At 43.6% G+C, this 57,384-nt stretch overlaps 6 protein-coding genes across 14 annotated transcripts; 3 read left to right on the forward strand and 3 right to left on the reverse strand.

Moving 5' to 3' along the window:
* Window positions 1–532: 532 nt before the first annotated feature.
* Window positions 533–9,891, forward strand: LOC105698432 (heterogeneous nuclear ribonucleoprotein U-like protein 1). Of its 3 annotated transcripts, none has more exons than XM_012422676.2 (10): window positions 533–760; window positions 1,151–2,538; window positions 2,638–2,827; window positions 2,916–3,655; window positions 3,764–3,892; window positions 5,240–5,408; window positions 5,770–6,018; window positions 6,150–6,390; window positions 6,513–6,783; window positions 7,899–9,891. In XM_012422676.2, exons 1-10 carry the CDS (start codon window positions 628–630, stop codon window positions 8,049–8,051), a joined length of 3,663 nt encoding a protein of 1,220 aa, XP_012278099.1. In that variant the 5' UTR covers window positions 533–627; the 3' UTR covers window positions 8,052–9,891. The 3 variants fall into 3 exon arrangements, with proteins under 3 accessions (XP_012278099.1, XP_012278102.1, XP_012278100.1); XM_012422679.2 differs by having other exon boundaries at window positions 6,513–6,839; window positions 7,899–8,029; XM_012422677.2 differs by having other exon boundaries at window positions 6,513–6,807; window positions 7,899–8,021.
* A 715-nt stretch (window positions 9,892–10,606) lies between these two features.
* Window positions 10,607–21,277, reverse strand: LOC105698430 (PH-interacting protein). 4 transcript variants are annotated; one of them, XM_012422675.2, is made up of 22 exons: window positions 20,507–21,277; window positions 20,357–20,415; window positions 20,254–20,283; window positions 19,981–20,040; window positions 19,144–19,294; window positions 18,965–19,063; window positions 18,523–18,860; window positions 18,273–18,427; window positions 17,876–18,193; window positions 17,329–17,746; window positions 17,032–17,257; window positions 16,619–16,940; window positions 16,311–16,506; window positions 15,949–16,197; window positions 15,638–15,859; window positions 15,177–15,555; window positions 14,677–15,076; window positions 14,364–14,594; window positions 14,044–14,224; window positions 13,795–13,957; window positions 13,550–13,672; window positions 10,607–13,473 (listed from the first exon to the last, which is right to left on the reverse strand). In XM_012422675.2, the coding sequence occupies exons 1-22, from the start codon at window positions 20,547–20,549 to the stop codon at window positions 12,596–12,598; spliced, it is 5,241 nt and encodes a 1,746-aa protein (XP_012278098.1). In that variant the 5' UTR covers window positions 20,550–21,277; the 3' UTR covers window positions 10,607–12,595. The 4 variants fall into 4 exon arrangements, with proteins under 4 accessions (XP_012278098.1, XP_012278096.1, XP_012278095.1 ...); XM_012422673.2 differs by having other exon boundaries at window positions 13,801–13,957; window positions 15,931–16,197; XM_012422672.2 differs by having other exon boundaries at window positions 15,931–16,197.
* LOC105698423 lies at window positions 21,271–28,937 on the forward strand. Its single transcript, XM_023435056.1, has 8 exons — window positions 21,271–22,043; window positions 22,123–22,284; window positions 22,371–22,519; window positions 22,607–22,791; window positions 22,907–23,134; window positions 26,978–27,084; window positions 27,410–28,214; window positions 28,410–28,937. The coding sequence occupies exons 1-8, from the start codon at window positions 21,883–21,885 to the stop codon at window positions 28,410–28,412; spliced, it is 1,800 nt and encodes a 599-aa protein (XP_023290824.1). The 5' UTR covers window positions 21,271–21,882; the 3' UTR covers window positions 28,413–28,937.
* On the reverse strand, window positions 23,303–26,781 carry LOC105698433 (protein Hook homolog 3). Its single transcript, XM_023435054.1, has one exon. The coding sequence runs from the start codon at window positions 26,427–26,429 to the stop codon at window positions 24,315–24,317; it is 2,115 nt and encodes a 704-aa protein (XP_023290822.1). The 5' UTR covers window positions 26,430–26,781; the 3' UTR covers window positions 23,303–24,314.
* Window positions 28,911–55,332, reverse strand: LOC105698429 (proto-oncogene tyrosine-protein kinase ROS). 4 transcript variants are annotated; one of them, XM_012422671.2, is made up of 22 exons: window positions 54,580–55,332; window positions 47,572–47,631; window positions 42,457–42,516; window positions 42,276–42,366; window positions 40,447–40,679; window positions 40,264–40,374; window positions 38,901–39,048; window positions 38,292–38,788; window positions 37,923–38,212; window positions 37,500–37,856; window positions 37,109–37,421; window positions 36,699–37,022; window positions 36,019–36,620; window positions 35,274–35,915; window positions 33,785–35,190; window positions 33,274–33,699; window positions 32,967–33,187; window positions 32,423–32,893; window positions 31,993–32,356; window positions 31,478–31,531; window positions 31,001–31,198; window positions 28,911–30,938 (listed from the first exon to the last, which is right to left on the reverse strand). In XM_012422671.2, the coding sequence occupies exons 1-22, from the start codon at window positions 54,730–54,732 to the stop codon at window positions 30,289–30,291; spliced, it is 7,671 nt and encodes a 2,556-aa protein (XP_012278094.1). In that variant the 5' UTR covers window positions 54,733–55,332; the 3' UTR covers window positions 28,911–30,288. The 4 variants fall into 4 exon arrangements, with proteins under 4 accessions (XP_012278094.1, XP_012278092.1, XP_023290820.1 ...); XM_012422669.2 differs by having other exon boundaries at window positions 40,135–40,374; XM_023435052.1 differs by having other exon boundaries at window positions 40,135–40,679.
* LOC105698434 (cAMP-dependent protein kinase catalytic subunit-like) lies at window positions 40,508–42,076 on the forward strand. Its single transcript, XM_012422682.1, has 2 exons — window positions 40,508–40,563; window positions 40,742–42,076. Exon 2 carries the CDS (start codon window positions 40,973–40,975, stop codon window positions 42,074–42,076), a length of 1,104 nt encoding a protein of 367 aa, XP_012278105.1. The 5' UTR covers window positions 40,508–40,563; window positions 40,742–40,972.
* Window positions 55,333–57,384: the final 2,052 nt, after the last annotated feature.

Raw genomic sequence — 57,384 nt, forward strand, 5'->3', positions numbered from 1 at the left:
GAAAAGAAATTTACAGTGCACGCGTTATCTTAATAATGAAAATTGGGCTCTTTCTCATACCTCATTTTTGTGATTAAACCTACTCATACTGCCTCTTTTAGAACATTGTTATAAAAGAATCTGTAAAAAGCGATGGTATCAACTTTCTTTCCTTCAGTTTATCTTATTCTTTATCTCTCTAACAAGAATTAACATTATACATTTGTCTAAATATTCCCGTAGGATTTTTCTTTGGCGGGTAAAAGAGCGAAACACGAAGGACGTTCGGACACCAAGCGATGACTTTATGAACACAGCCAAGGTTCGGGCGTCTGTCCTCCGTTATGATTTTAAACGGATAGTATACTCCCGCCAATGAAAGGAAAACGCGCCTTGAATCGACCAATCGCAGCCCTCCTTTCTCGTCGAGCTGCCTAATCTCGCGCTCTTATTGGTCGATACTTCGACTTCATCTTGACTTGGCACCTGTTTGCCCAATAAAATCATTTCTCAGGAGAAATGCGTTATTTGCGTTTGTGCCGCCATATTGTATGTGCAGCGCGGGTCAGCAGTGGGTGCGTGAGAGTTTTGTTGGGATTTTCGTCAGTTAAATAAAGGCCGAGAGAACTAAGCCGCAAAAAATCACAAATGATGGATCCTGCTAAATTGAAGGTAGTGGAATTACGAGCGGAGCTCTCGCAAAGAGGTCTCGACGCCAAAGGAAACAAAGCTGTCTTAGTCGAGCGACTGCGAAAGGCGTTAGAAGAGGAAGGCGCGGGCGGTAAGGATTGCACGTGAAGCGATAACACTAACGTCTCGACGACGCTATGAAAAAATGTTTTTGTGTACTTTTTAAGCCAAGGCTTATCTCACTAAACAGTTTTAAGGGAGGACGCGTGTTCACGATTACTGTTTACTATCGTTTACTTTTGAGGATACATCTTTCGTATAAGAATGCATGAATGTGACTGAAACGTGTCTGTTTTACTATTGTAGGTGGTTAGGTTCAATTAGTATGAACATGTGGGAGGTGTAAATTATCCTAACTACTAAATATTTTACTTGTCTCTTAGTCTTGAATGAAAAATATGGTTTTCTGTGAACTATGTATGTATGTATTTCCTACTGAATTGTGTGTCTTCTAAAGTGGATATAATTTAATGAATTCCAGAACCGGTTGCAGATGTCAAAGATATGGTAGATAACCGTGAGAAAACACCAGAACCTATGAAGCCAAAAACGCCAGGTAAATCGCACCGAGGTTCAACGACAACACCAGCCAAAACTCCCACACGGAGCTCATCAAAGTTGGCATCGACACCTAAATCTTCAACCAGGGAGTCTAGATCGCATAATATATCAGTGATAAAAGAAACGATACTAGAAGAACCTAAAATAGTTGAGAAACAGGTAAAACCAATATCGGAAAAGTCGTCAAAGCCATCGAATGAAAAATCATCCAAATCAACACCAGAGAAATCGGAATCACCCTCAGAGGAGAAATTAGAAAAATCGATAAAGCCAGAAGAATTTGAGGTAAAAGAAACAATTTTAGAAACAGTAGTTGAAGAATCAGATGAAGATAATACAGATGGTGACAAATGTGTCGTTACACCTGAAAAAAAACCAGTAGTATCATTCTCAGAGAATTCTCCTACATCAACGGAAAAGCTTGTTGAGCATCCAGAAAGATTGAAAGATTCTCCACAAAAGAATGTTGAACATCTGGACAGTTTTCATGATTCAGCGCAAAAGCCAGCTGAAAAGGTAATCGAACATCCAGAGAGACTAAAAGAATCTCCAAAGAAATTATCGAAGGAAACTGCAGAAAAGGATATTGGACATTTCGAAAGATTACAGGAATCTTCTAATACACATGTAGAAGCACCAGAAAAATCTGTTGAATGTGAGGAAAGGTTAAATGAATCACTAAAGGTGGTTGCTGCAGATATACCAGAGCAATTAGCAGAGCATACAGACAGGTTAAATGAATCACCAAAGAAACCTGAAGAGATTGATGAAAAATCTGCTGAACATACAGACACGATAGATGAATCTACAAAGAAGATTTCTGTGGAGACTGTTGAACAATCGCCAGAAAAATCCAGGGAAAGCGATACCAGTTTGAAAGGTTTATCTCCTGAAACTAAATCAATCTCAGAAACTGAAAAAGAAAGTTGTGCAAAGGATGACATAAAAGAAGATTGTAGTATTAAAAACACGTCTGCAAGTGGTGTAAACCCTACTGCTTCAAAAGAACTTTTTCCCCAAAGTGATGATGAGAATATTGAGGAATCTGTTACTTTGATAGAAAAGCAAGAATCAATGGATACTGAAAGTATTACGTGCGATGTTAAAGTTGATGATTCGGTAATAAATAAAGAAACTGTTACTGAGGTTACTGATACGGCTGAAGAAGATATTGAACAGACAGAAGTAGAGGGTTGTGAAGAACAGCAATGTGAACAAGAAGAACTACCTGACTCAGAGATGACAGAGAGTAGCGACGTAGTTATTAAAGAAGATTGGAAACCAGAAAAACCACTTGATGATGTACAAGTATGTTAAAATTAATCATGAAATATACTAGTATATTCTTTCATGTTTAAAATGAAGTACTTATCAACCAATTTAATCTTTATTTTACTTTTTTGAAAGGATGTTGAGATGTTGGAATCAAAACCTGAAGAAAAAGCAGAAGAATCAAGGGAGAAAGATAGGAGAGAACGCAAAGATCGGAAGCACAAGAGATCTCCAAGTCCACAAGAAGACCATCAAAGGACTCCACCGCGGATAAGACAAGAGAATGAACCAGATGTAGATACCACCACAGTGGTTCTATCTTGGTGTAAGTATTACTTCAAGTACGATCAATATGATGTAATTTTGAGACACTAATAACTTAATGTTTTTTTAATTACAAATAAAAATTTTAGTCGATTCCGACTTAAATCTGGACATCGACAAGGAGGGTTTCTTCTCTGCAACTCCTCTGCACAGTGAAGGCTTTGGTTACATTTGGGGTGGAGCAAGAGCGACACATGGATTCACATCTGGTAAAATTTACTTCGAAGTCAAACTTACTGCGGAGTGCTCAGTAAATTTACAAGATGAAGAGAACCTGCATTCACTTAGAGTCGGATGGTCTACTTCTCAGACGTCGACTCAACTGGGTGGGGAGAAACATAGTTTTGGCTATGATAGGACTGGAAAAAAATGTACAGAAAACGAATATGTGGATTACGGATCCTCCTTCGAAAAAGACGATGTAATTGCGTGTTACCTTGACATGTCAGATGAAACTGACGTGGTGATTTCATTTGCTCGTAACGGTGAACATCTCGAAACGGCGTTTACTGTGAAGAAAGAAGACCTCGGGGACGATGCTCTGTTCCCACATGTGCTCAGCAAGAACTGTACGTTTTCGTGCAATTTTGGTCAGGAAGAACCTTGGAGTGCAAATATCTTGGAAGAGTATATTCCTGTAGGATGCATTGAATTAAAGGACAGGGTTCAGGGTCCACAAAGACCTGAGAAAAAAGAAGATTGTGAAGTTATCATGATGTGCGGTTTGCCTGGCTCTGGCAAGACAACATGGGCCACGAAGTATGCACAGGATCACCCGCAGAAGAGATACAACATCCTGGGAACTGGTCAACTCATTGATAAAATGGAAGTTAGTATTCTTGAATTTAAAATATTCTAGAATTCATACTTCACTCTTACTCTTTATGTGATATGCATTCGGTGTCTGAAGTCATTTTCATACATTGTTCTCGTCTAGATTATGGGAGTTCCGCGAAAGAGGAATTTCAAAGGCCGCTGGGAGGTACTCATTGAGAAGTGTACTCGTGCTCTAAACAAGTTGCTCGACATGGCATCCACAAGAAGGCGCAATTTCATCCTTGATCAGGTAAGAAACATTTCTTTCGTATTTAAACACTTGGAAAATTTTAAACCGCTTTAAGAATTAATTATTCGCTTATGACGTATGAACTGAAATGTAACTCGATCGAAATTTGTTGAATTGTTATTCGCATTACTTGACTACGTATGTCGAGTTGCATTGTTATCTCATTAATCGTCGCCAGTTTTCGATTATTTCTTGCGCCACGTATACGGATGGTATGTCAAGTAAATTACATCAGCACATTAAAAGGAACATGCAAGATAGCCTGCAACATTTGAAAGGACTCAGTACGATTCAACGAGTGAGATAGTAAATGATATTTAACAGAGTCTCGGAAAAAAAAGAACTTAGATCTTGTAATGATTATCGAATGTTGTACGGTAAGTGCATCGCAAAAGCAAGACGACAACCAGACGAGTTGAACGGAACACCTGATATATGTGAGTAATAGTGCCCTTCTTTCCTTATTTTGGGTACGTTTCAGCTCAACACAAATTTAGCGCATGACCGAAGATCGCATCATCCCGGAAATGTCCTTATACAATTGTTCCCCAATATCGCACTTTTGTGTTGGTACGTTTCCGAGGAATGTTACATTATACCGTCATATGCTAAATATTGTTCACTTCTATTGATCAGGTAAAAGTTACTGCTAAGTCACCATAAAAATGAGCATTACAAAATGGTCTACTAGTCAGGAGGTACGTCAAAAAGAAAACCGCGTCATTAAAGACTACTAAGAATCTAATACAAATTGTTTTTGTACAAAACTGTAACTGCGTAAATAGGATCTGTATATCTCGCGACGAGCTTGTGCATGTCAAGTAATTGTGGACTCTTACAAGAGAAAATGCATCGAAATAGGAGATTAGGCATTGTTTAAATTCTCAATGGAGAAACCAGGGAGGAATGACTTTTCAGGCCATTCTTTTTTGTTCTTATACTTCAATATCACGTAGTAACACTTTATCCCTCAAAAAGGGGGGTGAAAATGATCACTTGGAATGTATGTCCACCGTAACAATCGACACGTTTTATTTCAACACTCGAAAGAACCAATATATTCCACGTAGAGCCTAGGTGTGAACGAGGACTTTTATTAGATAAATTACCTCGAGGACATAAATCTGGCCACTCTTCGGTGAGTATATTAGGATTAGATAGAAATAAGCGAATGAAGGAGCAGAGTTTGGGCGCCGGTAGCGCCGAATTAATTAATTAATGAAGGGGTGGGGGCACGATTTAAGTGGCACCGCCGACCCAAAATGCGTCTGAGAACAAATATATGCGCCCAGCTCTAACACGTCATGACTCTCACGAAAATCTGTATTTTCTATGGAACCGATACAGACAAACGTATATCCTTCCGCACAAAGGCGCAAAATGAGGCATTTCTATGGATTCCAACGGCGGGCGGTAGTTGTAGTACCGACGGACGAAGAGTTCAAGTTGCGCTCGGCTAAGCGCGAAGCGATCGAAGGCAAGGACATTCCTGATTCCGCGGTCGTGGAAATGAAAGGTTGGTCTTAATCCTTACTCGAGAGAACATCGCACTCTCGATTATATGAGACTTTTACATCTCCTTTGAGACGTAACCCACAATTGTAGGTGCGTTATGTTGTAAGCTCCATTGGCTACCTGATTGACGATACTCCCATGCCTCGCAATGGTGGTAATAAGTTGGCAAGGATGCTACTTTGAGATTATTACAAGAAGTCACCAATGTGGGATTCAAGGCATCCATAGAATTCTCTTGCCTTCAGTATTTCATATACTATAAACTTGATCAACATTTATAACCTTGCCTCTTTGTTACCGCCATTGGGAGTCTGATATCTACATTTAAAAACAATTTCCAATGTGGCGTTTGTTGCTTTCAGCGAACTTCAGCGCTCCAGCGGTAGGAGACTGCTTTGATGCGGTCGAGTGGGTGGAACTAGCCGAAGAAGAAGCTAAAAAGCTCATCGAAAAGTACAATAAAGAGGGAAAGGATGCTGGATACGGACAAGCGCAACCACAGAGCAAGAGACCGCGTCTCGAGAGGAGCGACAGTCACAGGGACAGTCGTGACTCTCGGACCAGTCGCGACAGCAGAGATAGTCGGGATCATCGCGACCGAAGGACTGGATGTAGGTTTCAAGTGTATTCGTTAAAATTACTTGTTACAATTAATGTTGTAACGTGTGCAGGAGATAAAATTATGTAAAAATAGATTCGTCTCCATTCGAACGTGGTCCTAACGGATAGAAAATGTTTGCAGACGTCGACAGAAATCGCAACGCCGGTGGTTGGCGAGGGGGCAGCGCCACTGGTTGGAGGGACAGGCCACAACGTGGTGGCCACATGAGACATGGCGGTGGGTACGGTACCCCTGGAGGCTGGAGAGGTAGAGGTGGACCTCAACAACCGCACCGTGGAGGTGACAGAAGAGGAACTGACAGAAGGTCGAGCAGCGATCGCAACAGACTTACGCCTGCTCGGCAGAACTGGGGTCCGATGAAGTAAATAGGAATTTTTCGACAATTTTACTTGACACTCCATTTTAAACTACTTTAAATCTTTCATGAAATTTTTTTCGCATTCGAGTGGGTTTAATTACATCTGGTTTATTACGTCTTCGCAGTTACCAAAACTCGCAACAGCCATCGAATTGGAACCAACAAGGCTGGAGTGGAAACCAGTCGCAGCAAGGTTGGGGCCAACAAGGGAGCTGGGGTCAGCAGCAATGGTCAAACTGGAAAGGTGCAGGCCAAGGGGGTTACGGTCAGTCGGGATATGGACAGCAGAACTACGGGAACGGTAACTGGAGCGACTGGAACCAACAGTATTACAATCAACAGTATTGGGGCCAACAGCAGCAAACTGGACAATCGACTGCAGCTGGTGGCCAAGCTGTAAGCAAAAAATAATCCGCCACGGTAAATGTTACGAGTGTGGAACAGAAAGTAAGGTATAGATGTGTCTTAGTTCTTGTTTATTATATACTTAAAGTAGAAAGCAGTACGGGTCTCAGACTGCATCGGATAATTTTGTTAAGATCTGTTATTTACGCTGTATTTTTTTTTAAAGCGGTACTTGTAACGATACTTCATAACCGTACATAGGAAACTGCGTTGGCAGTTTGTGAACAGGATATCTCCAGGAACATGAAAGTATAATACGTACTTTCTATCACATTACGTTTTAATCCGGTAACGGAGTTTCTATAACTGTACGGTATAATAAATGTGGGATGGTCTTATTTGTTTTAGGTTTTTGATTTTTAGGAAAATATTTCTTTCGCGTACTTTTCGTCCCAATTATTTCATATTGAATGGTGACAGGGTAAATAAACTGTTGTTAAACCGAGGACGTATGTTGTTAAAAAAAGTTTCCTAGACTGTTCAAACAATTAACTATTTGGACATGACATGGATTTTCGGTCTGTAAAATTCCATGATTGCGGATTTTTCTTGAATAAGTAAAAAAAACGGTAGCTTTCTTCAACTACAGTTCACCAAAATCCTCTGTTAGCGAATGCCAAAAGGGCGTTTCTCGTTATAGTGCTACGGATTACTATGAAGATAACCGAATTGCCATACCTCACTTTCTGATCCTTGATATGTGAGCTGCAATGTAATGTGTATATTCTAAGTAATACTCCTTTTATTTTTATTTTTTTTTATATTTATTTTTATTCATGATCGATATCGTGAATTGAACCTTTTCCATTCATCAGGCCCCATTTCCGAAGCAAACAATTGTAGCATGTCTGTTTCTTTATCCTTCTTGAAAAGCAGGATTCAACGAACCGTCATTCATATTCTGACATTTTTAGATGTGGCACTACTTGGAAATACTTTTTCGCTATCACGTAGAACTTACGATTATCATCGCGTATGTACGAAAATAATTACTTCGAGCGCATGAACGAATGTGTGGACATCCATTTTAAGGATAGAGATACCGAATAAGATACGATGTTTATCATTAAAGCAAGGACGATTCTCACAAAATTCACTCGTTGCAGGCAACCACCGCAGTGGCCACAACTACACCGGCAACCCCGACCAGCACGTCGGCATACAATTATTCCCAAAATTGGCATGGTTATGGGCAATCTTACGACTATTCTGACCAGAGTACTACCGCGGACACCCAAAAAGTTCAACAACAAAAATAGGAGCACCAACTGTCCCGCCCAAGACTGTACACTTACGTTGATGTACGGCGCTCTATTTTTTCGTAGTTAATATTGCATAGCCATACTGTGAACGATATAATTGCAGCAATAGTCGGCATGCTTTCACATAGAAAGAAAGGAGTAGAATAACCTACATTGTAGTTCTGTCTTCGTTATCTCTCCTTGCACCGCTGGTTATTATTTATGCGAACGATCACCTGCAAGCTTGGTACCTCGATACTGGGAAGGTGTTTGTAGGGCTTTCTTTTTACGAATGGGTTTTATTTCAACCTCGATAGCTGTCCGACTAGAGCTGTAGTACTTGTAACCAAGATAATTTGCAAGGTACCTCGTGTAACCGAGCTACAAGGTATTACACATAAAAGACAGGGCATTCGATCGAAGGAAAACCACTACATATCGTGTAACATCGCTGAACTGGCTGATGACGCTCTGGCGTTGACTAGTTTTTATTGAAGGGAAAGGAAAAAAAAAAGTTATGTAAATATATGTATAGATCGCACAGCAGAACGATATCCACCGATCGATGTATCAATGTTATGTCAAGTAATTTTACATTCGAAAGTAACATTTGGAAATATCCACGTGCTTTTTAGCCCAGTCGCTTGTGTGTCGTTTCATTGTATCCGTTCGAATGTTGTTCCGTAATGGAAATTTCATGTTGACGATTTTACTCGAATTCAATAGTCCTACATGTGTTCGGGCACATTTTGTACATTGTCTTAATGTATAAGCTGACGCATGATCACAATCACGACATACGAAAAGAATAAATTATTTTTTTGTGTTCGGCCTATGTTGCATGCTTGTTCGGAGGTACCTGGTGCAGGAAATTTTAATCTTTGGTGTATCTCGGTTGCGCACCTCGTGGTAAATTATAAAAACTTGTATAATATTCCAAACGAGAGGCCCGTTACATCCGACCAGATTATAATACGATCTCTAAACGATAGAAACGTGCGATTTAGTTTTAAATGGTGCATCTTTCGTCCATGGAAAAAGAAGACTGCCAAGATATATTGCACCAGATCATGTATCAACTATCTAGCATATTTCATTCACTCGTTAATTTTGTTTGGAATCCAAAGTGAGAATTAGATCTTTTCATTTCGTGGCAGGAACTCGATAAAGCGATACAAATGCGATTACGTTCGATGTATATTCCTATGTCGAATGACTTGTTTGTATGTCTAGTACCGCTTGCAGTCATGAAACAAACTTCTACAGATTTCAGCGACATCAGTTATAATAGATTATAGTTTTACGAGTTTATATCCGCTATAAACGAAATACTTTGCATATTGAGTGGTGTATTTTAAGGAAACTTAAATTCCCAAATTATGGGAGAAGAAAAACCAACCAGAACCTATTGTGTTACTGGCTAAGTAGATAGTCCGGCCGTCTTTGTTGCTATCGTTTTACTATTGATGTACAGTAAAATGATAACTACGTTATTTCAACCTTGTAATAGTAGTCGTATTGTCTCCTTTTCCTGTGACATATTGTACAGTACACGACGAGTTCTTTGTAAGATCCAAAAAAGGAATGGTAGCACTTAGTACGTAGGTTATATTGTAGGACTAGTGTGGAGATTAGGACATCAAGGGATGAAAAATATGACATATTTTTTAAGAGATAACCAGAAGATTTATTTAAACTAGGCGTATAACATGTATCGACTACTACCATTATGTTACCGCGTTTGGAAATCCTCGAACGGTTTGGAATGAATTGTAAAAATTCGATCACGTTTTGCACACTGTGATTGAGGTTTTTCTATTCACTAAAGGAAAAAAAAGTAACGAGTACATTAAAAGATATGAATTTATTTGTTGATAAAAATGTACAAACTTATTAATAAAATAAAAATTTCTTCTATTTATAAATGTTTGGACAGCCGTCCTGGATGCATTCTGCGATATATTCAACTCTTGTCCATGTAAATGTACGCATTCTTACGTTTGTCCATTTTATTTATAACGTTGGAATCGTGTTACTAATCAGAAATATTACAAAAATAAATACATGATCGTCACTCGAACAATTGACTTAACTTTCAGTTTATGTAGCAAAAAGTCAGTGTTGCAAAGATAGTTTTTATACATAATTAGATACTATTGTTTCAATAAATAAAAGGTAAATTGCGTAAATGTGAGAAAGCACAGCATTATCAAACAGTTTCATAAGTTTTTATTAGTAGCGGTGGGACGCAGAATTACACTGTACATAACAAAGCACACTTTATTAGATATTAATATAGAACGTCGTTCGCACTAGTATGCGTCACGCGCAAAAGTATTGCTATTATTAAAGAATATCGCGAAATCGTGTAGTAAATCAGTTAAACCTCGCGCACCCCCACGAGCTATTAAACCAAGAAGTATGGCATTTTGTAAAAATATGTTAATTATTGTACAAACACTCGAGAGAGAGATAGAGTAAAGTTCACAATTTCGCTAAATCATACAATAATTTCAGTCAAAACGCTCAAAATGCAGAATCTAGGTGATACAATCCCCCCCTTCCCCCCCGCTTACTTAACGCGTCATTAAAAAAATAACCATTATCGACCTATTTAATGTTTATATTATTGTTATCATATTTCTTGTCGTGCTCTTATGCTAATATCACAATGGCTTCAGACAGTCGAGACTCGAAATAGTTGCGCACGAATATCTTTTCCCTTAGCATTATGGTACTTCAAAAATGGAGGTATGCTTTACATTCTACATATAATGTATAAATTCTTAATATACTCAGAGTTACTTTGCGTATCTTTGAAATTTCCTAAAATTCATTTGCACAGTTAGCGTACCACAGCACTCCATTATCGTATACCTACCTATAATGAATTAAAAGTATCTATAGCAAAGAGATTAGGATATCCCATCTTCGTAGCATTACAAACCGCAACTAGGATATCCTGATAATCATTTTTACGAATGTTGTTTAAGTTAATGAACTACGTGTGTTTAAACATGTGATATGCCATGTTTTTTTTAGAAAGAAAAGAAAAATAGGAAATAGCACGTGCCTGTCGCCACATTACAAATATGTTAACAAACTGGGTACTTCCAAACTGAAGGCTGGTCATTATTCGCTTCTTTCGAAGACATGCCATGTCATTAGCATTCGTCGGTAAGCACATCGTTTAACCTTTAAAATAATTATATTTCAGATGTTTCGATCCATCTCTCAGGAGAAAGGACACCGTTACTTTACAACGTAAGTATCTCTACATGAGTTCATGCTACATGTATACAACTAGTCAATGATCTAACAAATGATATCAACGTTCCAGGAGATGCCAAGGGATTGATCTCCAATATCGATCACTGTAAAATCTATTTGTGATGTGTATAAGTCTAGTAATTGTATAAAATGGAGATCATTCACACGTAATTTCAAAAATCAAAAGTATTGTCATCATATCTATTCATTAACCCTTTGCGGTAGTATGTCTACTCTCAGCCACCAAAACACCTATGTATAAATTGAATACGACCGCAAAGGGTTAATTAAACGAAATCGATTCGAATGCATAGCGACATAATATAGCAAGAACAAAATTGAGACTAATTCAATAAGGATAGCTTGATACTTTATAAAAATCATATTGTTATTACGAATTGATTCGGTATACTGCCTCAGCAAATCTGCCTACACTACTAATCCTATTCAACACTTATTTCAAATTCTTCTATGTAACAATACGATTATTTTCTTGTAAACAAGCTGCAGACCTTTCTCCTGAGAATAACAAATGCAATATTAATCCCATCAACCTTGCATTAAAGTCTATGCATCCTTTCACAGTTACTTTTAGTATCAAAAAACTTGTTAGACTCTGTTAATTTCTGTCAATAACTGAAACACAAAATAAAATTTAATTAAGCATTCTATCATGAAATACTTCGAAACTAAAACTCCTTTTCTTGCGTTATCTTATCTTGACACATGTAGAACAGGTAGAGTTTAATTACAAATTTTGCAAAATTGGTATGTATACTTGTTTCAATGACTCTCTCAATTTTTTCAAGTAATCAACGGAGACAAGTACATTTGGAAAAAAAAACAAAAACTTGTTTTAAGTGCATATGAAAGAAAAATTGCGGAAAATATTACGACAGTTAGCATTAGATAGACATTTTATCACACTCCTGGAATTGTTCAATTATATTCAAACAAAACAATTACTTTAAGGTGTTAAGTAGTGGACTTGAATGCAGTAGATCAATATTCTTGAACTGTATTACAAAATATATTTAATGTACAATATTTTCAAAGCCCTCTATAATACTCTGCCATTATTCGTACGATGTCTAGCGTAACAATGTGCCACAATTACTCATAAAATTCCACGTTCTTTGGAGTGTGTAATGCCGGTTCGACGAACGTTCGTTGTAAAACGTTATTGTTGGTTTAATTCGGTATTTCATTTTAAACTACTACATAACGCGTCTGATAGAAAAACTTGGTTATACTATACATTAAGTTGTCTATAACGAACATGACGGTTAGGGTCATTCCAAGAGAAAGGCCCTTGCTCGTGCTGTCATTTTACGCACTCGTCCCCTGCTGCTTATACTGATTCCAGGCTCTGGCAAGCTCTCGTCACTTTCTTCGGCATAATAACGTCTCTTAATACTACGTCGATTACGAGGAGGAGCAGCATTGCTGTCATCGCTCTCTTCGTTGTAGCGCGGACGTTTACCACTTCTGCGAGTATGTTGTGCTACGTCTTGACTATCCGAGTCTCTAGACACACGCGTTTTCCTGTAATTTCTAACTGGTTCAAATATCGCATCCGACTCCTCACTATCCGAGTCTAGAATGTTAGTAGCGACAGGAGGTCGAATTTCTTCTTCGTCGGAATCACTTTGTGCATCGTTACAGTCAGATCCATCTTGAGCCTCAGGTACAAGTACTGGCATCCTAGCAGTTGCTTTACGTGACCTCGTGGAATTTTTCTGCACAACCTCGTCAGCACTTTCTTCATCTTCTTCTGTGGTCTCGGGTTCAAGGAATTGATCTTCGTCATCCTCTTCGTCATCGGTTACAAATGATTTTGGCTTAGGCTTACTTTGTTTAATATTCTTACTATTTTTCGCTCGATTTTTACGAGTCTGTTTTCCCCGACCACCTGGTTTATAACTATCTCCTGAATCACTATCCCCAGCATCACTACTCACTGTCTTTCTTCCCCGTGTTCTTCGCATTGGTGCACTATCGCTGCTTTCACTTTCAACTGTTGCCTCTGAGTCACTTAGTTCACTGTCACTAACCTTAGTCTTCTTCATCGATGCATTTCTTGAAATTCTTAGTCTTATGGTAGGACGAGATAAACTTCCACTGCCTTTTGCATGGCCATTAGTTAAACGGGAAGGACCTGTTAAATAACCTTCCATTAATTTTCTCATCTCATGTCCATGGGAAATATTAACCATAGTATGGTATCGTACCACAATGCAACATACCAGGATCTTCCAAGCCGCGAGACTTTCGTTTCGATTTAGCCGATGATCCTTGATTTTTAGATGTACTCTCATCTTCGTCCTCATCATCATCATCGTCATCGCTACTTTGCACTTTAGATGGCCCTAGAAATTGAATTTTGAAATATACAGGTACTTTCATAGACAAGTTTTATTGATTTAAACCAATCACATCACTGTAAGCTAAAACGAGCAATTGAGACTGATAATATGAAAAAAGACATTACCTGCACCGTTCGTAAGACGCGCCTTGCCTTTCTTACCGGTGTTATTTGCCTTTGCCTTTGCTCTTGCATTTTCACTACGTCGTCTTGCTGATTTCCAATTAGAAACGATTCTTCGCATATGTTCTTCAAACATTGCTGACAATCTTATCGTCATTGAATATATCTGAAAAAAATATGGTACATGACATATCAGATATTTTGAACTATGGATACCAGTAAATATACAAATAATTTCAAATCACAACTTACCCTGGAGCGCTTGTTTGTATTATAATTCCTACTATTTGAAAAAATCAACTTCATATCTTTGGCAAATTCAGCAGGAGTCTCGTAATTCCCTCCCAATAAATCTTCTTTCACAGTTCTAAGATCCATTGGAGTATCTATTATTTGGTAATAATCGGGATGCTCCAATCTGTCTACTGGTTCCCTGCGATGACAGTAAACCCATTAAAATAGTGGAACAAATGAAATATTCATTAAAGTCTATGAGATTAAAGTAACTAACGCAATAAGGATATCGTACGCATAAGAAAGTAATATTTATAAAATGATAATTAACTATTTACCTAAATGGAATTGAGTCTTCGCATTGCCACAAACTTTCCAACAATTGTCGACAAGCCAGTTTCCAATCCTGACAAACTTCTTTCGACCGTAAATTTCTATTGGCAACTGGTTTCTTTGAACTAGTAGAAGGTTTTTCCTTGTCCTCTTCAACATCGATTTCTGAATCCGACGAATGGTACGTATCGACTAATTGATGATAGACTGCAGGGACATCTAGCTCCGTAGTCTCTCTATTAATTATATATAAAACCACTATAAATACCTTTACTTCTCCACATACACTTTTTAGAATGATGTAGAAAGAGAACTTACTTAATGATACGCAAGCACAAGTCCGTAACAATTCTGGCTTGCTTGACGATTTGACTGTGAGGTTCGTTAAACTGCTCAGCGTTGGTAGCCAAATATCTTACATCAAACTGAGCAGACGTGATCCGTCTGTAGAAATGGTTCTCAAAACGAGCTTTTATGGTCGACAAGTCAATAGGATATTCCACAACGAATGCATAACTTGGATAGATATTTAAATCTACCGGAACCATAAAGGGTTCCGCGATAGCGAGACTCATTACTTGATCTAGCCCTCGAATTATCCTACGGCAAGTCGCTTCTCTATCTCCCATCGGCCATTCCTCGGCATGAGGTTGATACAACGTCGCTTGTATTTCTTCCGGAAGTACGGGAACGGCACCACCGATTTCCGCTGGGAGTCCTATAATTTTTGAAAATACATACATTAAAAACTGTCGCGACATTGGGTTCCTCAAAACGTTACTATAATTTTACAAAAACAGCTTGATGGCCAAACTTACTATCTTCATCAATGGGTTCCAGATCCCAAGGGCTCATCCGTTCGAACTCTCCATTGTCCCATCTGACCCGAAAGCACATAAAGAAAGATTCCGAAAAATCATCATCCAACGGTTCCATGGACTGAATTTGACCCATCCACCATCCATCGTCAATCATACAACGAAACCGATCACCCTCGGACCAATTGCGAGCAAGGGCTGTGTCAAAAGTTTGACGAAGAACCAGGAAATCTAATACATCGGCCATGTCGTGGTACTTTATGGTAAAAGTCTCCCCAGTTAACCGACCATCTTCTTCCATTAAAGCTAACTTGAGACAACACAATCGTGGCGGGCGAATCTCGTACTTGATTCCCACAACTTTGACGACTTCTTGAGCCTGTGAATTCATTACAATTTTCAGATGATCGCTAATAATGGCATCGTCTTCCAAAGAGACGGTTACGATGTGACGTACTTACTCGTATGTTCATTTTAGACCAAGGCTCGAAACGAGGGCCAAGTTCGTACACCTTTTTGTTTCTAACGGCGTCAAGGTAAAACTGATGACCTTGGCGAAAATATACTATCTCGTCACCCATCTGTGGGTAGTACGGAGCTTTTCGAGGTATCACCTCGGTAAGCCACTCCGACGGACGGAAAGCTTCAGGGACTTCCGCGACTCCATTAGGTACCGCTACAACCTGATTCAAATGATTGTCATCAACTTCCTCGCATCTTGCATTTAGAATTTCTCTACCTTGACTGTTTTTACCTTCGTTAATGCCTTTACCTTCTTCTTGGGTCGCTGACTGCGTCTCCTGTCCGATTCACTCGGTGGAGTAACAGACCTTTTTTTTACGGGCTTTCGTTTGCTCCTTTTTGGCGGCTCCAAATTGAGTCCGTGATCGGCAATCCAATCCGAATATTCACTACTTGAATCCGACGTTGAACTGTCCGAACTCATATCCTCTTCCTGTGCCGTCGAATCATTGCTATTACTACTCGCTGAACTTCCAGACGTTGCTCCGTTATCAGGATTCTATCGATATAAATTCATAATTTATAAATACAGGAACATCGTAATAAAATAATAATATCAGAGAATAATAAAACAAAAAAGTATTTATCAAGAGAAATCTCTCTCTATCGTACCTCAAACTCTGCGTCCTCTTGTTCTTCACCTCTGGCAGCCCTTGTTCTGTAACCGTGTCTTGTATTTCTATTGCGTTTCCGGTTCGCTAAACGGTTGGCTAATCCTCCTTGGGCCGTTGTAGTACTCGAGATTAACTGTGGTCTCCGTCGCATCTCACGCCTCCAGATCTCTAACTCCATATCAGCCATTGCAACGCTAATAAAACCGAAAACGTTTCATTACAGTTATCACCAAATGTTCGCACAGGAGTTTGGATTAATTCTCATGCCAACGTTTTAATTATGGCAAAGAACTTGACAATACTTACAGCAACTTGGTTTGCGTTTCACGAATTGCAGGGTTTATTGGTTTTGCGAGTATCGGCTTGTTCCAAGGAGTGGTATTATCTCTTTGCCAGTTACCGCTACTTTGCCTAACACCCTCGACATCTCCAACTCTTCGTAAACCAGGTCTGCTTCCCCGTGGACTCGCGATTTGCCGTACGGGTATTTCTCCTTGATTTTCATCTCGTTCTTCTCCAGGTTCCCCTTCGACGTTAATGTTCTGCCTTTGCGCAAGAGCTTCGATTAAACGGTCGATGTTGGATCGCGGTTCCTGAACGGGAAGACCTTCGATAACCTCCTGCATTCCTGTACAGGCAATAACAATTAAATTACCGGTGTAACTGTTATAATGTTGGAAGATTTCTCATTGATGTATTTAATAAGAGTCAATGCTTACCACCAGCACCTACTGCGATATTCGGAACTAGCTGTTCACCTCGACAATTCTCTCTTCCTGGTACCAATCGCTGCAATGCTGGAGGATATGGATTGCCATCAACGTCAACCAGAAACGGCGGGGGCATTAAATGTGGTGCAGTCTGCGTTTGCTCGTCCAACACATAGTTATTAGCATCTCTTATCAAAGGACGGTAATCCGTGTGGAAGAACAATTCTTTTGGAACCTACAAACGAGATTGAAAGTGTACTCTACCTCTAAAACGTTTAGTAAATACTTATTTCACGAATAACTTACTATTTTCAATCTCTCTACGCCAGAACCGAAACCGTACATCAGAAGATGCCCATGAGAATCCGTAGCAGCCAACATAGTTCCATCGGGTGACCATTTAGCATCGAAGACAGCGCCATTACCTTGGCCTTCGATGAAATTTTGGAAGCAGGCCATCGGTTCCGTGTTCAATACATCCCAAATAATAAGCTGACCATCGTGACCGGCACTCAATATGACTCGAGGGTCCATTGGATGAGATTCCAAGACAAATACTTCATCTTTATGACCTCGCAAGACCTTTGCTAATTCTCCCGTGTGCGCGTTCCACACTTTTAGTGAACTGTCGTTGACTGCCGTAATAACCCATTCATCACTCAGATCCCAACTTACCATTGTAACTTTTGTCTTTTTATTTGTATCATCGTCTGCATCTGGCTCGCTGAAAAAAAAATCTCATTTCGTTAGATATAATTAAATTACCTGTAAATCTTTAAAACAGATCAATAATATATTTTATAATTCGCTGTTACTATATTGAAATTAACCAGTACTTGAACAAGAAAAATACCCCGGAAGTTTCGTGGTCATTAGAAGACGTTTATTTATCCATTGTTGCTGCTCGAAATGCCAGACATTGGCAGTGCCATCCTTAGAACCAGAAATAAATTTCAATCCGCTGTGTGCCCATTGCATGCTGTCAACAGTGTCTGAATGTGCTTCAACTTCTAGTACTCGACGAGGTCCTTCATCTCCCAACATTGCATATACCCTGACGTGGTGATCCGCGGATCCAGCTGCCATGAAAGCACCACCTGGACTAAATGACGCACAGATCATTTGTGCTTGACCTGGCCTCATTTTTTCGTGGTACTGAATTGGTTTTGTTCTGAAAATATTAATTGCAATGTCAATATCACACGGAAAAACCACTCTATAAAATAGGATTATACAGATGATAGTCTTACTGGAACACAGCCCTGTCGTTGCCTTCCCTTGCGTGAGACCAAAATGCCACCGAACCATCGGTACTGGTGGAGACGAGATAATTCACGCCGTTACATGGGATTGGGCAAAAATTTACAGAAGTAATCATACCAGAATGCCCAGATAATACAGCAACCTGATTTATAAGTTAAAAATAAAGTTGAAGCTTTCAAATTTAAATAAAAGTTGCAAGACATAAATTTTGCGATCAATATAACGCATATTACTTACAGGGGACATTGTCTGGAAACACCATACTCTCAGTATCCGGTCTAAGCTTCCAGCTGCTAAAAGAGTGTTATCAATATTAACTGCAATATCCATTATTTCAGCCGAAGCACCTCGAAAGGTAGCCAAAAGACGTCCATCTATGCTGCTCCAAACTTTGACAAGTAAATCGTCGGCACCAGTGATAACATATTTTCCAGTGCGATCATATAGAACACAATATACAGCAGATAAGTGTCCTAACGTGTGCCGATATAATTGCATTTTGCTGTAAAATTTTGTTGGAACCGCTTCATGCCGACTAATGGGTCCAGAATTTTCTCTTCCCTGAAGTACACGTACTGTTGAAAATATATATAAATAGTAAAGAGTAATATTTGTCAAAGATAATATGAAACCGTCTCATCGTTTCATTGTTTAAATGGTATTACTTGCACCGACTTACCAATATTGTGAGTTAAACCGCTATTAAGTGGCTCCAAAAATGGCTTTCCTCCCATTCTTCCAGAATAAGCAACAATACCACGTACGTACCGCGAAAGATCTAAAAAAATCACTTCATATATTTTACCGCCATTAAATCATTAAACCGTACCATTTTGCATCATCCAGCTTTTGATTTACCTTCGCGAGTACGCAACAAAGATTGTGTTCCTGCTCCTAATAACGAAACGGCTCCAGGAACACATGGTGGAACTTCCTTTTCTAACACTGGCCCGATGCGAGCACATATTCGCAGTAAATGTTCTGCTCCGATATGAGGATACCTCTTTTCCTGTGAAGCGAGAACAGCAACGTTGGTCAATATCGTTTAAATAAAATTGAAAAGTTTTAACATGAAAAACATTGCAAGGGAATTGTAAACGAGCAAATCGTTCGTAAATGAACACATTCTCCCTTAACACAACAGATTCAATACTAAGATACACAACAAATAGAAAGGGGAGACAATTCCGGATAAGGTTTCCGCGTGAATTCGAATCCACGGTAAAGTAGTCCCCTTTAAGTTCAGCCAACAAGAAAACGGGGCATACGCGACGCGAGCGACCGCAGCGCCATCGCGATCACGTACGGAACCTCTTTCTATAAATAAGTGGAGAAGATATATATTCATTGATCAGTCGACGCAAGATGGCTGCTGGTAATCGGCCATTGGTGCGTTCAGAAGCAGAAGGGAGGCCGTGCAACAGCCGAGACGAGCCAAATGGAGGGGAGATGAAAGGGGGATCGGAACGACAGGAAAGGGGTGGCAGGAGCCCGTAAGGGGTACCTCGTCGACCAACAGACCCCTCGACCCGAAGAGGAGAAGCGGAGCCGACCTCTCCTCGCGACGTAAAGAAACGAGGCACCGAGGGAGGTCGGCCGCGCGAACCTCTCTTTGAGTTCCAAGTACGACACGCGCTCTCTCTCTCTCTCATCGGAACATGGCCTCTCGAGGGCGCGTTACCGTTTTGTACTCACCAACTCCGCGAACGACTGCTCGTGCGAATTCCCTTCCCAGTCGAGTCGCGCCGGTAGAATCTGTTGACAAACACAGGAAAATCTGCATGAACTCTCGGGCAGAAAATCTAACCTCAATCAGGACCAAGACAAAGGGTACCCGCGGCGCACGAGGTTGTCGACCTCGCGATTCTAATGTTTTGACAAGCAGAAACCACGTGCAAACCATGTGGAGCCACCAGCTACGTATCGCCGAGCTCCCGGCAAACGTCAACCCAATCGAGTCCCGCTTACCTCTGAGCGTTCCAACTCGTGCTTCAGCGCCTGCAAGAAATAACGCGTCTCAGTAAGGTAGCTCGAGCGGGCGACTCGTCTCGCGATCTCGGATGATACTTACCTCCCCGATCTCCCGGCAGGGCCCTGTCGCCAAGAATTTCGCTACGAGGAAGTACAGCTCTGGAAGCACGAACAGAGTGGGTTAGGAGTGATTCACGCGCTCGCTTGGGCCGCGAACGGTCGGGATGCCTCGTCGCTCGCCCTGACTTACCTGGTGCTATGGCCGCCTCGTTCCTCGACAGGCCGGCCTCCATCTCGCTCCGCGATTCAATGATCGTTCACTCACGGACCGAGGGAAACATTTATTTTTTCAGGTCATACCGAGGCACCGCCGACTCGGATCTCATTTTCTCTCTCGCGAGCCACCAACCGCGAGACGCACCGAAACGCGGACGCGCACGCTCCGACACTCCGCGAAAAGTAGTTCTCCCTACTTCGGCGATCGGGTTACCGCTCTCGCCACCAGGGGCGCTCACGACGCTGCCAACCTCGACGTGAACCATAGCTCTATGACGTGACTCCATCGGATGCCATGACACCGCGACGCTTTATGCCTGGTTGAGAAAGCTTTAACGGCCTCGTCCCTTTTCTTGCATGCTTCCTCGAGAAAAGCAAAACTCATATTTGGTTCTTAACACAGTTGTTACGCCTAGGGATTCGAGGGATTTTTATTGGTTTTAAAATAAAATTATAGTTACACCCTGATAATACGATATAATAATACGGTACTACATAAATCAACGTGCTTCGAGTCACGGCAACGTCACGTTCGTCAGCCTCCAACGAATCTGGAATTTTTAATACTTGACAAGTTTTCGCGACATTGAAGTTCCGTAAATTAGGAGAAATATGAAGGAATGTGTGAAAAAATTCGAAAATACTCGAGCTGGAGGTCAAAATTGATGAATAAAGAAAAATGGAAAAACCTCTCATGACTCTATGGCGGTGACTATCGACGTGTCCGTGGGCCGGTACTTTTGACGTGTCCGTGGGCCGGTACTTTTGACGTGTCCACGGAAATTTAAGGCTAACGATTGCACCAAAAGCATTTATTACATAATAGGGCTTATCAAGAAATAATTACTCATTCATGACATACGGCAAAAGGACTATCTTACCGCCACCTAATCTAAACTTCGTTGTTGTATGTCCAATAGAACACCGCGAAGTAACCTTCGAATGGGGATAATCTAACGCGCATATATATTTGCTGACGCAATGATAGTTACTCAATATTTGTACTAATTTGAAAATTATATGTCAACGCACATCAACGATACTTTATTTAACAGTGCAATAGATAGAAAGTTCGATAGTAAATATTACCAAAGGTGATAATTCCCCAGGTAGTACTGGATTATCAGGAACGACTACACCAAGGTGAGGCAAGGCTTCCGCACCTACCGCACCTCGTGACTTGGAACGTTTAAATACTTGTGTGTTATGGTACCGAATCAAAGAGTCAATCGAAGTGCATCGAGAGCAAGCGAGACATGTCCTAGGCGAACATTGTTCTGAAAACAATGTATAGTAGAATTGTTTGATAGTAAAAGGTTAACGAATTGTATATTATTATTTAAACGAAAGATGTCATGGATAAGAGATAGTACTTTAAACTGGTTACAATGTATAGCCATTAAAGTTCTAAAGACTGGAAAGGTCCCAAAACATGTTGCATTTATAATGGATGGCAATAGACGATATGCAAGTAAGAAAAAGGTAGATAAGGTGGAAGGTCATACTAAAGGGTAAGCGATTGTACTTTGTATACTACGTCAGGATGTATCGTGTACTTTAAGTAATTTATACTCACTATATTTATTTCAGTTTTGATAAGCTAACGGAAACTCTGCAATGGTGTTTCGATCTTGGTATTCCTGAAGTTACGGTATATGCATTTAGTATAGAGAATTTTAAAAGAAACAAGGAAGAGATCGATGGAATTATGGAACTTGCTAAACAGAAATTCCAACGCCTATTAGATGAAAGGTATATTTTCATGTTATTCTGAAAATTAATTTACTAATGTCAGTTGATTATTAACTCTGTTTATTTCTAATTGTATTGCATTTTAGAGATAAGCTGATGGAGCATGGAATTCATATCCGAGTAATAGGTAATTTATCATTAATTCCAATGGATATTCGTAAACTGATTGCAGAAGCTATGCTCATTACAAGGCACAACAATAAAGTGTTTCTGAACGTTGCCTTTGCTTATACGTGTAAGTTTTTCATTATCTTTATTACATCAATGTGTCTAAATCATTGAGTTTGTTTCGCACATTTCACACAGTTTCTATTTTTTACAGCAAGGGACGAAATAACACAAGCAGTAAAAAATGTTGTAGAAGGTGTAAAAAATGCGGATATACTTGTAGATGATATCAATGAAGAATTACTGTCTAAGAGTCTCTATACTGGTGATTTACCTGAACCTGATTTACTTATTCGCACATCTGGAGAGGTACGATTTAGCGACTTTTTACTATGGCAGGTAAGTTTTCATAAACAATTACTAGATACAGTATTACTAAAATAGATCAATGAAACTATTGAAAATTGATTATAATAGTAAATGAGTTGTAAAAAATTATATTAAACAATTTCAGACTGCCAAATGTTACGTTTATTTTTCGGATGTCTTGTGGCCAGAATTTACAGGATGGGATTTATTAACTGCCGTGTTTTACTACCAAAGATGTTACTCTGATTTACAAGAAATCGTAAAAGTTCAAGAAACCAATGTTAAAACAAATGATGACAGGATATCCACCTATATTGCTAAATTGAACAGGGATCGACTACGTCTGCTTCAACGTATATCTTCAACAGATATTCATTTATAATTAAACAGTATGTAATCGAATTAGGAAACTCTATTTTAAAGGAAAATATAATGATTCAATATGTTTCAATGTTTTATTTTTTAGTACTTATCCATTGCAGTAACATTCCACTACTAAATTGTGTTTTAATGTTTTGAATGACAAAAGAAAAAGTCAAGATTTATATGCATAATATTTGTATTTACAATATGTCATTATACCATACATAAAGTATTCTATTTGTCAAATGTAACAATGGAATAAAACTTAACATATTTACATTAACAAACTTCTCAGATTTATCTTGATTGCAATTTAGTTATTACATGATATAATATGCTGGGATGTTTAATAAACGATTGATTAGTAAATAAATCAAAGAATAGATTGCTCGTCAATATGATTAATTAATTTAATTATCCAGAACGTAAAATCCTATGCAAATAAAATGACCTATAAATTAAGATTAAAATGGTACACAAAAGACAAACTAGTTTTATAATATAAAATCTTCATGATATTTTTAAAAGTAGATTCTTTCAAATATGGATATAGGGTAAAGCATATCTGAATATGTATACTAGCATTACAGCAGTTTCACAGAATACTTTGTTCTTGAAAAGTTACAATCCTTTTTTATGTCAGAATAAGTAGCTGTATTTTGTACTAACGTTTTTTGGAACTTGCACCCAAAAGAACCAATACATCTCTCTAGTATGTTGTCCATTTATATTACGTACTTTTACGTAAAATATTGGTACAAAGCTTTTAAAGACTTATTTGTGAGACTAATATTCCTAGGCACATTATCCTTTGTATGTTTCCTGTTATTGTGCCATTATAAAATATTATCAAAGTACAAAGTTCATTGTACTTGTTTCTAAAAAGCATCTTCTTTAACCAATCAAGTCAATATATAATTCTTTGATGCAACAATATTTTGTTTGCAATTATTCATAAACAAATAATAAAAAGTAAATGTGTGACTTCAATTAACACTAAAATGAAGAACATTATGCAATAAAGAGTGTTAAAAATATGATAAGCTTGACATTTTTAAATTATTACATTTAGAACAGAACAAAAGTCACTGATATTTGTCAATCTATAAAATGTCTTCCTTTTGTAAAGGTAAAGCTATAAAGTTTAAAAAGTTTCAATAACTTATAAAAACTTGCAATGCTGTTGTATTTTATTTAGAATTATATGGAGGATGAATTGTACGTCGAGCCGATGGTTGCCTCTGCCTAGACAAAAACGACTGGCCTTGGCTTGAATTGAGAGCTGCAAGATGTTGATCCATAGTCCCACGGTGACAACTTAAACCCAAATGGTAAAATGCTGATATCAAAGATTTTTCTTCCATTTCACCAATTAATTTACTATCCTTTAATTTTTGTTCTAGATCTTCAATGATTTTTCTCTTTTCATTTAACTGATTGCGTAGAGTTAGCAATTCAGAAGCGGAAGAAGCATTTTGTTTAGGATCCAGGCTTTTAATAACTGTTTTAGCCTTCTCTACACACTTTTTGTAACGTTCGTCTAATACTGTGTATTCATATTCCTTACGAGTTAAAGCTTCTTGAGCTGTAAGTGCTTTTTGTTTTTGAGCTTGTAATGCTGTTTCTCTTTCTTCCAATTGTAAAGTCAAGCGTTCTCGCTCTCCCTGTAATTTTCTTAAGTCATCTTGTAAATGAATTATCTTTTGATGCAAACTAATACCATCAACTTTATCATCACTTGGTTGATTCTCAGAAGCCTCTTCCAGTCTATTTTCCAATTCAATGATTCGTTGATTAGCCTTGCGAACGTCGCCCCGTAGTAAATTAAGTTTTTCTTCTGAGTCATCCAATAATGCTTGAACAGAAGGTAACTTTTCATCACTACCTTTTTGATTAAGTTTCAACATTTTGTTTTCATGCTGAAGCCTGAGTAATTTTTCCTTAATCTCGGGAGGAATCATTTCTGCATTAGCAACAGCATCAACAGTGCTAGGCTTGGTCATATTTTCAACTGCCTGTAACTGTGTGCACTTCAACTCCTCATTTGTTTCCTTAAGGGCATCTCTTTCAATGACCAATCGATCCCTTTCCCTCTGTAAAGCATTCAGTTGGGCTTCCATTTTCTTAGCTTCAAATTCTAATTTATCAGATTTATTACTTTGCTCATCTAGTTTACGGTGTACTTCGGCGAGCTGTTTCTTACAAAGTTCTAAATGATTACGTAACATAGTAGCACGTTTAGCCTCTTCTTCATACTCCATATTTGACTGCATGTATTCCAAATTTTTATCTTCTAGGATCTTTACTTGCCTCTTTAGATCACTAAAGTCTTCCATTTTCTTTTTATATGATTCTATAGTTAGTTCATATTTAGTTACTTTATCAGCAGTCTCTCGTAAAGCATCGATCTCATCTTTTAAATGATTTGCTTCATCTGCAGCTTTTTGCAGATCGTCTTGTCTTGATTGCAACTCTGAAACTTCCTTTTCTAAAAATTCAACCTTTAACCTATAATCGTCTCTTGATGTTTCTAATTTAAATATTTCATCCTTAAGTGATTCAACTTGTTTACGAAGGCCAGAATACTTCAAGCTTGAACCAGAATCTTCTGGATTTTCGAATTCTTCCAGTCGTTCCTGTAACTTCTTGTTTTCTACCGTTAATCCTACTTTTTCTTCTTGTAAAAAGGATAGTTGTTGATCGAGTTCATGACATCTTTGTGCCAACTGATCTCTTGAGTCAACAGCTAACTGAAGCTCAGCCAACAACCGTTGATGAGTACTGTCCCCGATATCCATTGATTCAAAACTAAGACTGGCTCCCAAACTAAGTCGTGGACCATGCATGCTACCTTCTAATTCTTGAATACTTTGCATTATAACTTGTTGTACCACTTCTTCCATACCCATTATTCGAGTAATGTATCTTTGTTTCTCGTTGCAGTTGACGGCACATCCCAATACCAATTGTAAGAGTCGCTGTAGTTCATGCTCATCACAGTGCTCTCCGATCTTAGTGGCATCCGGTTTAGCATAGCCGGACAGTTGTTGATTTAGACATTCTACATAATATTCCATTACTGCTTCTACAATCTTCTTTAAGTTACTTACTTTCAGACGCCAATTGGTGCCTACGTCGGTTTTAATTTTCGACTTCCATGCAGCGGTGAACCATTCGGGTGCTATCTGTGCCAGAGCTTCGGCAAGAGCCACGCCGTCACTTATGTCTTCGGCTGAAGCATGTGCTGCTTGAAGATCAAATGTATCCAGCCATTTAATTAAGCTACCTAATTGTTGGTCACCCATTTTTACTTCTCAGATCTGAACCGCTGAAAAGTCTTGAAAGGGTAGCTTAATACTTTTTCTTTTTAGCTAGCAGACCATCTGTTTGATATATTTAATTAAGCCTTTTATCTAGCGCTGTATTACCGTGTATCGTATAACCATATACTGTCAAATAAGACATTAGACGTCAGCACGTGATAGCAACTTACGATACATTCCAATCGGCACCGTCCGATCAACTTCTTTTCAAATCACAATCTTCATCCCAAAGGTTGAGTGGATTTAGAAAATCACAGATGTTAATCTGTACCCTAGATTTTTTGTCTTGTCCTGTCTGTCAATACAAAGTAAAAGTACTGCACACGACTACACATTTCCCCTCCCTTACCTCTTGCCTGTGTGTGAATGCATGCATATGAAGTTACTATATCAGAGAGTAGCAGTCACAGCAGAGTGCATGAGGAGTTCTCAATCAGTCGATAATGTCTGAATCTAACGGGTAAATAAAGCTGCATATAATTCCCAATGCTGACGTCGAAATCAGTGAGGGCGTTAAATACGGTTTACAGTTTCTGAGCATCCTAAATAGGCAGTCTTTCGATACTATAGTTTATGGACATCCTTATAAATTAAATATGGCGGACAGGTCAAGTTCGGATTCGCAGCGAAGAAGGAAGTAAGTAATTAATACAATTTAACGTTTTTAAGTAACAATTGTATAACAATATTGTTAACAAAACTTCTAAATAGAACTCAGTGATTATTACCTAAGGTGAAACTATAAAATGATTAGTAAAGAAGATTGCAGTATACACCAGAAAACCTGGAAGGACTCTAATGCTTGTAAACAATACTTTTCTAGTAATTGAACACTGTGATTTATGTGTACATTTAGATGCTGTTTGCTACAATAATTCAATAATTTGTTTTTATACATGTGGTTTTATCAGAGTCCACGTTCATGAAACTGTGAATGTCATTTTGATGTTTGTTTCTTGCAGGCGCAATAGAGAAAGACATGACTATCCGGATAGAGATGACACACAGTATCATGCCAAAAGAAAGAACGACAGGACATCCCCAAGAAGAGACGACAGATCCTCAAGAAATAGAGACTATGACAGTAGATCAAAAAGAAATAAAGACGAAAACAGTAGAAACAAGGATTTCAGGCGAGAAAAAGATAAGTCAAACGATAGAAACAGATTTAGCGAAGTAAAGGTAAAGAAAGAGCCTTCTCCTGAGTGGGGCAAGTCTAATTCAAAGGAACAGTCCAAAAATAAACCACAGGAAAAAGAGAAACCTAATTACGAATTATCAGGAAAATTAACAGAAGATGCAAATACAGTTAATGGTGTAGTAATTAAATATGCTGAGCCACAGGATGCACGTAAACCTAAGCGAAGGTGGAGATTATATCCATTCAAAGGAGAGAAAGCTTTACCTACTCTGTATGTACATAGACAGTCAGCATATTTAATGGGCAGAGATCGGAAGGTAGCAGATATACCTTTAGATCATCCTTCATGCTCCAAACAACATGCTGCACTACAATTTCGTTTAGTTCCTTTTCAAAGAGATGGAGGAGGAGAAGGAAGGCGCGTACGTCCGTATCTTATTGACTTGGAATCTGCCAATGGTACATTTGTAAATAATGTAAAATTGGAGCCAAGAAGGTATCACGAATTACTGGAAAGAGATGTAATACGCTTTGGATTCAGCTCCCGAGAATATGTACTACTTCATGAACAGAGCAGAGATGATGCATTAGATGACGACGTTCCACTCGCCACTAATACAACGCAGGTATGATTCCAACTGAATTGTGGTTATTCAATTGGAACGTTAAGGTATCACTTCAAAAGGTATTAACCCTTAGCACTCCGTTGGCTCCACTACAGAGACATTCGTCATAACGTTACGAAACTTGCGGAGCGCTAAGGGTTAAAAATGCAACTGAAACTTATTTACTAATGATTATATGGTATCTCTTGGTTTTAGTAACAAATCTATTCTGTGAGCTGCAAAAGTGAAACCTGTGATCTTACAATCGGCAAAGATACGTCGATGTAGAACTGTCTTGTAGCTGTGCGGATTATGCACTTATCTTCAAGATAGTTGTTCTACAATGGTTAGACATGAAGGTTTAGAAATAAAATAATTCCTGATAAATCTTTAGAAAAAGAAACAAAATTTTCTATTATCACTTTAATCCGATGTTTATGGTCGTAAATTATTAAGAACATTTCACAAGACTTTGAATGTACAGTGCAGGATGACGTTCGATGAAAATATTGCATACTTATTAACAGGAGTAGTCGTGTTCAATACAAAGGAACTTTATACATACGTGCAATTGTACAAATGGACTACTGCAAATGGCAGCGATAAACAGCTACGTCCGTCCTCCCGCACTGAGCAAAACGAGGGAAGTGTATTGATGCTAATGTAATTATTGAAACTAATTAATTATACGTTGTAGAGATTAATTCTGATGAAATATAAATAAAGTGAGATATGCGCTCTTGATTTATTTTGTTTTTTTACAGTCATCATGTTCTACATGTACCGACGTAAATGCTAACGATTGTCGATCGATTTCTAGACACGAGCTTTCTCGCGATATGTAATTGAATTATTTCCGTATTTCCTGCAGACCGAAAGTACAAAAGTCTCGAAATGCATTGATTTAAATTAGGACTAATCATACGTTATCTTAAATCGGAGAAAAATATATACAAAAATAGTATTCGATTTCTAAATCGACTTTGTGTAGACTAACAAATATATTTATTCTCTAGGAACAATAGATATGTGCATGTGGTATACTTGAAATTGGAAGTGGTTATCAATGGGAAGACCGTACTACCTACGACTTTTCGAAATAGCTCGCAATTGATCAATGAGTCCTCGATTATAAACCGCAAAACACGTAGAATTATTTCCAATAACGTTCGACCAGAATGACCAATTGATGACATGATGAGAATAAATTATTGGACATTGTTTTCATTCGAACCATTCGTTCGATAGTTATAATACTTTATACCGCGAAAGAAATATTTCTAATTCGTAGGTAAGATTTAAGACACGTGGATGGCGCGTCGCCAAAACATTATTTACAATATCTTAAAACTAAAGCAACGAGATTCGTTTATCATGACTCTTGCATATCAACGTCTCATCCACTTGTTTTGCACTATTTCGATTACATACTATAAGAATCCCATTCTTTAAATCTCCATGTCATGGTAAAATTACTTCAAGATCAACTTTATATATCATTCATTGCGCAAAAACTTAACAAGAACTTATTTCCTACTTATTGTCGAGCTTTCGATATGACATTTGTACAATGAGTAGTTGGAAACTCTGTCTGGTAGACTTCGATTCAATAAATACATTATTAAAAATGCGCCTCGTAGGATATTTGGCGGTGAATAAAAATGACTTTATAAATGTACATAGTGTGGCAGTAGATAGCTCCGTAACCGCTGCGTAATCGATCGCATTGTGATTCTCCATTTATGTCCATCCATGTTGATATCCACGGGGACCAGACCAATGAAATTCCCAAGGAACCGAGTCGACGAATCCGAGCTCCGGTCTCTAAAAAGCGCAGGATGGATCGACACCCGCGTTTTCAAAACTTTTACTACCCTACCATATTTTTTTCCTAAACGTTACGCTCTACGTTTTGTTAACTTTTGCCTATCCGTTGATTTCTTTTTAGTTCATCCACGTTTCCCAGAATGCCTCCAGCCAGTAGTGATTCAGACAAGACGTCTTGCGAGTTTGATCGAGCTGGACAAATACAGACCACCTAGAGGAAGATTGGCCTTGGCCTTGGCCAAGATATGAACCTTTCCCGAAGGACCCTCTAGGACGCGTTTACCCTGACGGCCTCGGAATTGATATTTGTGTATGTGACAGCGTCGCAGCTATCATCAACTCCAGGGGTTTGCCTCAATAGGTTCAGGAGTGCACTGTTGATCACTAGAGGGATGTTCGCCTTGCCATTCTGCAGGGTGGAGTGGGTCCTCTGCAGCTTTGACAAATTATTGTTCCCCGGGCTGTCGCCCGCAATGCCGTTGACGCTCGAATTATTGTTTCTGAGCAGCACAGCAGTTTGGGAGTTAATTATCAAAGATCCAGATTTAGTTTGGGGGGCCAAGCTCGCGGAAGAGCCGAGCGAACTACAACTCCTGCCTTCCAAGCTGGATCCGCAGCCAATCTCGTCGATGGTGTCCCTTTTGCATCTGTGCCGCTCGCTCAAGGACGTCAAAGAGTCCCTCTTCAGCGGAGACTTTACGGCGGAACCATTGATTAACTTCAAACTGTCCAGGGTGTTACACTTTTCGCCGATACTCGTAATGGAAGCCCTGGTACGCTCCGGCAGATTCAGGCTGGAGACCGACGCTCTTTTGTGGCACGTCTTCCGGTTCCCCTTATCACGGTCCTCCTCCTGCGCCTCCGTTTTCTGGCAGCTCGTCTCTTCCCTTTGCTCCACCTTCGAGCACCCGTTTTTATCTGCATTCGATAAAGGAGATTTAAGTGTGAGGTCAAGTGCGGAGCTGCTCGAAAATACGAACCTGAGATGCAAATCGACCGTGGTATCTCGTAATCTCCCGTAAGAACCTCCCTCGGTACAAATTCTCCGCTGTCGGTTAACAACTCTAAATACTTGGGCGCTTCGCCCGAGGAGTGAAAGCTCACGGTATTTTGCGAATCCTGAAGGAAGGGCTGCATATCGCGACTTCGCTCGGAACTACTCGACTTCCACGAATTGCCTAGAAATAGAAGGACGCCCTGTGATATCGCGACAACGAGCCAAACGGATCTTCAACTCGTTTAAATGGCTATGGCGGTAACAAGAGGTAACGGAAAGTAAATACAAAAGTAATGCTCAAAAGGTGGACGTACGATTTGTCGCTAGTGCAACGGGCAATTCTTATCGTGGCTGGAGATTTGCATAAATAATCGAGGCCTCGGTGGGGAAAGTCATACCGTAAAGTACAGAGAAACGCTCAAAGTTCCACAATGGTGACAGTCCGATCGGAGAGACCTACCTGAGTTGTTATGATTTTGATTCTCGTCAGCAAAGTAAGCCATGTTAGACACGCCTGTAAGCACGAGCCATGCAATGGTCAGTATGTATTCAAGCACACATTAATATATGAATTATTGATTAAAGAGAATGTAATCGATTGCGGCCGACTCGCCGTCCTCTTACAATCGCGTGTGTTAGCCCACGATGTCTGATAGAGTGCATGCTTGAGCCGAAACGAGATAAGGAACAATTAACAAAAAGGATAGAGAGAACATGGTAAACGTGACAACTGGGACGCGTAACGCCGCAAAGTAACGAGTCTGACGTAAGTCACGTGTCGAGCGGCTCGACGGAGACCAGAACTTATTAGCGATACTTTTGCGAACTGAACAAGAGACTATTCGAAGAAATTACTCTTCTCACGAGGGGAGACTCTGTTCGGACTCTCGAACGTAATCACTGCATGCTGCAAAGTGTGGCCTGTGCGATGCAGAACTTAGGGAGGTGAAAGAGCGACCCGGTCGCGATACGCACCTCTTCTGGCCAGGTACTGGCCCGCGTGGACGGGGTTCAAGATGGCATCCTCGGTGTTGCCACGAAGAGCCACGATCTGCTCCAAGCAGACCTTAAAGCTGGGCCTGGCATCCGCGGAGCTCCAGCAGCGCAGCATCAGCTGATGAAGCGCCGGTGGACAATTCAAGGGCTTGGGAAGCCTACCTCCAGCTCGCACATGGTGCAGGACCTCTAGGTTCGTCCTGGCCGGATATGGCTGCTGGCCCAACGACGTGATCTCCCACATCAGGACCCCGAAGGCCCAAACGTCGCTCTGCGACGTGAACACCCCGTCCACGAGGGACTCCGGGGCCATCCAGCGGACTGGCAACAGTCCTTCACCTTCCTGAATAGAAACGCATCGTTACGTCGCGTCTCGTTACGATACCATCGACGTAGCAATGTGTCTTACCTTTCGGTAATAATCATTTTTATAAATATCCCTAGCGAGTCCGAAGTCGCCGATCTTGACGACGCGGTTCTCCCGATCCCTGGTTGAGACCAAGCAGTTCCTGCAGGCCAAGTCGCGATGCACGAAGTGGAGCTCTTCGAGGTAACGACATCCCCTGGCCACGTCCTCGCACATTGCCAGCAGATCCTGAAGTCTGAGCGCCCGCGAATCCGTAATGAGCAGGGAGCGACTGGCTCTCAGGTAACTCAGTAAGTCTCCGGCTTCCATCAGCTCTAGCACCAACAGCGGGGGGTCGGTGTCCAGACAGACACCGAGAAGTCTTAGTACATGCTTATGTCGGAAGTGACTCATTAGTCGAGCCTCTTGCAGGAATTCCGTCTTCTCCTGCGCCGATGCACCCTTCCTGAGGGTCTTTATGGCCACCGGAGTTACTCCAGGCCCTTCCAGGTCCTTTGCGTTTCCTTGAAATACCTGTGAAAAATAGTTGGGATGAAGGGACCTGTTCTTTTTCATTGCATTTCTTCACTTGCACCCGAATACCGACCTCTCCGAACGCTCCGCTGCCTAAGAACTTGGCTAACGTAATTTGTTCCCTTCGTATCTTGGGCAGGGCCAAATCGTCGCTGTCGTTCTGGATTGCGGACGCGTAAAGTGCGTTCGATTGCACGAAATTCCCCCGTGGGATCTCGCGAAGGGTCGCCAATTCTACGTCGGACATGACCGGGGGCAGGACGGCTTTTTTGTCTTCCTTGCGTTGTCTATACACTGCTGGGTGGAAGATCAATTCTTGAAGTAAGGACACGATTCCTCAGAGGTCTAGATTAAAAGTTGAATCCGGTGCAATAACTCACGGCAAAGGAAGTAGCAGAAGCAGAGGAGCATTATGGTTACAACCGGCACGCTCAATCCTAAAACCAGACCGAGGTGTTGTTGAGCGACCAACATCCCACCGGAAGTTTCAGACAGGTCGATGACGTTGCTCGGCTTGCTCCACGTCCCGAAACCGTATGCGTTCTTCGCTCTGACGCGGAAAATGTACTTTTGATCCATCTCCCCCATGATGATCCAATAATTGTCCGTTCCGTTATAATATAAATGCCACGAATCGCTCTGATTGCGGCCGTTGTTCTGACTTTCCAGATCTTCTGCCAACTTCCCTTCGAGGCGGTACAAGGTCACTTGAGATCCATGAGCCTGAGCTGGCTCCCAATTCAACTGGTACACCGAATTCCGGAGCTTTGTTACCGTCGGCATACCCGGAGCACTTGGTACGTCGCCTGGAATAAAAAACGATAAAAAAACAATCCACGATCTTAATTGTCTAAAAGTTTCAGGAAGCCTCGAATGAATTCCATTACTTACCAAGGGTCTGGAAGGTGAATCTGGCGTCAGGGGGCCACGTATAGTCCTGCTTGTAGTTTGGATACCTCAGAACAAGGCGAAACTTGTACAAGGCTCTTGGTTGGAGACCCTGAACGAAGTATTCCACCTTGTCCTTCTCGATATTTGGCTCATCCGCTACCTGCCATTTGTCCATGCCGACAAGAGTGTACTCCAGGGTGTAGTCGATAGTCAAGTTTGGCGTTGGTACCCAAGAAATGTTTAGAGAGTTCACGCTGACTACAGTGAGCGTCAAATTGTTTGGTTCCGGATACATCTTGACGATCTGGCCTGAACTCTCGCTATAGGCATCGCTAAAATGAGCCGGATATGCGCGCACGTACACTATGTACTCTTGACCGGGTAATAAGGGCTGCAACGTCTCTGAGAATGTCCCGTCCGGCCTTTCCGTGTGCTTTACGAACTGCTCTCCCTTCGGTCTTACCCCGTTGATCAGGCGAACCGTTCTCCAGTGTACCTCGTACCTTACGGCAGCGGCGTTCAAGATTTTGGGTGGTTTCCAGTAGACCGCTGCTAAAGTCGGAGTAAGTGCTTGGACGGTCACGTTTTCTGGAGTGGTCGGTGCACCAGCTCCCGTTCTCAAAATGATACCAGGACCAAACTCAAGACTCAGGGACTCCGCATCGCCGTAATAATTACTCAGCGCCAACTTGAACCTGTACCTAGTGAAGGGCTTCAGGTCCTTCACCTCAATCTCCCTGTCGTAGGTCTGCAGTTTCAACATTACATCTTTGCTCTCGCACCTGTTGGGGTCGTTCTCCAGACACCGGGACACGTGGATGGTGTACAACGTCGCAGGCAGATTGTAATCTTCACAGCCGAAATGTGCCACGGGTCGGGGAAGCTTCACGGTGATGCTGGTAGCCGTCTTTGAGGTCTCCTCCACGTTGTAGGGTACTTGTTGAGGTATCAGGCAGTCCGATAGAGGATATGGCTGAAGCGACTTTCCGATCGCCCTGATGCTGCGCGCGTTTGAGAGGTAAAGCCCTTTTATCTCCACATCGTCGGGATACACCTTGTTGGCGTGGTAAATTTCATTCGTGTCCGCGTTCGACCAGTAGACGTTTATTTTGTCGACGCTCAGAGAGGTCGGGGGAAGGCCTCTGTTGAATCCCGGGGTGATCATCAGATTGCAGACGCAGCCCTCGATGTCGGCGATGTTTAAGTGCCCTTCCAGCGAGACCCAATAGACGACGGGGCTCTGAGCGTCCGTATTGTCGATTGCCATCACGGGCCTAACCGAAGGTCTGAACGGACACGAGCAGTCCTCGTTGTGGTTAAAAAATGGCTGAACATTCTTTCCAGATAGATCAGATCGCATTATCACTCCCCGGTCGCTTTTCGTTAATTCTATCCAATAAATCGTCCTGCAGATAAAAAAAGATTCGTGTAATAGCTTCAACTCTTGATAGTAATTAAGTCATTTTCGAAGGAAACAATTTCAACTTACCCGGTATGTGGTGATACGTCCAAGTTCACGATTCGGCTGCTCTTCGTAGCTATAGTTTCGTACTTGAGAAGTCCCGCCTCCCACGCAGTTAAATCAAGTTTCATGATACGACTACCGCTAGTTTCTTTGTATCCTGACTCAGTCCAGAACAACGTCCTCGAGACCCAATCCACGCACAGACTAAGCGCAGTGTTGTTTAAAGCGAGGATTTTCGTGACGTTCGCACCGGTTAGATAGGATGTCACCATCTCCTGCATCTCGTTTATCCAGTAGATTTTATTCTCCGCCGCCAAGTATGTCACCTCCACGGCTATATGTCTGGTAATCGTGTAATTGATTTTCTGGTCTAGATCGGTGACTCTAACAGCATCTAACGTGGCGACCAGCAATCGAGGAACTGGATTCTCGTATTCCGTGGACACCGCTATCGTATCGGTATAAGGACCTGCTCCGACTTCGGTGTAGGCTTGCACTTGAAAGTAATAAGTCATATTCGGCAACAACTCGCGAGCGGTGAACTCTAATTTAGTGGCTGGCACGTTATCGCTATCGCAAATTCGTATCTCGGCGTGGTCCATAATATACCAGCACTGAACTATGTATCCTTGTATTAAACCATTGGTGAACTCCGGTTGGTCCCACCTGGGAAAAAAATATAGTTTAAGTCCTGGCTTCCTTTTTGAAACAGACGTATCGATTCATTGGTAATTCGGTTCAAGATCTAAACGTTACATGAAATATCTACCTGAATATTATAAATATCTCGGCGCTTTCGCTTAAGGGTTCTTTATGAAATTCGACGAAAGCTCTCGCATTGGTGGGCTGGGTTGGAACACTCTGCGGTGATCGCAGAATCTTCCTTGTGTGATGAGAAGTCTCCCAGTAAGTGAAGGCCTTCACGGTGACCTCCAACACGGAGTAAGGTAATATCTGTTCCGAATTGTTATACGGCATCGTCGTCTCCGTCGTGATTTCAGCGTTCGAGTTCGTGTTAATATAGTCTGCGAATTTGACCTCGTAAAATACCGTTCCGTAGTTTATATTTTTCACGGGGTCCCAAGATACGCTAAAGTTCCGCCAAGTCCCCTCGACCCGGATGCTGTCGAGATTCACAGCTTCCGGCAGGACCACTATTGTTTCTGACGTTAAATTTTCTGGATACTGATGCAAAGCTGGATCCATGATAGCGACCATGTGAAGTCCCGACAGGGTAATGCCGTTGATTACGGCTGTATTTTGGCCGGATAAGTCTCCTATCACTGCATTTTGGTCGTCTTGCAACCATAGCAAGTGTTCAGAGAAGTAACATAATGGTCCCTGCATGTTGGGATGCTGCAGCGCAGAGACCTAGATGACAATTGTTGAGGTTAATGAGATTCAGAAAAAGTTGGATTTATAGTTGTAAGAATTACAAACTATCTGCACCTTCTCCGGCAAAATTTTATGGCTCATTGGAATTCTTTCCGATGTTGGTGCCCGATAGACGATGGATCCACTCTCGTAGCTTCTAACGATCCAGTACACGTATCTGTTTTCCGTGTCTAAAGTTAAACCCATAACCTGCTTGCCATTGAATATCTCATCGGAGTGGTAGTATCTTCTATCTTGACCATTAAGTCGAGCTACTTCGACTGCATGGCCGGTTGACCAATACAGATAAGCCTCCAAAGAGTCGATCATCAGTTCTTTCACTATAGCTAGAATCGACATCGGTTCCTGTTGCGATCCGTTCAGGTTCGCTCTGGTTATCTGGCAAAAAATCAGTCGAATAAGACAGGACATATCATGAAGAGCAAACAATCTTCAAACGACCCCCAACCAACCACTCAACATACAATTTGCTGCTTCGGATTTGCCCAGTAGAGCTTCTTGGATATCCAATCCACGGCGACACTTCCGACGGAATTAATATTGAACTTCGTCTTCTGGTGACTGGTAATATTGTAGCGGTACAATACCGAATTATTTCCTACTAAATATAGTATGTCTTTGTACCAAGTAATGTCGATAATATGGTACTCATTTTCCGAATCCTTCAAGCTTTCCCTATGAATGAGGGTGTCGATATTCTCTCCAGTTACATCGCTTCTGAGCAAACCCTCGTTAGCTGACCACAAAATGGACGCATACGAGCCATCCCTGGGATCTCTGGAAGCGTTTAATACAATTAACGAAAAGTTAAGAGAATTGTAACAATTACTGTAAAAGAAAAATGAATCTTCATACCTCAACGTGCGTCCTCGAAATTCGGTGGACCAAGGACCTCTACCCGCGCTCGTATAGGCAGCAGCTTTGATGGAATATTCCGACCTTTCTCGCAGATTGTGGACGGTATGCGACGACCCCGCAATCTCATGTTGACGTATGATTTCACCGGTCGATTCATCCTTTATTTCTAACTCATAGGACCAATTCTGCCAAGCTCCTTTACCCTGACCACCGAGTAAATGTGGAGCCTGCCAAGAAACCTTAGCTCTTTCCGCACCGAGAACTGCTTGGACCCCAGTTGGCGGATTCACTGGCACAGGAACGGGTTGACTCGCATCCATCAACACGTTAATACTGACAAACGAACCGTCGGATCTGTCCAAAACATCACATTCATTGATCAATCCCCCGTAAAAGATCTCGGAAAAACGACCGACCTACCTGTCCGGATACGCGTTGTGGAAATATCTGTTCTGCCCCGAGTGATAACCTTCGGTTAGCACTTCCTCTCCATTCGTCCAATAGAAGAGACCATTAGCCATGGCAAGAGATACCACGTTCTTGAACTTCGGCTGCTGAGTGTTTGCCCTAAGGTCAAGAACCTCCCGCCCATCCAAGGACACGGACATTACCGTGTTCTGGGTATGATGGGGCACCAAAAGACGAAAATTTGTGTGGTCCACCGTGAACGCTCCCAGATGGGCATCTTCTAGTATCAAGTAGGGTTGCACCTGAAAAGAGACCTCGATTCGTTGAAGCAATCATTTCGAAACCGTTCAGAGATGCTTATTTGCTTTTTAATCGCAGCACCTCGTGCTTGATGCCATTACTGATGTCAGCTAGGTCTAGTCTGTAGAGTCCTCCCCTAGTGACCCAGAACAGGTACCCATTGTAAGGATCCACTTCGATGTGCGAAGGCCTCGTTAAGAAGCCCGCCATTGCGACGGTCAGTCCTCTTCCATCCAAGTTGCACCTCGCGATCTGCCAGACGGTGGTCGCGTGCTTCACTTCTCCGAGGACGTAAAGGTGCAGATTCAACCAATCGACGGATAAGCTCAGGGGCTTGAAATTGGCCTGACTAGGCTGCAGAATCACAATTGGCTCGGAGGGTTTCGTGATCGACGTTCGATAGACGTATCCCAGCGCATCCGAGACGAAGAGCTGAGCAGAGGCTACATGGATGGCCACTCCTCGGATCAGGCTGTCCGTTTGGTACACCAAACTGGGCTCGTCCAACATGTCGGCGCCCTGCTTCGTGACTGTGTGCTCGCCTCCCAGGATCAAAATAGGTTGCTGCATGTCCTTCACTGAATATTCCAAAGTATTTATCGTTAAACGAGTAGCCAGAAAGCTAAGAACGCGAGGTCAACGATACCATTCTCTGGATGAACCATTGATACCAATCCCTGACGGACTCACCAGCAGGTTCTGGGGTCGTGGATATGTAGATAACCGCCGGAGGACCCTCTCCCACGCCGTTCCTCATCGTCACACTGACGGAATAATTTTTATTCGGCTCCAGGTTTTGGAACATGTAATGATCGGTGTTCTCCGCCGCGGGGATGTCCTATACGACGATCAGAAATTTTTACGAAGCCCAAAACAAGCGCGACACCACTTCCCTTTGCGAAACCCTGGTTAGAGTAATTGGCGGACAGGATACAGAACGCCATGCCAGAAACAGATTGAGATCTCGCATTACCTGGTTCGATCAAGACTCCGGTTAGTACGGACGAGGTCGGAGGTTAGAGCGTTAAGGGTGGAGCAAAGCAACCGGTCGAGATTTCGCGTCGATCATGCATTACTCCTCGATCGGGCATACCGTGTCACGCTTAACATTGATCCTCGGCGGCTGTGTGAACTTGGAATCCAATTTGAGGTACAAACAAAATTAACAGGCTTATTGGAATGTTTCTGAGATGTAGACTTTTGTGTCATGTTGAGTTTTGTTTGTGACATTTTTTTTACAAAAGCCAGAGCTGTTAAAAAAAATAAACAAATTCCGAAATCGTGGAAATTTGAATTTTTCGACTCTAATGGAATCTTTGACGTTAGGAAAATTCAGAGCCTCCCAGAACCTCGAAAACGTTAAAATGGTCATTTTCGGAATTTGTTTATTTTTTTTTTAACCGCTCTGGTTTTTGTAAAAAAAAAAAAATAGCACAAACAAAACTCAACATGGCACAAGCGACTACATCACAGAAACATTCCAATAAGCCTGTTAATTTTGTTTGAGCCTCAAACTGGATTCCAGGTTCGCACAGCCGTCCTCGGTTCCAAGGCGTTGGATCCGTGAGTCATTCGCTGCTAATTGACGAGTAAATCATGCTCGGTTTCTCGCGATCTATGGATCACTGGCGCGCGCGCATCGCGGGGCGTAAAAAAGGCCCGTCTATCAATCGTCCATGGTGTTACTCTTGAGTCATTCAACGACGCGACTATCTTCTACTCGTCAATCAAGCTCTCTCTAAGGGACCGGACATCGGGGAGGGACGTCGCTTGTCGAACCAGTCGCACGAATCGCCCGCCGGAACGGATCCGCGATTCGCTGGAAAGATGGGCAGCAGAGAAGTCGAGAAGAAGAGATCGGGTCGCCGATCGCTAAAGGGCCAGCGGTCGCAGCCAAGTCGTCGAGTTCTGGCGTGGCGTATACCTTAAGCTGGGAGTAGTCAGCCCCTTGCAGCCTCAGGACATAGGACAAAAGTGGCCCGTTCGGGAACGGACCCGGTTCCCAAGACACCGACACGCGGCAGCTGTCTACCGCTGCAGCTCTTACAATTACCGGTGCTGATGTCGGCAGGCCGGCCGCCAGGGTCAGAATTACCACGCTGGCCGCGGAGACGATGGGCTCCGGGTTGTGTTGCGAGGACTTCAACAGCACCGCCACTCGAAACTGCGAAACCAAAAGATGCCAGGATGAAACAGAATTCCTACAGGCGAGGGAAGATCGGGGGCAGGTAGTTACCCTGTACTTGGTGTAGGGCTGCAGGTTATCCACCAAGATCTGGTCGTCTTCTCCCCAGGATTGGTTTCTGCAGTACTGCCAGGTCTCTACGAGTTCCTCGTACCTCCATTGAACCAAGTACGAAATTCCACCACCTTGCTTTTTTATGTCGATGCCCTTCCATTCTAGTCTCAGCGACGTCGCGGTGAGCGAATCCGCCACCAGTGCTGGTGCCGGTGGTACCCCGATTTCCGCTATAAGCAAGTAATAATTTGGTTAATCAGAATTGAAATTGTTATTCGGTTTCCTTTTACAGCTTGGGTGTTGGGAGACGGAGGGGATAAGGTCTTACGAGATTCGACCTCATCCGGAGATCGACGGTTCCATCGCACACTTCGTTTTTCGCAGCCTGACAAAACATCATCGATTCACTCGATTCACTCGACGTGTCGCGATAACCTCGACGCATTCCTGTCCGTAACCACTGAAACCAAGACGGCAATTATATGTCGAAAATATCACCGAACTGTCATAATTCGCGGCGATAATGGTGAGTGCTAAAATGAAGATGGACGTGGCGAGTTTACTGACTAGGAACCCGCTGATGGACGAACGCGAGAGGGAGAAGAGCTTCAAGGAGTACAGCGCGATCTTGGATAACCTGAAGAGCTCCTTCGTAGATAGCTGGAAGACGAAGCAAAGCGACAACGGAAAGCTGGACGATTTCGAGCGCTTTCGCACTCTCGGGACCGGAGCTTTCGGTAGAGTCCTGCTGGTCCGACACAAGGTGACGTCCTGCTACCACGCCATGAAGGTCCTGAACAAAGGTAAGCTCATCAAGATGAATCAGGTGGACCACACGTGCAGCGAGAAGAGGGTGCTGCAGTGCCTGCGGTTCCCGTTCATCATGTACATGCAGTACTACTTCAAGGATAACTCCTACTTGTACATGGTGTTGCCCTTCGTCAGTGGAGGAGAAATGTTCTCACACCTGAGGAGGATGGGCAAGTTCGAGGAGAACCTGGCGAGGTTTTACGCGGCCCAAGTAGCTTTAGCCATCGAGTACATGCACCATTGCGACCTGGTTTACCGAGACTTGAAGCCGGAAAACATACTTCTAGAGCAGAACGGCTACATCAGGCTCACCGACTTCGGATTTTGCAAGATGATAGACGGAAGAACGTGGACTCTCTGCGGGACCCCGGAATATCTAGCCCCTGAAGTGATACTGTCCAAGGGATACGGCAAACCCGTGGATTGGTGGAGCTTTGGCATCCTAATTTACGAGATGAACGCGGGATACCCACCCTTCTATTCCCACGATTCCATGAAGATCTACGAGAAAATCGTAGCCGGTAAATACAGGTTCGCCAGCCACTTTGGCGACGACTTGAGGGACATCCTGCAGAACTTCCTTCAGGTGGACCTCACCAGAAGATTCGGGAACCTCAAGGGAGGCTGCTTGGATATCAAGAAGCATCGCTGGTTCCGAAACACCGACTGGATTAATATTTACAATCAGAAGGTGGAACCTTCGTTCGTCCCTAAATATGGCGGACCTGGAGATGCCTCCAATTTTGATAATTACGAGGAGGAGGCTTTGACAATAGAGTCTCAGGATCAGTACGCGAAAGAATTCGCTGAATTTTAGCAGTATTATCGGTAGTATTATGATAAGTAATATCTATGAAAGTACTAGTCTACAGTCGTTGAGAACGAAGCGTGCTTGTGTATACAACGTAACCCTGGTTTAAATACAATTTCTGTAATCGCAGTATACACGATAAACCCACCGCCAACACCTGTCGCCAATTATCAAGTAAACCTCGTATCACGATTTGTTCGTTTACCTTTTAATTGTTGGAAGTACCGATTCAACGCATCGTGACACCCCAGGACGCAGTACAGTTCTTTCGGCGACAGCAGCTCTTGCGTCCCATTCTGAGGATAACACGAAGGAGTCGCAATTATAAAGAAGATACACGCTGGATATATCGACACTCGTTTGACAATTGATAAGAAAACACTTACGCATACGGCCTGACAACTGGTCTCGAGTGCTTGTTGCCACGCGGCGCATCCCTTGGTACACTGAAACAGAAAGAAAGTAGCTGGATGAGATTGAAGTCTCATAGAAAGCGAGGAGAGGGCGACTCGTCTCAGTCGTCTCAGGGTCCCGAAGAAGCGCGTGGTCCTTGATAATTACTTATAAGCGATCTCAGCGTATCCGGCTAAGTGATGGATGTGACTTTTCGGTCTCCCATCAGGGGTTGGTTTTCTTAAGTAAACCACTCGAGCGTCGCTTCTCCCCTCGGCGAATCAACCTTCAATCTTGAGCCCGTATACCTCGATATACGTAGACCGATTCGTTTAAATTCCAACAACTAGCGCGAAACTCGGCTGCGGGCAAATATAAAACGACGTGGAAAAGCCGGACCTCGAGCATTTCTAGCGCTATTCGAAGTTGGCGGCATCCAAAGGTTAATCATGGGGGAATTCTTTGTGCTGACGTGGGTTCGAGAGCTCGCCTAGAACGCGGGAGAGATGATTTCATCGTCACGTTTCATTGTGTTCCACGAGGGGAGAATATCGCCTCGGAAGCAATAAAATGATGCGGTAACCGAAGGAGCGTCGCCGAGTCGCGTCTTCGGGTTTCGAGGAGGAATTTCGATCACCGCGACCGAGGTCGACCAGTGCCGGAAGTAAACACGCGGCCATAATTGCAGGTAGAACCGCGTGACATAATTCGCTCGAGTTAGCGGCGAATGAAACCGTGCCGTTTATTATTCTTCTCTTTCTTTTTCTTTTCTTCTATTTTTTTTTTCAGATCGTCCCCGCATACGGGGCGTACCCCAAGTGACGCCCACGTCGATTACGTGGGTCGGTACACCGCACACGGCATAGATTTGCGAACCGGAGCTTAACGCGTCGACGCAAAGAAAGAACGTCGACGTTCCTCGGCCTCGCCAAGGAAATGATCCAACCCTCCATCCAAGGATCGCGTTTGCTTCCGATTCGAATGAAGGCGCCACTCCAGAGTTAAAATAGCCAGACCCCCAATTGGCCAGGAAAGTAGCCTTAAGGCACTTCCATCGAATCCTTCGACAAATATTGAACGCACCGAGAGGAAGTCTCTCGAGTGGATCCCTCTTCGTCGGAACGTAAATACGCAGAAGCGATCGCGAGATGGAAAGACGCCTTCCATTCCAAAGGGATTTGCTTTGGCGCGGGTGTGGTGATTTTTAATGTAGCTTAACGCTTGCAGAAACGAGGTAAGTGGGGCAATCCGGAAACAATGGGATTGGTCTGGCAAAGTGGAATTCTTCGAAATGGATACCGAACTCCGACTCCGGAGTCATTTGCCACTCGAACGCTTTGACACGCAAGCCTCGGCATGGGGACGATTCGGAAGGCACTAGACGCACATAAATGACCGTCTGTCGGTGTCTCGAAAATAATAAGAAAATAGACGTAGACTACGTGGAGCACGTACGGATGCCATTATCGCGGTTACTCGTGCTCGTTATTACGCGCCCACCGGGTATGGTGCTCGGGGTATCACTTGGGTCAGCTCGAAAGTCCAGGGAATGAAAGGGATTCGCACTCGATAAACGCTTCTGGCTCGGCTTCCTCGCCACTTGCTTCGGCCAATCGATCGATTAATTGAAAACGCGACAATAAAGATAAAGCCGGAATCAACCGCGAGGCTAGGGGCTTCGCCGTTTCAAGAATTCCAGGGAATTCCGGGAAACTCGTGGATTTCATCGAACGTCGGTGATAACCACATCCGAGAGTCAATGAAAAAGTGCGAAATCGAGTCGAGAAGAGGGAAATGAAAAATGTTTCGGATGGTTTTTTCCTCCCTTTCTTTTACTGGCTCGGCAGCATCCGGTCTTGTGGGAAATTAAGATATCGGAGGAGGTTTAGGGAAAATGCCATTTCGGAGTTCTTTCGAGCCGGGTTTGAGAAAATCTAGAAATGGATTCCTCCTATTAATAGAGACGGAGGTTACCGGAGTAGCCGGACGGTGGAAAAAAAGGCAAAGCCACTGTGGCTGGACGCGACGGCCGCTAATTTCTCACTTCCTCATTAAATCCTCGACACATATTACGACCTGCCCAGGCCCTCGCCTGGGCACTTCACTCGCCGTAGATCGTAGATCATCGTTCCACAGACTACGACAGAACGATCCCGAGCTGTCTCTCCCTGCTTCGGGCACTTCCAAATCCTCCGTTAACACGACCCATCTCTGCCTTCATAAGCGAAGGTTAAAGGACTCGAGCCTAGAAAGAAAGATATAAATGATTTCACAAATTATCCACTTTCGTCTAGACAATAAGAGCACATCGGCATATAGGGCGATCTCTAGGACAATTAAATAACGTAAAATTGAATCGTCGAGAACTTTGTTCGGGATAGCGTCATCGGATTCGCGCAGAATTCGCGCTGCACGAACGCTGACGAGCGCAGCAAATCGTGGAGCTGAATCGGAGTTCCCCGTTATTAATAAAGCCCGCAACTGGCAATTGCACCGTTATCCGACAAATTGTTGTGTCCCCCACGGCTTTTCTACGAACGAACGGAAACGTTCTCGCCATCGCGCACCTCATATTCAGGACGCACACTGAGAGACGCATACAGAAAGTACGATGCAAATGCTTCAAAAAGCCTGCAACACCTATATATTTGTACCCAACAGTATACATAGGGCAGGCACTTGTTTTATTAAGTGCGTTGCGTGGCCATGTAAAAGCCTTGACACATACCTCAAGTAACAGTGCCCGAGAGCACAGCAATAAAAATTGACCAGTCGAATTGCCGAACATCGACGCCATATTGAATTTTCAGCAATTTGATTGGCCAGTTTTTACTGTTATGCTTATCTTGTGCTTATGCGAGATACCTGTAAAGGCTATAAAAAGTTAAATGCAACGTGGTTGCTGTATGCATCCTGGTGTACGGATTCACTTGTAAGTCGAGCTAACGATTCCAAAAGGAGAACAAACTGAAATCCAAGCAGATCTTTGCCCAATTTTTCAGTCCTTTTTCAGTAGCGTTTACGGCGGCGCCCATTCCCATGTTTGTAAATACCGAAAGGGTGTTCTTCCGAGCATCGTTATGTCGCCTGGTCGTTTAGGCTAAACAGCTCCTGGGACGGTCTAGGATCCGACCCAAATCATTCGCGCGCAGTCGGTGGTCCTGCTCTCGACTAGAGGGCTAAATGTCCTCAAATCTCTGGGGACAATTTAGGGGGTGAAAAGCAAAACGGGGTCGAACGTCGCGACTTCCAGATGCCCTAGATCCCCTTAACTCTGGGGCGCTTCAAGTGGAGAGACGCCAGCTCCATTTCCTCGTCCGGACGTTTGTATTATCCGGACATTGCAACAACCCGATTTACCTTTAAGTATCATTCACGTACGACTTAATGCAGGAGTAATGCAGACCTGCAGTGGTGGTACAGCGATAGTACAGAACTAGCGTTCAAATTGATGGCGCGACCGTACACTCAAAAAGGAGTCTAGCTAAAAAGGAAAACGAATTCCGGCTGTTTTAACCGGATTAGATCGTTAAACATGCCCTTACTGATGTTTCTAGTAAAATATTATCTGGCTGCGTTAACACTTTTAGTGGTAAATCCAATGAGAATTTTTGGATTTAAGAACAAGAATTTTCTACTAGAAGTTTAGATAGTATGGTTAAGGGATCTGATTAAGATAACCACATGTTTAACCAGACTTCAGTAATCTGAACGTTTAGTCATATTAAACCCTGCAAGTTTCTTAATCAGACTTGCTCATTAATGATAACTAGATACCTTTTAATCGGAACATTTTCTTGAGTACAGACTGATCTGTACAAATCAACGACACATAGACTAAAGCTCAATTCTAATTGATCGTTACAGTAATTCGTTTGCAAAAGCGATGGACAAGAAAGTTTGGAGACCGCGAACTTTTATCACCATGCTACTATCAACCCCTCGATTTGTGAACGTTCTCTTTGGAATCCATGTAGCAAACTTTTGCGGTACCACTAATTTTCGGAGTATTCCTACATTACGTCATGTGTGAACGATACATTGTCTCGTTAAATCGAGATGATCCATCTGCGAAGGAAAACGCAACGGTGAAAATGGCCTAATGTCCTTTTGGACATGAGCCAGGGAACCGCAAAAAGAGCGAGGGAGGAAATTGCACGAGTAGAAGCGCACGTTGGGCACACGAGGTAAGATTAAATGCCAACGAAGGTGCAACAGGCGGTGCGCATGAATTAACGAGTGCACGTTCCAGACCGAGCAAGGATTGTCGAGTGAAAGGGAATCGAGGGTTATTAACCATCGAAACTCCACCGCGCCGTTTCTGGCCCGGCAATTAGCCGGCTCGCTTCCTACGGTGGAGATACGCCCTGGTGGGTGTCCTTCCGGTCCACCAGGGCCGATTCCTGCCGATTCGTCGGAACCGAATTCCGTCTGTCCAACCAGTCGCGAAGGAAGCGACGTATTTGCGCACGCACCCGTTCGAAACAACGAGAGGTACGAGTAGATAAGAGTAGGTACGAGTAATCAGAGAGAAGGGAGTAAATGGTCGATTCGACCGGGTGAAATCCGGATTTCTTCCCCACCTTCCGTCGACTAATTTCGAATCGAACCCTTCGGCGAGACGTTCGACGTAAACGAGATCGTCACCCCGTGGAATCCCGCCTTCTCGCGTTTATTCGACCGCGTGGACACGCGGCTTCCCGTTTCGACTTCCGGAAGCAGCCCCTGAATCCGGAGTCGCACGGCAATTTGGCGACATCCGTTTTCGGGCGCTCTCGTACGCGATTCAATTTAGCGCACAAAGCCCTCCGCGCTTGGCGTCGGCGGCGGCCATTCTTTTGCTCGGTACATTCGTCCATCCATTCATTGTGCCCATGAGGAGTTTGTTTTTATTTGCCAGTTACTGCCTCCGCGGAGGTTCGCGTTGCGGACCGGGGGCCCCGGCAAGAGCGGAAGCGCTCTCATTGTTGTCGAGGGACGACATCCCTTTATTTCGGCTCTGGCCGGCACCCGTCCGTGGATTCGTCTGCCTGCTGATATCGGCCAATCTATGCGAGTCGCAAAGTCGAGCAGAAGATTCTCTCCGACAACGAACCTTGAGTATTTACCTGTTCGATTTTGCAGCGCACCCCGCATCCCACCTCCGAGCTGTTGTCATCTGTTCGATTCTGTAAAATAAAAAAGAAGTTAAATAACCCTCTGCTCCGATTTCCCGATGTTCTCACGAGTTTCGGGAGTTAGAGGGGGTAGCTAAACCGAATTTACATTCAACGCGACGGCTGTTAAATGCAAATCACGACGCACTTTTCGAGCGCCGCGTCCGGGTCACGGTATTAATTCAAAGGGCTAGGACGGAGGGTGAAGTTTTTATTCCCATGGAAACGGCAGCACGCTTCGCTCGCCTCCCTCGTTCGGCACCGTAAAATCAACAATCCCAATCGGACTACCCCCGGACACGCGGAGTGGTCCCACCTTTTCGTTTCCTCGACACCGGACGTGCACCTGTGTCCCGGAAGCGCGCGACCTACAGGTGTAACCGTGCAGCCGCGCCCCATGAGATCGCTTTGACCTGGCGACTCCTCTGTCGTTCTTTCGGATCCATTGGATTTTTTTACAGCTCGTACGCAGGTGCCGGGGCTATCAATTGAACCGGATGAAACAGTTTACTGTCTTTTAAACCCTGGCAAGCGATTCAATTTATTTTCTCCTGCCCTCGTAGGACGTCACGCCAAGTGCTCTGACGTCGCGGCCATGCGAGTGGACTTTTTTTCACACGTAGCGTCGGTGTGACCGCCTTTAAAAAAAGAAAAATGTAACGCTCGACAATAACGCCCGAAGGCGGTTCAATGTTTTCCATCGATTATCGTCTCCTCGGGGGTTTATATCAATTTTACGATGATTTTTAATTCCGGCATCTCGCGTTCCATTCTTCTCCTCACGGCTCGCAGTCCGTTTAACTTTGCACCCAATTAATCAATGCAAATCACAATGCGACCAGCGAGCCGCGACTGTCGTCGTGCCGCAACGTGATCATCGTTCACGTAATTCCTTTTCCAAAGTGCCTCGGAAGCTTCCAGGGTCTCTTCGATCGCCTGAAAAGTCGAAAACTAATGGATGTCTCCCAATCTATTCACTTCGGCAGGCCAAGAACGGCTTTTAGCGCCAGGAGCGCGGAAACCCATTACAATAAACTTTATTTAACGAACGTGGAATTCCCGTCGGGTGTATTCTCTTCATGCAGATTATTTAAAAATAGACGTCGTTACGCAACGCAACGATTTATTTCGAAGGAGTTTCTGCTCGTGAGCCTCGCGTCGTGAAATGATGTTTGTGTTTCTTCGCATTCGTGGGTATTTTCAACGTCTTTTTTTTTTGGTTTTTCTTCTTCGCGACCCGCTTTGACGCGATGTAAATTACGGGAAACGCGGTAATGAGAGTCCACTTAAAGAAGGAACCCTCTTGTTGGGTACCACTATCCAACCTGACTTAATCGACTACACGGGCACCCTCGCCCGTCCTTCCGCAAGTCCGCACTTAACGTCTTCGTCACGCATCGAGGAGCGCTGACCAACTGTTGCGTCTTTCCTGAATCCCGATATCGAAGTTTTGGGCGGACGTGAGAACGTTTACCGGCTTCGAGGGACCGTTTAGACAATAATCGAAGCCTAACCCGTTAAGCGTCGAGCGAATTCCACCGTAGGGGATTAAGGTGAAGCGAAACCCCCTTCAAACTAGTCGATTCGAATACAACACATTTTGTTGAGGGTGGTAGACCAAACTGTCCGAAGCTTTGACACATCACTCCTGATCATCTAAGAATTATCCTGACACATTCAAAATTTCGATTTAAAAAAAAAATTTTTTAACTCAACCCAGACCAGAACCAAAATGGCGTTGAGCTCTCATATTTCGATCAATATACAATTATCGAAGGCTCTGATATGAGAATCGAAAGGGTCAGGACAATTTTACGACAATTTAGAACATTCTGGTAATCTATAAACTCGGATTTTGAATGGGATAAAGGCAAAAAAATGTTGTATGCGCTTCTATGCTAAAATGATGGGAATACGAGGTCTCGGAGAGAAAATTTAATTGACCTGGAAATCACAGATGGCACAGGTGGTCCCTCTGCAGTCAATTAGGGCCCCAGAAAGCATGAATCCAGAGGATTTCTGGAGTTTTACTTCGATTTCTTTATAATTATTGTACAAAAACGACAGGTAGAGTATGCCATTTTGTACAATACCCAATATAATTCGACACAGCTGTCAATATAAAAACGAACGTCGGCAACGCAGGCATTTAGAAAAATCTTCGTTATCGACGTCGACCACGTTCCTCGACGTGTTTCACTTGACCTTAAGGTTTCCAACGAGAAACGTTCTCCAACGTCGAGGGACGCGCTCGGCGCGGCGGCCATCTTGGAAGAGAGTCCGCCGCGGCGGGCGAGATTCTTTCAGCACAATTGTCGGTGGCGAAAAGTCGCCAGCAAAGCTGATCGGCAAGGTTTACATTACGAAACGAATCAGAGAGTCTCGTCGGTGCTCTTTCAGTCTTAATTCCGGCTCGTTAACGCTAACCAAGTTCGAAGAAGGGCGGCTCAAATTAAGTCGCCCTTACACTTTAAACCGCTGCTTTTGAGCGTCTTAAATAGTCGAGAAAGAACCTCTCGGCGCGTCCCGAAGTTCCTCGAACGACCCAAGGTGAATTCATCGCGATGAAGGCATCGGCCAAGAGGGTGCAATCGTAATTCTCGCTCTTTAATTTGAATACATTTCCGCGGAAGGCACGGTTTTACGCTCGGGCCACGTAGACGTACTGAAACGGCGATAGCTGAAGGGGACACGACGGTGGTTCAAGTTAAAGGCGAATGGTGTCAGGTTTTTTTTCGTGTGGTTTCGACCGACAGGGTCGCACGGTGTTGGGTATACACCGGACGGTGTTCGCTCGTTTGGAACACGGTTTTACGAGGTTCGCAACCGACGAGTACTCCGAGCTCGGATTTCGTTGCTGCCGATGTGCGCCCTTCCTCGACTTCTGGTGATCTCTCGACTTTCGATAAACGAAGGGTCGAAAACCGGCGGAAAGGTGAGGAATTATTTCCCACGTGTCCGCACGGTACATCGTAATTAAGTCAAGGCAAGAGCATAGGCATACCCGGTACTAAATCTTTCCCATTCAGGGCGACGAAAGGGACACATCTCACGTGAGATATTGATGTCGGACCGATTCCGTAAGACGCGGAATAAAAAGCCTCCCATCAGCTGCTGCTCGTTAAAAAGCAACAGTCCCCAACGCACGCGGTCCTATACGCGTCATGTCGTAGGAAATGCGCGCGTATGGGACGCGTGTACGTACATGCATCTCTAATTGGTGTGACGTCATGGGGCAGCTTCCGAACTCTAGTTCCCAGGATTTGTTTAAGCTGAAAAATTAGTGGAGTCTGACCCAATGTACGCGCCGGCTCTTTTCTGCTGCGCACTTTGATGCGAGTAACCGCTGGCACAAGAACGAGACGAGGCTCGTTTTGTTACCTCGATCGTGAGAAAAATCTCGCCTTCGAGAAGAATAGTACTGGATGTGCGATTTAAGGACGCGTCATTATCCGCATGCAGATTTCGCAGATATGCCCCAATTTTAATGCGTAGTTTGACTCCGTCTCGACCGCGGTAAAAACGTTTCCCGGCAATTCCTGGCGTGCTCTGACTCCAGTTTAAAGAAGTCAAGGAATTACCGATTAATAAATCTCTCCAGTAATAACTCTGTATTTCTGTCCGCGCGTTCTTTGTATCTACGCAGCGTATCTATTTGACAACACTGTTTGATTTCATGAGCAGAATGACCGAACACTTATCACGATTATCGCCCGTGGGCGCTAACCCCAATGCGGTATAATGGCTCCGTAAGTGCAGCGAGACGAGCCGTGGAGTTTTGCGATTGTTAATTCCGCACGCGGCCGGAATTTTCCGGAGAGGCATGGAGCGATCATCGATGGATTTTCAGGTGAATCCTTAGCAAGCCCATGGGCGGCGCCGAGAGGATGTGGCCAGCAGGAAGTTCATTGTGCACGGTTCGTGTATAGTGTTGCAGGCCGAGGCGTGGGTACCTGTATTCGCGGTGATTTCAGAGGCGAATTTGTCAAGGCTGAGAGGAGAGGACGCACGGGACGACGGTCTGGAAAAATCTGTAGGTCGGGTCGAACGACGTAGTTGGGATAGACGGACTCGGGAGATCGGGCGTTATGCAAGCCTCGCGGGTCATCCTAAGCATCACCCCGAGATACGATAACGACTTTATTACTCGTATTTACTATTTTCAACGGGCGCCACTATTGCGCCCATACGAGAACGAGATTCTATCTTTGGCTTTTCCATAAATTACGCACGTCGGGCTCCCTCCACCCGCGACGGCCCTATTTCGACGGGCGCTCACGGTTCTTATTTTCTTTATCTCGGGCGACTTGCCTTCGCGCGATCCCCCTTATACCCCCGACGGCCGAATTATCGCCGAAAGGAGAAGAATCGACGATACCACTCCGACGGCGATACGATTTTCGCATTTTTTTCCCGCCTTTTTTCTTCCCCTCCATCTACGCATTATCAACGATACGGCGGTAATTGATATGACTCCACGATTTATCTGCCACGGTCCAGTGGCCCCGATCGTCCGGATTCCTCTCTCTCGAGTGTTGATTTTCGGGAGGCAGATGCGAGCTGCTTATTAAAAATGGTTCGAGACTCGCGGGGTCGCCCGTTAAGATTGCCCGAGGTCCCGGCAGATATACCAGAGATTCCTCCGGCAATTTTGCAAGAAACCTTGCCGAACCTCGCCGCTTCCTTATCGGGGGAATCTGGAGTCTTACCTAACGCTCGGGACCTCGCAATTGCTCGGACAGTTGTACCTCCATTGAGCTTACGTAAATAATCGCACGTGGGTCAGGACTGTTCGTCGTTGCGAGGTGTTTTGACTAAACTTGCCGCGCTCGACGTCGCGCGATCTCCTCGTAATCGATTTCTTATCGCGGTGCATTTTTTGGCACGCATGGGTTTAAAAATTCTCGGATTGGCGGATCATCTTGGGTCAGGGGAGTGCGAAACCTTGTTTATTATTGATGCGGTCGATACGATCTGTTGGCGCCGAGAGCGGGGATTTTTACGGGTGCAGCTAACTCTTGGCGATATCGCGATCGAGAGTTATCGAAAGGAAACGCGAATTTGCGAGCGAAAAGCCAGGTGGCTCCGGAGCCAGCAATGGCGACCCCCGTCGGCGGGTCTGCGGTTACGGAGAGCGACGATGCGTCGTCGCGTAGTTAAGTTAATTAATGAATGGTACAGTCGGGACCAAGAGCCGAGTTAAATTGATACGTCCTTCGTGTGCAGCCATTTTCGTGCCACGCTCGGTTCACTCGGGAAGCAGCGCTCCAGAGGCCCGAAAGTGAATATCTCGAAACCTAGAGAGACGATCTCGATTCCTCCGCTCGTCTTTCCGAGCACACGCGAGATGCGGCTATCGCGAGGGCGTCAATTTGTTATAAATAATTTTTTACCTGAAACTTCTGTCATGATAGGGTAAATTCGGTTCGCTCGGGAAGCAGTGCTCCAGAGGCCCGAAAGTGAAAATCTCGAAACCAAGCGAGACGATCTTGATTTCTTCGTTCATTTTTCTGAGCACACGTGAGATGCGGCTATCGCGAAGGCGTTAATTTGTTCTAAACAATTTTTACCTGAAACTTCTGGCATGATAGGGTAAATTCGGTTCGCTCGAGAACCAGCACTCCAGGGGCCCGAAAGTGAACATCTCGAAACCAAGAGAGACGATCTCGATTTCTCCGTTCGTCTTTCTGAGCACACGCGAGATGCGGCTATCGCAAGGGCGTTAATTTGTTCTAAACAATTTTTACCTGAAACTTCTGTCATGATAGGGTAAATTCGGTTCGCTCGGGAAGCAACACTCCAGAGGCCCGAAAGTGAACATCTCGAAACCAAGAGAGACAATTTCGATTCCTCCGCTCGTCTTTCTGAGCACATGCGAGATGCGGCTATCGTGAGGGTGTTAACTTGTTCTAAACGATTTTTTATTTAATACTTCTGTCATGATAGGGTAAATTCGAAACGTGGGAAGGTAGCGTGAGAGCAAAACTGAAACAGGGGAACATTCGTTTGGATAGTGAGATACTTTTTCTCTCTTTGAATATCAAATCACGGTTACAAGTTGTAGATGAAGCATTAGTTGCTAGAGAAGCGTCACTTCTGTCGCGTGATTTTTAACATTTTCCTTTATTTTTTGGTATCCTCTGATGGGCCGTTTTTTCCCGTTTGTTTGCAAAGAACACGAATCTCGTCGTTGGGAGATGATGCTAGGCCGGGTTTCTCTGCTGCGCGAGAAACGCCACGCCTTGGATGCTAAAGTCACGCCGAACGTAATGAACGCGGTGAAGGAAGTTTTTCCCGGAGAAAATGGCGCGAAATGCTGTTTCGTTAACGGGAATGCCGGAAGCGGTCTCTGGAAATGGAGTAATGAGAATGTCGGAAGTCTGCACGTCTTGAGGTCGCGAAATTAATTCGGAGCAACGCGAAGCTCTGGCGCCGGTTCAAGCGTGCGGATCGAGGGATCGATCGTTAAGTGCATGAATTGAAACAACCTCATTGAGAATAATGCGATGATAGACTCTCCGTGCATTGAGCAGGTTGTCTCTATGGCGTCCTCGAATGGTCTCTCTCGTTATCGGCGATGAGATTCGAATTCGGTTAGCGGTCCCTCGTATTTACAGGTGAGCGGATAACAAGATTCACTCTTCTCCCCGCGGAGGGCGAGATCTAAACGCACGACACAACAGCGAGATAAGTTGCCATAAATTGAAATAATATCTCAATAAATATGTCCCGGCCTTTTGTGTCGAAAGGTCATCGGCCATCCCGAGGCTCGTCGGCTTTTCTTTTTGCGAAACTTTTTTCTCGCACTTCGTTCGCGTCATTGGCGGGAGATTGTTTCGCGGAGTACAACAACAGGGTCCCGAAGCTTCATTGGGAATATTGTTAGCCGGCGATAAACCGTTGTGTGTGCAAATTGTATATCGAATTCGAAGTGGATTACGCTAAGAGATGCGGCCATACCTGGTTGAGATCAAGGTCGGGACACCTCGACGCGCACTCCTCTTGCAAGCTCCCAGGGGGTGTTCGCTCCTCGAGATCTTCCGGTAGCAGGCTGATAACGCTTCCCGCCAACACCAACACCTTCAGCAACGCATATAACACCTTTCCTAACATAATATCCACCCCCTACATACACCCTCGTGCTGCTTCTCCGCGCCGAAGTTCTCTCAAGAGCAGATCATCCCTCCCTCTCCACCTTTCCGACCCGCGACTTCATTTACAAAAGAACGATCCGGCCATCAATCTATCGCCGACTTCACCCCACATGACCTCCCAAGCTCACTTTCGGCGGTCATCGACGACGAGAAACTGCACTCGATGCTTCCTCCAGGTCCTTTTTCGAGGGCAAAACTTGCGTCGGTCGAGTTTCTCTTCTCCGGTGGATCCCCGAGTACAATGGAACCACAAAAATCCGCTTCTGACGTTACAGTCGCTCGCATTGGCCGGTGTTTGGTCGATCTCGTCAACCGGCGACTTCCATCATAGATGTCACGTGAATCCTGGGATCTCTTCCTTTCCGTTTAACCCTTTTTTCAACGTAATTCGCACGGTTTTCACTGATGATTGCTTGACGATGACGGATGAATATGATGTGATAATCGAGTTTTGAAAGGCACGTCGGGATGCGGCATCGCGATTAATACGAAGAGTTAATTTTCAGTGCCATCGGATCGGTGGACGGAGCGACCGGATGGCTGGTGGTGGCAGGCGAGCATAAGAGCAACTGACTCCGAATGGCCACTAGACGGAGAGAGCTCGCTCCCACCACGGACCCTTATCTCTTTCGCTCCCCTTAAACAGCCCTCGAGTGCGGTACTTCATTCGTAGCGCGCTACAGAGCGAAACGATTCCGAGCTCCGTTCGTGGCTCCCGTTGACCGATGGTCAATTGGCAGATTGACCCGTTCTTACTATACTCGTAAACTTTCATTCATCCGTTCGCACGTGCCGCGCTCGACTACGCGAAGGGCCGAGACCGGCGACTCCTCCGGAGGTATCTCTTCGTGCCTTCCATGTCTAGCAAAGTGGCCGTCGTCTGGAAAAAATCGTCTTTAAGTATTTATAAGAAGGATCGGGAAAAAGAGACTCTTTTAGGTATAATTAAACCGAGGGAAATCGTGAAAAATCTCGATCACGCTACCTGTCGATCGGCGATCCAAGGACGGATTTCTCCCTTTTTGGGGTGATTCTACATTTCTATCCGTTCATCCCGCTATGGATCCTTAAAATGTCGGCGAGTCTTGAACGCGGAGTGTCGCTTGTTGCGCGCCAAGGAAGATCATCTCGAGAGAGGGTGACCTCTCTTTTCTTTGCCGGCCTACCCATTGTCACGAGACACAAAGTAAATCCGAAAGAGATCTTCAAATGCACCGTTCCGTCTCGTCTCCGAGAAAGTACCTTACGTTTGCTTTAGCTCTTGTGTACACGATACCTGCCACTACGTGTTAACTTTGACCACCCATTGATTACTTTGCCTTCGCCGAGGAGTTTTCGGAAAACCTTCGAATTCGTTGGAATTCTCCTACGCCTTGAACTCTTTCTTCGTTTCGTCTGACCGAAAATAGAATTTCAGTCAGATAAAGAAAATTATTCAACGATCGTATTGAGGCTACAATTTGTCAGACGATTACAGCGTGGAAATGGTTACTTCGATTCTAAGCTGAAAGTATTGCCTTTTCGTGAGTATTTTTTAGAATGTTCCGCCCGATGGCAGGGACGGCGCGAAAAGCGCTGATCGTTTAATCCTTAAACGGTTTGGACTGGTTACTTTTCGCAAATCGAGATCGACACGTTATGAAACGATCATAGCGCGTTCAATCACGATCTCAATGGCGGTTACAGGTTACCTAGAGCTTCCTGCGGAAATGGTCAATATACTCCTCCGACCTCTAACTCACTCGGCTGTTCGCTCGCTCACTCGCTCGCCCGGGTCACTCCTGCCCGGCATACCCCATCCCCATACGATCGCCCTACCTCTCGCCACACACTCGTTTAGGACCATCATCGAGATCTATGTCGACGCAAACGTTACATCCTTGCCGTGTCCTGCACTCTGTAATTTTCTTATCGCCCGGGATTCCAATTTTCCTTCATCCAACTGAGGATAAATGTCTTCGTTAAAAAGACGCTTGCTATTAGAATTTTTTTTACATTTAAAGAAGTGAAGATCTTAACTGAAGGACGCGTAACGATGGGTCAAGAAACCGCAGCGGGTAGAATGTGAACTAGAAAGTACCCCTGACCCGGTGTTAAATCATCAAGAACAGGGTGGAGTTTGAAGGCACTTAAGCCAATTAAAATTATCGGAGAACGGACATTTATACCACTTGAACATATTATTTACTTTCGGACTGCGTCCAGTTGTCTATATTGGATGCTCTTATGCGGGTTGATACAAGGGACCATTTGCAAGTTGTGTTTGAATTTCCCGGGCTTTGGACTCGTAAGAAACGAAATGTGGATCTGTGTGGATTTTGAGTGGCGACATCTTACAGGGAAGAGGGCAATTGTGCCTATCTTGAAGCGCTACTCGAGGAAATATTCAGGTAGGTCCATGTTTTCATCGAAGAGCAATCTTCTACGGTGATTCTACGATTGTATCAGAGATGAGTTGGGAGATTGCTCACGGGCAGGGTCGCGCGATCGCACCGTGTGCTGCCCTCTGATTTCGTACGTTAGCTTTCACCGTTTTTTGCCCCCAAGGGCGGCGCAACGAATTTCTGGTAGGGGCTCGCGCAATCGCGATGGCTGTGCCATCTACCAGTTG

The sequence above is a fragment of the Orussus abietinus genome, unplaced genomic scaffold, assembly GCF_000612105.2.
Source record: "Orussus abietinus isolate OABI.00-Male unplaced genomic scaffold, Oabi_2.0 scaffold62, whole genome shotgun sequence".
NCBI lineage: Eukaryota > Metazoa > Arthropoda > Insecta > Hymenoptera > Orussidae > Orussus > Orussus abietinus.

What these genes read in the sequence shown, in the direction of transcription:
- LOC105698432 (XM_012422676.2), top strand. Translation starts at nt 628, where the DNA reads ATGATGGATCCTGCTAAATTGAAGGTAGTGGAATTACGAGCGGAGCTC. An exon ending in AACCACTTGATGATGTACAA is followed by an intron (nt 2,539 to 2,637) that starts GTATGTTAAAAT and finishes CTTTTTTGAAAG; the next exon opens with GATGTTGAGATGTTGGAATC. An exon ending in CGCGGTCGTGGAAATGAAAG is followed by an intron (nt 5,409 to 5,769) that starts GTTGGTCTTAAT and finishes TGTTGCTTTCAG; the next exon opens with CGAACTTCAGCGCTCCAGCG.
- LOC105698430 (XM_012422672.2), bottom strand. Translation starts at nt 20,549, where the DNA reads ATGGAGGCCGGCCTGTCGAGGAACGAGGCGGCCATAGCACCAG. An exon ending in ATGACCACGAAACTTCCGGG is followed by an intron (nt 17,747 to 17,875) that starts GTATTTTTCTTG and finishes TTTTTTTTTCAG; the next exon opens with CGAGCCAGATGCAGACGATG. An exon ending in AGGTAAAGGCATTAACGAAG is followed by an intron (nt 15,860 to 15,930) that starts GTAAAAACAGTC and finishes CATTTGAATCAG; the next exon opens with GTTGTAGCGGTACCTAATGG.
- LOC105698423 (XM_023435056.1), top strand. Translation starts at nt 21,883, where the DNA reads ATGTCATGGATAAGAGATAGTACTTTAAACTGGTTACAATGTATAGCC. An exon ending in CGTTGCCTTTGCTTATACGT is followed by an intron (nt 22,520 to 22,606) that starts GTAAGTTTTTCA and finishes TATTTTTTACAG; the next exon opens with CAAGGGACGAAATAACACAA. An exon ending in GCGACTTTTTACTATGGCAG is followed by an intron (nt 22,792 to 22,906) that starts GTAAGTTTTCAT and finishes AAACAATTTCAG; the next exon opens with ACTGCCAAATGTTACGTTTA.
- LOC105698433 (XM_023435054.1), bottom strand. Translation starts at nt 26,429, where the DNA reads ATGGGTGACCAACAATTAGGTAGCTTAATTAAATGGCTGGATACATTT.
- LOC105698434 (XM_012422682.1), top strand. Translation starts at nt 40,973, where the DNA reads ATGGTGAGTGCTAAAATGAAGATGGACGTGGCGAGTTTACTGACTAGG.
- LOC105698429 (XM_023435052.1), bottom strand. Translation starts at nt 54,732, where the DNA reads ATGTTAGGAAAGGTGTTATATGCGTTGCTGAAGGTGTTGGTGTTGGCG. An exon ending in CCAGTTGTCAGGCCGTATGC is followed by an intron (nt 42,367 to 42,456) that starts GTAAGTGTTTTC and finishes TGTTATCCTCAG; the next exon opens with AATGGGACGCAAGAGCTGCT. An exon ending in ACGGTCGATTTGCATCTCAG is followed by an intron (nt 30,939 to 31,000) that starts GTTCGTATTTTC and finishes TATCGAATGCAG; the next exon opens with ATAAAAACGGGTGCTCGAAG.